Raw genomic sequence first — 69,325 nt, forward strand, 5'->3', positions numbered from 1 at the left:
TGGCATATTGGACTCTGTTTCTGTACTGATGAGAAAGATCTAGACCAATATATTGCTTGCAGATGTGACCTCACAATGGTAATTCATGAGACATACATTTTTTCCACAGTGTTCTCTATCACTCTTGGTATTCATGTGAAAACAATGATATTACAGTGAAAACAATGTGGAAGAGCTTTGCTTTGCAATGATTTCATTACTCAGGGAGCTGAACATATTTGTGGATTAGTTATTCATTGGTTTACTCTACTGTACATTGTCTCTGCCAGGCCTTTGCATTTGTACAGTGTGTCGAGGGTTTTTTTTTTTTTTTTACAATTCTTTTTTTTTTTAAATTGCATTATTTCAAACAAGGAATTGAGCAGGTTTTTGTTTTATTTTACCAACTTTGCTGTTTTCAATGAGTTCTATTGTGTATGTATATGTGGGGAATTAGTAGTGTGGGCTCAAATCCATCACTTAGTTTTATGGTGTTCTCTATATTGCTTTTTCGATTTATTATCCTTCCTGAAAAATTGAGCTGTCACTAATATTCTTCACTTGCCAATCCTTTTGATAAACAAAAACTAAAATAAATGATATTTTGTACGCTGAATGTTAATAAATCACCTCTATACATATTTCTCATTTGTTTTTGCACAACTGTTATTCCCCATGGGTCCTTTTATCTCTTTGTGATGAGATCCATTTCTAAAAGCTGCATCATCTTTGTCTATTATTGCTTCTTTACATTTGACTGGAGATTGCCTTTAGCTTTATAACCATATCTTCATACATGTATCTTTATGTAAGAAAAAAAAATTATCACTTAGTGTTTCCTCCTCAGTTGTAAACATCATTCTCTCATATTATTTTATTCCAAGTATTTGGACATTAAATCTGGAATTAGTAACTCATCTTGATAACACACAATTATTCTTTTATGTCTTTATATACATTAGTTTTTTTTTTTTAACTTTTTATTTTTTATAAACATATATTTTTATCCCCAGGGGTACAGGTCTGTGAATCACCAGGTTTACACACTTCACAGCACTCACCAAAGCACATACCCTCCCCAATGTCCATAATCCCACCCCCTTCTCCCAAACCCCCTCCCCCCAGCAACCCTCAGTTTGTTTTGTGAGATTAAGAGTCACTTATGGTTTGTCTCCCTCCCAATCCCATCTTGTTTCATTTATTCTTCTCCTGCCCACTTAAGCCTCCATGTTGCATCACCACTTCCTCATATCAGGGAGATCATATGATAGTTGTCTTTCTCTGCTTGACTTATTTCGCTAAGCATGATACGCTCTAGTTCCATCCATGTTGTCGCAAATGGCAATATTTCATTTCTTTTGATGGCTGCATAGTATTCCATTGTGTATATATACCACATCTTCTTGATCCATTCATCTGTGGATGGACATCTAGGTTCTTTCCATAGTTTGGCTATTGTGGACATTGCTGCTATAAACATTCGGGTGCATGTGCCCCTTTGGATTACTACATTTGTATCTTTAGGGTAAATACCCAATAGTGCAATTGCTGGGTCATAGGGCAGTTCTATTTTCAACATTCTGAGGAACCTCCATGCTGTTTTCCAGAGTGGCTGCTCCAGCTTGCATTCCCACCAACAGTGTAGGAGGGTTCCCCTTTCTCCACATCCTCGCCAGCATCTGTCATTTCCTGACTTGTTGATTTTAGCCATTCTGACTGGTGTGAGGTGATATCTCATTGTGGTTTTGATTTGTATTTCCCTGATGCCGAGTGATATGGAGCACTTTTTCATGTGTCTGTTGGCCATCTGGATGTCTTCTTTGCAGAAATGTCTGTTCATGTCCTCTGCCCATTTCTTGATTGGATTATTTGTTCTTTGGGTGTTGAGTTTGCTAAGTTCTTTATAGATTCTGGACACTAGTCCTTTATCTGATATGTCATTTGCAAATATCTTCTCCCATTCTGTCAGTTGTCTTTTGATTTTGTTAACTGTTTCCTTTGCTAGTTTTAGATTCTCATATAATTTTGTTTCACAAGTTGTTTTGAAACACTACACTTGACCTAATTTCATTCCTCCTGACAATATATATTCCTTAAGTGCTTAGTGTTTTTAAAACTTCTATCCCTAGATGATGCACACTTATACATTTCATACACAATACAAATGGATGAATAGTATCCTGTGCTTATCATAAATGCTCTTCAGTTTTAGCGCAGTCTTTTTTTTTTTTTTTCCTTCCTGTTTCCATTATTTCTTCTTTCTCAGTAATACATCATGGACTTTCCTCCAGTCAACTAGGATAATGCTGATTCTTTATTTCAGAGTCTGCATAATATCTCGTGATGTGACTGTGCTACTCACACTTTGAAAGTGTTTTCTTTCTCAATACATTGTTATTATAACAATTCTACAAAAATATTTAGAGGTTGTTATGTTAAAAATCTGTTTCTCCATTAGAGGAAATGTTATTCCACAAGGAGGTCACTGAGAAATTCAGAGTGAGACCAGGAAAACTCTAAATATCCTACAAAGACCAAGGCACAGGCCACCACACAGAACAGAGTGGACCAGAATGTCAAAAGTGTCAAGACTGAGAATTTCTGAGCTGAACGATATGTGTATTTTCAAATTTATAGCTGTCTTTAGGTTGTTTTCCCAACATTGTAACAGTTTACATTTCTGCCAACAGAATTAGAGAAATAATTTTTGCTACTTGTTTAAAAATTGCAGCCGAATCAGTGCAAAAGATCTTCATATTGTCTCACAAGCTGATGAGTGTGCCAGAGATTTCTTGTTGTTTTCTAAACCATTACTAAATTGAGCAAATATTTGTGTACTTGAACACCATGTTCATTACTAGATTACTATGATTATTATATGTCTATAAACTCTATGTTTATTCAGCATTTAGCATAATTTCAAATGAAGCTGACAGACTATTTATTGATTTTGGTAGATATATTATCCATAAAAAGTTTAAATTTTATATAGGTAAATATGTCTGTCCATGGGAAGCTTGCTAATTGGAATGTCAGGTAGCATTTTACATTGTTTAAGGGAATGATCAGTGATCGGGACAGCCTGGGTTGCAGCCCGTCCGGATTCACCCTTGACCGGGGGTGAGGGTCATTTTAAGAACACAGCCTAGAGAGCAATGAATTGGGGTGTGTGTGTGTGTGTGTGTGTCCTGTGGAGAGAGAAGAGTCCAAGGGCTTGGGCTCACAATCTAATATATTCCAAAGTGACTCTTATAATACAGAGGTCAGAATTCAGTCAGAAGGAGCTCTATTTCAATTTACAGAACATCTTTGCATGTAGATTATAAATACAAGTATATACCACGGGTGAGTGACTCCTTTTTCTTGAAATTTAACCAGTTGCAAAGTGACCTACATCTTTAAACTTCCTGACACCATCTCTCATCACTCTCCTGCTTATTCCCCTAACACACTCATTTCCTTTTTTGGACTTAGTAGCTCAAAGCTGTATAATCTCTAGGGCCTCTGCAGAGGCCATTCTGTCTGCCAGCACACACTTCCCCAGACAAGCCTGCAGCTCCAGCCCTATCTTTCATGAGGCATCTGTTCAAATGTCATCTTGTTTACCGTTCTTGCATGAACACCAATTACAAAAATGGCCTTCCTTTCATCTCTCTCCTTGATACCTACTCTTGTTCTTGTAATAACAATGACACCCTCAGATAACATTTTATTATTATTACTATTATTATTATTTTATGTTACTCATCATACAGTATGCCATCTGTTGTTTTTTTTTTTATGTTAGTCACCATACAATATATCAGGATTCATTTCTTACAAGTAATACACAGTGCTCCATGCAATATGTGCCCTCCTTTACACCCATCACCAGGCTAACCCATCCTGCAACCTCCTCACCTCTGAAACTCTTTATTTGTTTCTTAGAGTACCCAGTCTCTCTCATGGTTTGTCTCCTCCTCCAATCACCCTCTTCATTTTTCCCTTCCTTCTCCTAATGTCCTTCATGTTATTACTTATGTTCCACAAGTAAGTGAAACCATATAATAATTGGCTTTCTCTGCTTGACTTATTTCGCTTAGCATAATCTCCTCTAGTCCCATTATGTTGATACAAATGCTAGGTATTCATCCTTTCTGATGGTTGCATAATATTTCATTGTGTATATGGACCACATCTTCTTTATCTTTTTGTCTTTTGAAAGGCATCTCAGCTCTTTCCACAGTTTGGCTATTGTGAACATTGCTGCTAAGAACATAGGGATGCATATGGACCTTATTTTCACTACATCTGTTTCTTGATGAAGCCCCAAAAGAAAAGACAAGAACCATATGATCCTCTGTGTATAGATGTGTATATGCAGCTTTTGAGACTTCATTTTGTATAGCTTATGGGACTTTAATCTCAACAAAACAAAGAGGCAATCCATGGAGTAAAAGGAGATATTTGCAAATGATGCTACAGGTAAAGGGCTGATATCCAATATCTATAAAGAACTTCTCAAACTCAACACCCAAAAACACAAATAATCAAATAAAAAAAATGGGCCACAGACATGAACAGACATTATCTAAAGAATACATACAAATGGCTAACAGACACATGAAAAAAAAGTTCAACATCATTAGCATCAGGGAAATTCAAATCAAACGTACTTTGAGTTGGTACAGCCTCTTTGGAGAACAGTGTGGAGATTCCTCAAGAAATTAAAAATAGAGCTTCCCTATGACCCTGCCATTGCACTACTGGGTATTTACCCCAAAGATACAGATGGAGTGAAAAGAAGGGCCATCTGTACCCCAATGTTTATAGCAGCAATGGCCATGGTCGCCAAACTATGGAAAGAACCAAGATGCCCTTCAACGGACGAATGGAAAAGGAAGATGTGGTCCATATACACTATGGAATATTATGCCTCCATCAGAAAGGATGAACACTCAACTTTTGTAGCAACATGGATGGGACTCGAAGAGATTATGCTGAGTGAAATAAGTCAAGCGGAGAGAGCCAATTATCATATGGTTTCACTTATTTGTGGAGCATAACAAATAGCATGGAGGACATGGGGAGTTAGAGAGGAGAAGGGAGTTGGGAAAAATTGGAAGGGAAGGTGAACCATGAGAGACTATGGACTCTGAAAAACAATCTGTGGGGCTTTAAGTGGTGGGGGTGTTGGAGGTTGGGGGAACTAGGTGGTGGGTATTGGAGAGGGCATGGATTGCATGGAGCACTGGGTGTGGTGCAAAAATAATGAATACTGTTACGCTGAAATAAAATTAAAAAATTTTTAAAAAGTACATTGAGATATCACCTTTTACAAGTTAGAATGGTCAAAATTAACAAGACAGTAAATGAAAAGTGTTGGAGATGATATGGAGAAAAGGGAACTCTTCTGCTTTGTTTGTGGGTGCAATTTGGTACAGAATCTGATATATTATTAATATTTTTATTTGCCTCTGTTCTTTCTCTATCATTGAATTATAGTGGTTTTTTGTCTTCATAATCCTGTTCTCATGGCTTCCCATTGCCTGGACCATGTTTGACACTCAATACATATTCCTCAAATGTATGAAAGATGTTCTGAACAAAAACAGTGTAATGTATGACTTCTGAGGATGAAGGTGAGAAATGAAACATAATGCCTAATCAGAGATAAAATGGTAGGGAATCTCTTCAAACCGGGACAGTCTCTACAGAAGATACTGAAGTTAATTTCTTGATTCTAAAATATAAATTGTCACATTGCAACCATGTGAGGTATGCTAGTCATGAAAAAGTAATGATGTCTTTTTTCCTCTTTCCTGATGGTAGTACAACCACATGCAATCAGTCAATGATACGAGGATATCAGAATTCATTCTTCTGGGATTTTCAGAGGGACCAGAGCTGCAGCCCCTCATATTTGGGCTCTTTCTCTCCATGTACCTGATCACTGTGTGTGGAAATCTGATCATCATTCTGGTTGCTGTCTCTGACTCCCATCTCTATACCCCCATGTACTTCTTCCTCTCCAACTTGTCCTTTGCAGACATCTGTTTCACCTCCACCACCATCCCCAAGATGCTGTGGAACATCCAGACTCAGACCCAAGTCATTACCTATGCAGATTGCATTACACAGATGTACTTTTTCATAATTTTTTCAGGGTTGGACATCTATCTTTTGGCTGTGATGGCCTATGACAGGTTCGTGGCCATTTGTCACCCTCTGCAGTACATGGTCATCATGAACCCCCGGCTCTGTGGATTGTTGGTTCTCATGTCCTGGATCACGAGTGTCTCACACTCCTTGTTACAGACCTCAATGGTGTTGCAGCTGTCCTTCTGTACAGAGGTGGAAATCCCCCACTTCTTCTGTGAACTCAATCAGATGATCCAACTTGCATGTTCTGACACCTTTTCTAATAATATGGTGATGTACTTTGCAGCTATGCTGCTGGCTGGTGGTCCCCTCTCTGGGATCATTTACTCTTATTCTAAGATAGTTTCCTCCATTCGTAGAATCTCCTCAGGTAAGGGAAAGTATAAAGCATTTTCCACCTGTGCATCTCACCTCTCTGTTGTATCATTATTTTTTTGTACCAGCCTAGGAGTGTACCTTAGCTCTGCAGTTACCCAGAACTCTCACACAAGTGCAGTAGCCTCAGTGATGTACACTGTGGTCACACCTATGCTGAACCCCTTCATCTACAGTCTGAGGAACAAAGACATAAAGATGGCTCTGAAAAGAATCATTGGTGTTCCAGCTATGTAAGGGCCAATGTTCCTAAGACTGTAGAAGTGCTCATGATTGCAGGGCTTGCAGTCTAAGAGCCAAGAACTAGTGTTTTTCAATCAGGCTGTAGAATTAGAATCTGGTCCTTCTATTTATTTTCTGAAATTTCGATTTGTTGGAACTCACCTTCTCCATATATTTAAGTACTTCACTTTTTAAGTTTTTATGTATTTATTTATTTATTTATTATTTCGTTTTTAAAATTTCTTTTCTGGGGACGCCTGGGTGGCTCAGTTGGTTAAGCAGCTGCCTTCGGCTCAGGTCATGATCCCAGCGTCCTGGGATCGAGTCCCACATCGGGCTCCTTGCTCCGCAGGGAGCCTGCTTCTCCCTCTGACTCTGCCTGCCACTCTGCCTGTGCTCACTCTTGCTCTCTCTCTCTCTCTCTGACAAATAAATAAATAAAATCTTTAAAATTTCTTTTCTGTGTTCCAGAATTCATTGTTTATGCACCACTCCCAGTGCTCCACTTTATATGTGCCCTCAATGCCCACCACCTAGTGGTGGGTATTAAGTACCTCACTTTATTAAGCTTTTGCCCTGTCTGATAAACTTCAATAGTAGAGTAATCATGAATTCTTTCCCCAAATAGCAGTACTAATGCCTACAATGGTATTTTTATAATTTCTTTCTATTCTTCTTGCTTTTTTAATTGTGTATTTTTGCTAAGACTGTATAGCGAGCCATTCTGAAAATGTATGTCTTCATATAGCACCTTCATTATTAGATTGTCTAGTGGGGAATTGTTCTGACCTATTCTGCACTACTTATCACTCTCTACATTTTATTTCTGAAGGTCATCTACGATGTTGTGTGGAGCTACATTTCACTTCTTCAACTAATATATAACATTTTTTAATTTATATATTTAGGTTAATCTTAGAGTTTATGGAAGAAGTAATATACCAAATTTAAATCTCCATAATTGAATTTTGTTATTTCTATATCCATATGTGACACTTTGCCTTCTTTCTGGTTATAAGACATTTCTCTCACCCCTGTCACATATGACTCAGCTATAATTGCTTTTGATCAAATATGACTCATATACCATTACAATTTTAAATTCTCATTAATGTATTGAAGTTATATACAGTAAGCTGCATGTATAGTAAATGTACATTTTGCTAAATTAAAGGTCTAATACTTGAATTAAGCATACATACTGTATGGGCCCATTTTTTTAAGAACTTGAGAAGAACAGGAAGTTTTATCTGGATTTTTATGTTTCTGTAAAAAATGTAAGTCACCTAGGGGCTTAGTGGATTAAGCCTCTGCCTTTGGCTGAGGTCATGATCTCAGGGTTCTGGGATCAAACCCCAAATAGGGCTCTCTGCTCAGTGGGGAGCATGCTCCCCCCACCTGCCTATTTGTGATCTCTCTCTGTGTCAAATAAATAAATAAATACAATCTGAAACGAGATGGGATTGGGAGGGAGACAAACCATAAGTGACTCTTAATCTCACAAAACAAACTGAGGGTTGCTGGGGAGAGGGGGTTTGGGAGAAGGGGGTGGGATTATGGACATTGGGGAGGGTATGTGCTTTGGTGAGTGCTGTGAAGTGTGTAAACCTGGTGATTCACAGACCTGTACCCCTGGGGATAAAAATATATGTTTATAAAAAATAAAAAATTATATTAAAATAAATAAATAAATAAAATAAATTTGATATGCCCTATAATGGGGTAAGCTAGGTTGTGGTGCATGAAATATAAATGTATCTTTTTCAATTAATAAATGGTTTCTTATTAATTGAAAGAGATAATAATCCTCATAATATGGAAGCAAATGCCAGTTCTTAACTTGTCATCTAACTGTGATATTCTTCATTGTTCTGACTAAACTATCATGAAACCAAGGAGTGCACTAGCCAAGATTTTAGAGTAAAGGAACAAATGTCTCCCCTTTCTTGAAGAAGGAAATATTAATTTTCTAGAGATATGAGGGGTTATGTCTCCCCCATAAGCCAATGCTTTGAAGACCCAAGGGAAAGAGTCAAATGAGTTCCTGAATATTAGACTTTTGAGAAAACTTTAAGTCAGGGTTGTGATCATGTGCTGGCAAGTTTAGACCTCTGGAAATAGGAAAAATTATTGGAGAAACGTTAATAAAAACTGAATTCACCTGACATTCAATATGGTCTCCTAGGAACAGAGAATCATCCAGAAATATCTCCATTCTGTCCAGACCAGTGCCCCCAGGAGAAATCATTCATTTAAAGGTAGGAGCACCAAGAGAGATGTGTGCCTAATGAGCATATGTAGGGAGCTGTAAATCCCTCTTCTGCTACAGAATCTCAGCATGGGCATTTTGGTTGGATAGAACATTGTTGTTGTTTTTGGAGTCCTAAGTCTGGCTGGGAGACCAATGCTTGATGCACTCCTGCATCTTGTCTGCAGACAGAGTTTGATGTCCATCATCAACTATCCAGGGAAGAATTGTAACTTGCAAAGGGAAACTTGCTGTCTGAGTTCTCATGCAGGTGAGTTCAAGATACCAGCAGTCACTGCAGGAGGGGATCAAAGGAAACAGAAACCAAGATTTCTACCTAAAGTCACTGAGAATTCATACAGCATAGCCATGATGCCAGAGATCCCAGTAGTTGTTTGCTGGCTTTACCAATAAATTAATGCATTTATGTAGGATGCTAGAAGTGAGGTCATGTCCTTTTATGTTAAGATGGGGCATCTTAGACTATGCTTTCACAGGAATGAGAAAGATCCTGGCCGAGGGATGATTGCAAATACATCCTTATAATAGTAATGCATGAAACATACACACATTTCCTTCTCTCATTCTGGGAATTCACATTGGAAAAAGAAATAGGATGTAGTAGATGAGAATGGGTATGCTAATGAGCTTTACTTTGCATTATTTTAGAACCTGTTAAGGTTGACTGTATTTGTGAGTTTGTTGGCCATTTGGTAAATTTCTATTAAAAATTGCCTATGTGAGTCTTTTGCTTTGGATAATGTTATAAGTGTTTTTATTCCTTTTTAAAAATTTGATCTTTGGAGTGCCTGGTTGGATCAGTGGGTTAAAGTCTCTGCCTTTGACTCAGGTCATGATGCCAGGGTACTAGGATCAAGACCCGCATCAGGCTCTCTGCTCGGCGGGGAGCCTGCTTCCCCTTCTTTCTCTGCCTACTTATGATTTCTGTCTGTCAAATAAAAAAAATAAATTTTTAAAAAATAATTAAGTAAAAATTTGATTTTTGGGGTGTCTAGCTGGCTCAATTGGTGGAGCATGGGACTCTATTTTGGGATTGTTAGTTCAAACCCCACACGGGGTGTAGAGACTTTGTCAAAGTAAAATATTTAAAAAATAAAATAAAACAAAAGAATGTAAAATAAAATGTGGCCCTTTCTATCAAAGAAGGGAAGTTTTTACAGAAACTGACTGTTGGACATTTAATATGTATAAATGTATTTCTGGGCAATGCAGGAAACTTTAAGAATTTTGTGTCGTCAAATCTATCAGTCATATTGGACTCTGTCAATTGCTTAATTATTTTGATTGATTTATAATTAGCACATAACATCCTATTAATTTTGGGTGTACAACAAAACAATTCTATATTTGTATATCTTCAGAAATTACAACACATTTGTCACCATGCATCATCACAAACTTTTCTTGTGATGAGGGTTTTTAAGGTCTATCTTCCTGGTGGCTTCCTGATCTCTGACTCAGTTTCCTGATCTGTGACTCCATGTAATCACCTCTCTGTACATTCTATCTCATGAATTCCCCTTTTCTTTTTTGTTTTTCTTACTGAGAAATTCAAGCAGGCACTTCAATATTATTCATGTGTTGGTCCTTGCTATACATAAAAAAGAAACCTCTTCATCCTTAGCAGTGATAAATTACTTTCTACACATAGTTCTGACTTGTTTTCACATTTCTATTATTCCTTAGTACCCTTTTTGGCCTTTAGTAATTAGGTCTGTTTCTGAAGGTTGCATCCTTTGGCCATCATTTGGAAGAAGTTTTTCTTTACCATTTAGCTAAAAATCACCTTTCCATTCTATAAGCCTATGTGAATCCCTAGGTCTTTATGTAACATGAAATTACAACTTAGTTTCACTGCTTTCTCCACATATTGTAAATGCTTTTCTGTTATATTCCTGTATTTATGAGCCTTTGGCAATTTAATATTGAATCAGAATTAGCAACCGATTTGGTGTCTTTAAGTTATTGTTCTTCTAAGTCTTTATATAAGTCAGGTTTTTATTCCATTTTGTTGTTTATTCGCACAGTTGTTTATAAACAATAGACTTAACCTTATGGCATTCTTACTGACATTCTTTGTTCCATGAGTTTCTAGTTTCTTTTACAACTTCTCTTCCATTTTATGCATGTATACATTCATGCACTTTCATATAAATGATTCACTAGGACACTATGCAAAACATAAATGCTCTTGATGTCTTAGTGCAGTATTTTTTTCCCAAACTTGTATCCACTTTTCCTTCCCTCTCAACAATTTCTCATAGAGTTGCCTACAATCAACTTATATTATCCTAGATCCTTATTTCAATGTCTTTAACATTTCATGGTGTGGCTGTGATATTGAGCCAATCAGCAGTTTTTCATATTTTTTTTTTCTGAAATACTATTGTGTCACTATTACAGAAATAGTTGGGGATTGTTAAGTTAAAACAGGTCTTCTCAACCAAGAGCTATCTTGTCACCGAGGGAACACTGAAGCAATATCCAGATTGCTCTCACCGTTGCACTGGGGAGAGCCACGTGGTGGTCAAGAGTGCTGCTAAACCTGTTACAGTGCACAGGAAGTCCCACAGTGGAGAGGGATCTGACCCAGAATATCAGTCAGTGCAGAGACTGAGAAACCCTAAGTTAAAGAATATATGTATTTTTAATATTTATATTTGCCTTCAGGTTGTTTTCCCATCATTCCATGCTTCTCACTTCTGACCCCCAAATTAGAAAGTGTCTCTTTCACTGTCAGTTAAGAAGTTCCAGCCTCAGTCAGCCAGGTAGCTCTTCAGGAGCTTTCCCAACTGATGGGCGTGAGAGAGAAACCAAACCTTTCTTGTTTTCTCAAACTGTCACTCACCTTGAGAAAGGATTCATATATTGGACTCATCATTATAATTTGTCCATACATTTCCCACAGTTAGCTGCATTTAAAATGATTTTTAAAAGTTGTTTTTCAACTAATTATGGGTTGGTAATCTTTGACCTTAAAAAATATTAATTGATAGAGTTAAATATGTTTTCCTTTTTGCTTCTCATTTTCTCACTTAAATTATGATGGTTTTGTCTGGCTATAAATTTTATCTGCACTTTTTTTATATAGTCATGTGGAAAGCATTATTTACATTTACACTGGTTTTCTTAAAGGTACATAATAAGATCAGGAACCACTTCATTTCCTTCTAGACAGATAGCCATTTGTGTCAGCTTTTATTCAACAATCAAGATGGTTCCAATTGAAATGCAAACTTCCCATATGTTAAATGTCCATGTCTACTGTAACCTAATTCCTGACTCTATCAGCAAATAATTACAGAATACTCACTGTGTGTCAGAGTTCTAGACGCATTTTATTATATGTTCTCTTATGTCAAGGTCTTTACTAAAGTAACTATTAATTGATGTTGATATTATCCAGAGTGTGTGGTATATCATGTTTTGTTCCGTTTTTTTTTAAGATTTTTTATTTATTTATTTGACAGACAAAGATCACAAGTAGGCAGAGAGGCAGGCAGAGAGAGAGAGAGGAGGAAGCAGGCTCCCCGCCGAGCAGAGAGCCCGACACGGGACTCTATCCCAGGACTCCGAGACCATGACCCGAGCCGAAGGCAGAGGATCAACCCACTGAGCCACCCAGGCGCCCCTGTTTTGTTCAGTTTTAAAAATTTCTTTTTATCATCTTCAGTTAACCAACATATAGTGCCTCATTAGTTTATTTTTTATTTTTTTAATTTATTTTCAGCATAACAGTATCCATTGTTTTTGCACCACACCCAGTGCTCCATGCAATCCGTACCCTCTCCAATACCCACCACCTGGTTCCCCCAACCTCCCACCCCCTGACCCTTCAAAACCCTCAGATTGTTTTTCAGAGTCCTCATTAGTTTTTGATGTAGTGTTCAAAAATTTATTATTTGCTTATAACATCCAGTTTTCATCACATGTTTTTGATGTTCCTTTTAGTTTTGTTTAATGCAGTTGGGTAAAATCACTCAAGTTAACAGGTTTAATCTCCTCTGCTATTCTTTTCTCTATGTCTTTGTTTCCTTCAATGTGTGTTCACATAAAGACACATATACTCCCGTTGCTTGGGAAAAACAAAGGGAACGATGCACATGAAGTGTCTGCTCACTTGGTAATGCACACACTGACAAAGGCAGAGGAGAATAAAATAAAATTGTGTATGACATAATAACCTCATGGAAAAATCACATGGAGAAGTTATCTTGAGTAAGGATGGATTATTATGGTTGGTGCAGGTCAGATAGAGCAGGATCTGGGGTGAAGACTGGAACCAGGACTAAAGAATGTCCATTGATCTTGTCAAAAACATCAAAACCTAAAGAACAAGAATAACAAAGAAAAGATGTATCACAAGACAAATGAGGAAGGGACTCATTTCGCCCCCTACCAGGCCAAATAAACAACAATTTGTGAAATAAATGTGGACTGGCCACCAGAAAAGCAAACCTTCTGATCCTTGATATTAAAACAGCCCAACTGCTGTTTTACTTTGTATATTTCCTTCTGTGAAGTGTTGGTTTATACCTTTTCCTCATTATACTCTTGGAACATTCCATCTATAACATGTTTCACATGAAAATATCACTACTTTTGTCTTGTTGCTCCTGTATTATTTTTTTTCTGGACATCAGGGAGATCTAAGGAGATCAGGAATGTCATCAGAACCAAAGACACTATTTTCTTCTTCCTGGTTGGTCTCTCAAGGGCTCCCTGACCTGCTAGAGCTGTTTTTCCTCTCATGTCCATGTCATTCTTCTCTTTTCTCAATGTCTTTACTGAAGAGATTGCCTATGTTTATTTATTTTTTAAAAGGTTTTATTTATTCATTTGACAGAGAGAGAGAGAGATCACAAGTAGGCAGAGAGGCAGGCAGAGAGGAAGGAAGGGAAGGAGGCTCCCTGCTGAGCAGAGAGCCCGATGTGGGCTCGATCCCAGGACCCTGGGATCATGAACTGAGCTGAAGGCAGAGGCTTTAACACACTGAACCACCCAGGCACCCCAGAGATTGGCTAAGTTTCTTTAAACTGATATCAGAAAATGAGCACACCAATAGGCATCCTCAAGTTTATTGTCCCTAGGAATTTCTTGGTACCACTTCTGCATTATTTATGGGAAAGATAATGAGATCTGGTGAGCTTGATGTGTATCTGCTGTTGGCCTAACTAGTGTGGCTGGGGGTGAAAAAGACATGGCAGTCAGTATCCCAGGAGGCTATAGAGGGTCATGGTGTGTGTGTGTGTGTGTGTGTGTGTGTGTGTGTGTGTTGTGAACAGAGGGCAGTCCTCAGAGCAGGGGTATAAGAGCTCACGTATTCCAAGGTGACTCTTATTGACTGAGGCCAGAATTCAATGAACAGAAGTTACTAATGTGAGTGTGCATTTTGACTCATTGGGCATCTTTATAACAAAATTAAGAAAGTCTTGAAAAATTAATAAAATGAGTGATTCTCGTGTCTTGAAGTCTCAGTCACAGCCTGGAGACTGCTTCATTCCTCATCACGCACTGCTACCACCTCTCATTTCTCCCCTTCTTCTTCCTCTTGACACCCTAGTTTTCTTTTGAGCCTTGATTTTCTGAATCGAACAGCTTCCTGAGGGCCTTGACATGGCTGTTGATCCGGCTGGGTACACACTTCCTGAGACAACCTCAGTCTCCCTTACTATCTCCCTTGAGGTCCTGTTCACATGTTACCTTCTTTGCAGGTTTTGTGAACATGTAAAAAAAATAATAATAACAACACCCCATCAACTCTCTCCTTTATATCCTCTTTCCTTGTCTTCATAACTTCTGTTACCATTTGATATATTATTTGATTATTAGTATTTGCTTATATTCTTTCTTCATCATATGATTATTAGGACATTGCTTATAAGCACCTTATGTCTATTGCCAAACAGTGCCTGGAACATGTTCAACATTCAGTATACACCCTTTAAAGGAATGAAACATATTCTCAATAGATCAAGAGTCTACATTATGTGTGAGGAACAGACTGAGGTGATTACAGTATTCCTGATGTGAATTGGTGCTAGGGATGCCCTAATGGGGATGAGACCCCACACACATATTGAAATTAATTTCTTGACTCTAAGATATAAGTAGTAAGACTTGTGCTAGATTATAAAAACACATGTTTATGTGAAAGTAGTCATTTATTTTTCTATACCCTGATAGATACCTCCAACCCATGGAGCCAGGGAACCTTACAAGAGTTTCAGGATTTCTTCTTCTGGGATTTTCAGAGGGACCAGAACTACAGCCTCTCATATTTGGGCTTTTCCTCTCCATGTACATGATCACTGTGTTTGGAAACATGCTCATCATCCTGGCTGTCAGCTCTGACTCCCATCTCCACACTCCCATGTACTTCTTCCTCGCCAACCTGTCCTTTGTAGACATCTGTTTCACCTCCACCACCATCCCAAAGATGCTGATGAATATACAGACAGAGAGAAAAGTCATTACCTATGCAGACTGCATCACCCAGATGTATTTTTTCCTACTCTTTGCAGGATTGGACAACTACATCCTGACTGTGATGGCCTATGACCGATTTTTGGCCATCTGTCACCCCCTGCACTACATGATCATCATGAACCCCCGGCTCTGTGGACTGCTGGTCCTCATGTCCTGGATCATGAGCATCTTGCATTCCTTGTTACAGTGCTTAATGGTGTTGCGTCTGTCCTTCTGCACCATCTTGGAAATACCCCACTTTTTCTGTGAAATTAAACAAGTGGTCCAGCTTGCCTGTTCTGACACCTTTCTTAATCATATGGTGATGTATTTTGGAGCTGGGCTTCTGGGTGGTGGACCCCTTGCTGGAATCCTTTACTCTTATCCTAAGATAGTTTTCTCCATACTCAGGATCTCATCATCCCAGGGCAAGTATAAAGCATTTTCCACCTGTGCATCTCACCTCTCAGTTGTTTCCTTATTTTACTGTACGAGCCTAGGAGTGTACCTTAGCTCTGCTACTCCCCAGAGCTCACACTCAGGTGCAACAGCTTCAGTGATGTACACGGTGGCCACACCCATGCTGAACCCCTTTATCTATAGCCTGAGAAATAAAGATATAAAGAGGGCTCTGAAAAGATTCTTTGGAAAGGAAACTATAAAAGGGCCCATTGTCCTGGGGCTGAAAAAAATGCACATGATAGCAGGACTCAAAGCCTGAGAGCCAGCAGTGGTAATTCATTGATCAGATTGTGGAGTTACAATTTATTCTTTCTCTTGATTTCCTGGCATAACCCTTTCTGTGACATCATCTTCTCTGTACAACTTGAGTAACCATCTGTATTAAATTTTCTGCTCTCTGGTATCTCACAATGTGGTCCTTAGTTGCTCTCCTGCTTTCCTAAGTTGATTCCCAATTTTGGACAAAATATTAGAAATTCCCTTGGGGTGCTTATGTGGCTCAGTAGGTTAAGCATCTGCCTTTCTCTCAGGTCATGATTCCAGAGACCTGAGCTTAAGACCCACATCAGGATCCTTGCTCAGCAGAAAGCCTGCTTCTCCCTTTCCCTCTATGTGCTGCTCCCCTGCTTGTGCTCTCTCTCTCTGTGTGTGTAAAATAAATAAATAAATAAATAAAATCTTTTATTAAAACCACAAAATATAGGAAATTCCCATTAATCTCATGAGACTCTATAGATTTGTTAAGAATAATCTATTCTGAAAAAAAATTTATCATATTGAGGAGGTTTTATTTTTTTCCCACAAAATAATCATAAGTTGCACTACTCTTTATGAAAAAGAAAACAGTTGGAAGAAAAGCAATTTATAATTTCATAAGAGTGGAAAGTCTGAGGCTAAAGGTCAGCACTTTTGTGTCCATAATTCCTTTAAATATCTGTTCCTTCTGAAAATGTAGCTTTTAACATATACAGTGTTTTGGGGCCCCTGGGTGGCTCAGTGGGTTAAAGCCTCTGCTTTCAGCTCAGATCATGGTCCCAGGGTCCTGGGATTGAGCCCTGCATTGGGCTCTCTGCTCAGCAGGGAGCCTGCTTTCCTCTCTCTCTGCCTGCCTTTCTGCCTCCTTGTGATCTCTGTCTGTCAAATAAATAAATAAAATCTTTTACAAAACACACATATACAGGTTTTATTGTGAAAACACATATTGGGTTTTATTTTTCTCATTAGGATCCTGTTCTCTTATTCATCTCAGTGTCCACATTGCCTAGTCCTGGCAAACCAATAATCAAACACATATCTCCAGTTGTAGTCTACACAGAAACACAAATTTCAATGACTAGTTTGACATAATATGGCCCTAGAGTCAGAGATAAATCAAAATTTAAGTGAGACATTTACTAATTTTCAAACCAATGTTTTCATGCTGCCCACCTGCTTATTGATGATGTGAGGCTGAAATCCATGGGTAAGGATGTCTATCATTGGGGTGAAGAAGAGTTTACATAATTATGTTTTCTGTCTTGTCTTCCTACTGCCTGGAAACTTCCATGTCTCCCTACAAATGTGATTCACTGGAGTATAATTGCATAGAATAAGCTGCACACATTTAAAGTATACAATGTGATAGGGCACCTAGCTCAGTTAGTTGAGCATTTGCCTCTTGATTTTGGCTCTGGTTGTGATCTCATGGTTCTGGAAGAGAGCTCCTAGTCAGCTTGGGGATTTCTCTCTTTCCCTCTTCCTGTGCTTCTCCCACTACTTACACTTTCTATCTTAAAAAAATATATAAATATATATTTCATGTATATATAATATATTCAGCAAATTGTAATATATATTATTATATATTATATATTATATTATATATAACAATTTATTTATTATAGAGGGACACATGGAATTCTTGTCTCCAGTATGAGGGACACACTTTCTACAGCAAAGGACAGAGAATACGGATTTCCTGGCCTCCAGGCCACTGCCCTCCCTTTGTCCTTATTGCAGATGCCCTCCTGAGAGGTGTCCCATGACCCACTTGCTGAGTGCCAATGAGGTCCAGGAAATGGAACTGGAAACATGACCTGCTGTAGAATAATGATTCTGAGAATTAATCCCAGTTTACTTTCATTATAGGAGAGGCAAAAGTGGTGATCCTAGAGCCTTCTTTATAGAGATTTCCTGGACAGAAACATACCCTTGAACACTTCCAATCTTATCTGTGATTTTTTTTAAGATTTATTTTCTTATTTATTTGACAGACAGAGATAACAGGTAGGCAGAAGGCAGGCAGAGAGAGAGGAGGAAGCAGGCTTCCCGCTGGGCAGAGAGCCTAATGTGGGGCTCAATCCTAGGATCCTGGGATCATGACCCAAGCCAAAAGCAGAGACTTTAACCCACTGAGCCACACAGGCACCCTGATTTTTTTTAACAACACTCACAGCATCAATTGTAAAGCAGAGCATATTAGCCAAGATATAAGAAACAGTGGCAGTTAATCTCATGATGCTAGGACCTACACATCATTTGAATATACAAATGACACTAAAGAGCTGTTCATGGAGTATCACGATCCCATGAATGCTACGACACAAATAAGCAATATCATCTCCATTAAAACTCCTAATATAGCCCCATCAAGTAAAGAAAAAGACAAAAAAGAAGAGCTTAAAAAAAAAAAAAAAACAGAAATGCAATCTGGCAGAGAAAACAGATCACAAAGGAGAACCTCCCCAAGAATGGAACTGAGTTGATGTGGTGAAGCATTTAAGCAAAACTGAAGGGAATGAATAGTGCTTACAACAGAACACAAAGGAAGAGCATCCTTTAAACAGTAAACTGGGCTCAAAATCTTTCAAGACTCTTTTCTGGGATTAAGGTGGCTTTTTATAAAACATTATCTTCTGTATGTTTCTAATGTAAGAATGCAGGTTGAAAGTTTATGAATAAATCTGGTTGTATTAAATTATTTTCACAAACGTGCTTTAAAAGATGAAATGTTTATATATATATATATATACACATATATATGTATATATATTCATATACATTCATAAATATATATGAATATATATGTATATATACATATATATATATTACATGACTCCATTCATGTAGAATTTTAAAAAATGTGTACAGTAAGTTTTAACTCCTTTGTTATGTTATTGATAAAATGTGATGAATGGGACTATGACCTCTGAAAAACAATCTGAGAGTTTTGAGAGGGTGGGGGGTGGGAGGTCCGGGAACCAGGTGGTGGGTATTGCATGGAGCACTGGGTGTGGTGCAAAAATAATGAATACTGTTATGCTGAAAATAAATAAAAAATAAATTAAAATAAATAAATGAATAAAAAAAAATTACAAATAAAAAAAAAGAGGGCACGGATTGCATGGAGCACTGGGTGTGGTGCAAAAACAATGAATACTGTTACACTGAAAATAAATAAATATATATTTTTTAAATGTGATGAATGTGAGCCTCAATTTCCTTATTTCTAAAAATAATGTTAGGGAATGAACCCTAAATTCTGACAGAAGTTGTAAGGAATAAATTAAATATGTGCAAACACTTTGTTGAGTACAAAGAAAACATTCAAGGCTAGTAATGTATGTATATGTCTGTGTACATTTTTGTACATCTTTCCTCAAATAAACATATTCACACACATTTAAATAAACACACAGAGACTTAGTTAAAACCCATCTATTATGTTGAAAGTAAACCCAAAGTTGGGGTTGATACAAATGAATTTAAAAAAACACCCGAATGAACATAAAAATAAGAGCATAGAATTTTGACACAAGATTCTGTAGTTATTTTGTTTTTTTTGTGGGTTTTTTTTTTGTTTTTTTATACAAATAATGTTTGATTGTTTTATGTTTTTTATGTTTTTCAATATTTTTTAATTTTTTAATTTCTTTTCAGTGTAACAATATTCATTGTTTTTTGTTTTTTTTAATTAAATTTTTCCAGCATAACAGTATTCATTATTTTTGTACCACACCCAGTGCTCCATGCAATCCGTGTCTTCCCTAATACCCACCACCTGGTACCCCAACCTCCCATGTTCCTACCCTTCAAAACCCTCAGATTGTTTTTCAGAGTCCATAGTCTTTCATGGTTCACCTCCCCGTCCAATTTCCTTCAACTCCCTTCTCCTCTTCATCTCCCCTTGTCCTCCATGCTATTTGTTATGCTCCACAAATAAGTGAAACCATATGATAATTGATTACCCCTGCTTGACTGATTTCACTCAGCATAATCTCTTCCAGTCCTGTCAAAGTTGCTAAAAAATCTGGGTGTTCATCCTTTCTGATGGGGGCATAATACTCCGTAGTGTATATGGACGACATCTTCCATTCGTCAGTATTCGTCCTTTATGATGAAGGCATAAAACTCCATAGTGTCTATGGACCACATCTTCCATTTGTCAGTTGAAGGGCATCTTGGGTCTTTCCAAAGTTTGGTGAACGTGGCCATTGCTGCTATAAACATTGGGGTACATATGGCCCTTCTTATCACTCCATCTGTATCTTTGGGGTAAATACCCAGTAGTGCAATGGCAGGGTCATAGGGAAGCTCTATTTTTAATTTCTTGAGGAATCTCCACACTGTTCTCCAAAGTGGCTGCACCAACTTGCATTTCCACCAACAGTGGAAGAGGGTTCCCCTTCCTCCACATCCTCTCCAACACATGTTGTTTCCTGTCTTGCTAATTTTGGCCATTCTAACTGGTGTAAGGTGGTATCTCAATGTGGTTTTTATTTTAATCTCCCTGATGGCTAGAGATGATGAACATTTTTTCATGTGTCTGATAGCCATTTGTATGTTTTCATTGGAGAAGTGTCTTCATATTTTCTGCTCATTTTTTGATATGATAGTCTGTTTTGTGTGTGTTGAGTTTGAGGTGTTCTTTATAGATCTTGGATATAAACCTTTTGTCTGTACTGTCATTTCCAAATATCTTCTCCCATTCAATGGGTTGCCTCTTTGTTTTGTTGACTGTTTCCTTTGATGTGCAGAAGCTTTTGATTTTGATGAAGTCCCAAAAGTTTATTTTCGCTTTTGTTTCCTTTGCCTTTGGAGACATATCTTGAAAGAAGTTGCTGTGGCTGATATCGAAGAGATTACTGCCTATGTTCTCCTCTAGGGTTCTGATGGATTCCTGTCTCACGTTGAGGTCTTTTATCCATCTTGAGTTTATCTATGTGTATGGTGTAAGAGAATGGTGGAGTTTCATTCTTCTACATATAGCTGTCCAGTTTTCCCAGCACCATTTATTGAAGAGACTGTCTTTTTTCCACTGTATATTTTTCCTGTTTTGTCGAAGATTAATTGTCCATAGAGTTCAGCGTCCATATCTGAGCTCTCTACTCTGTTCCACTGGTTTATGTGTTTTTATGCCAGGACCATGCTGTCCTGGTGATCACAACTTTGTAGTAAAGCTTGAAATCAGGTAACGTGATGTGCCCAGTTTTATTTTTGTTTTTCAACATTTTCTTAGCGATTTGGGGTCTCTTCTGATTCCATACAAATTTTTGGATTATTTATTCCAGCTCTTTGAAAAATACCGAAATAATTTTGATTGTAATGGCATTAAAATTATAGATTTCTCTAGACAGTAGAGACATTTTAACAATATTTATTCTTCCGATCCAAGAGCATGGAAAGGTCTTCCATCTTTTTGTGTCTTCTTCAATTTCTTTCATGAGTGTTCTGTAGTTGACGAGTACAGTTCCTTTACCTTTTTGATTAGGTTTATTCACAGGTATCTTATGGTTCATGGTGCTATAGTAAATGGAATCAATTCTCTAATTTCCCTTTCTGTATTTTCATTGTTAGTGTATAAGAAAGCCACTGATTTCTGTACATTGACTTTGTATACTGCCATGTTACTAAATTGCTGTATGAGTTCTAGTAGTTTGGGGTTGAAGTGTTTTGGGCTTTCCATATAAAGAATCATGTCATCTGCGAAGAGAGAGAGTTTGACTTCTTCATTGCCAGTCTGGATACCTTTTGTTTCCTCTTGTTGTCTGCTTGCTGTTGCTAGGACTTCTAATACTATGCTGAGCAAGAGTGGTGAGAGTGGGCATCCTTGTCATGTTCCTGATCTCAACGGGAAGGCTGAAAGCTTTTTTCCCATTGAGGATGTATTTACTGTGGGTCTTTCATAGATAAATTTGATAAAGTTCAGGAATGTTCCCTCTATGCCTATACTTTGAAGCGCTTTAATCAGGAACTGATGCTGGATTTTGTTAAATGCTTTTTCTGCATCTATTGAGAGGGCCATTTGATTCTTCTCCCTTTTCTTTTTTTTTTTTTTTTTTTTTTTTTTTAAAGATTTTATTTATTTATTTGACAGAGAGAAATCACAAGTAGATGGAGAGGCAGGCAGAGAGAGAGAGAGAGGGAAGCAGGCTCCCTGCTGAGCAGAGAGCCCGATGCGGGACTCGATCCCAGGACCCTGAGATCATGACCTGAGCTGAAGGCAGCGGCTTAACCCACTGAGCCACCCAGGCGCCCTCTTCTCCCTTTTCTTATTAATTTGTTCTATCCCATTGATTGATTTGCGAATGTTGAACCATCCTTGTAGCCCAGGAATGAATCTTACCTGGTCATGGTGGATAATCTTTTTAATGAGCTGTTGGATCCTGTTTGCTAGGATCTTGTTGAGAATCTTAGCATCCATATTTATCAGGGATATTGGTCTGATATTCTCCTTTCTGGTTGGGTCTTTGCCTGGTTTGGGGATCAGGATAATGCTGGCTAGAAAGAGTCTGGAAGTTTTCCTTCTGCTTCAAGTTTTTGAAATGGATTCAGGAGAATAGGTGTTATTTCTTCTTTGAATGTCTGGTAGAATTCCCCAGGGAATCCATCAGGTCCTGGGATCTTGTTTTTGGGGAGGTTTTTGATCACTTCTTCAATCTCGTTACTAGATATTGGTCTCTTCAGGTTGTGTATTTCTTCCTGGTTCCATTTTCAGAATTTATAGTTTTCCAGGAATGCATCCATTTCATCTTGGTTGCTTAGCTTATTGGTATCTAAATGTTGATAATAACTTCTGATGATTGTTTCTATTTCCTTGGTGTTATTTGTGATCTTTCCCTTTTCATTCATAATTTTATTAATATGGGTTTCTCCTCTCTTTTCTTCTGGATTATTGTGGCCAATGTTTTATCGATCCTAGTGATTCCTTTAAAAAACCAGCTTCATTGATATGTTTCACTAATTTCCTTTCATTGTTATGTTCTACTGTATCTCTGGTTTCTACCTCATTGATCTCAGCTCTAATCTTGATGATTTCGCTTCTTATGTGTGGAGTTGGTTTGATTTGTTGATTTTCCAGTTCTTTAAGGTGTAGAGACAGCTGCTGTGTTCTGGATTTTTCAATTTTTTGAGGGAGGTTTGGATGGCTATGTGTTCCCCCCCTCCTAGGAAGGACTTTGCTGTATTCCATAGGTTTTGGACCGAAGTGTCTTCATTCTCATTGGTTTCCATGATTGTTTCAGTTCTTCTTTGATACCCTGGTTGATACAAGCATTCTTAAGCAAGGTGGTCTTTAACTTCCAGGTGTTTGAGTTCCTTCTGAACTTTTCCTTGTGATTGAGCTCCAGTTTCAAAGCACGTGATTTGGGAATATGCAGGGAATAATCTCAGTCTTTTGATATTGGTTGAGTTTTGATTTATGGCCCAGTATGTGGTCTATTCTGGAACCTTCTTCTATTCTTGAGAAGAACGAGTATTCTGTTGTTTTAGGGTGGAATGTTCTGTATATATCTATGAGGTCCATCTGGTCCAATGTGTCATTCAATGCTCTTTTTCTTTATTGATTTTCTGCTTCGATGATCTGTCTATTTCTGAAAGAGGCATATTAAGATCTCCTATTAATGTATTCATATCAATATGACTCTTCATCTTGACTGACAGTTTTCTTATGTAATTGGCTGCTCCCATATTCGAGGCAGAGATATTTACAATTGTTAGACCATCTTGGTGGATAGTCCCTTTAAGAATGATGTAGTGTCCTTCTGTATCTCTGACTACAATCTTTAGTTTAAAATCTAATTTATCTTATATGAGAATTGCTACCCCGGCCTTTTCTTGAGGCCCACTGGCATGAAAGATGCTTCTCCATCCCTTCAGTTTCAGTCTGGGTGTATCTTTAGGTTCAAAATGGGTCTCTTGTAGACAACATATGGATGGGTCCTGTCGTTTTATCCAATCTGCAATGCTGGGTCGTTTTATGGGTACATTTGGGCCATTCACATTGAGAGTGATTATTGATAGATACGTTTTTATTGACATCATGTTACCTTTGAATTCTTTATTTCTGTAGATTGTCTCTATATTTCTGTTCAATGCTATTCGTAGGATTTTTTCTCTTTTATAAAACCCCCCTTTATATTTCCTGCAGTGTCAGCTTGGTGGTTGCATAGTCTTTTAAGTCTTGCTGGTCTTTGAAACTCTTTATTTCTCCATCCATTTTGAATGTCAGTCTTGCTGGATAAGGTATTCTTGGCTGCATGTTCCTCTCATTTAGTGCCCTGAATATATCTTGCCAGCCCTTTCAGTCTTGCGAGGTCTCTGTGGACAAGTCTGATGTTATTCTGATGGGCTTTCCTTTGTAAGTAAGGAGCCACTTTGTCCTAGCAGCTTTCAAGAGATTATATCTACAATTATGATTCCTCAATTTGACTATCAGGTGCCTTGATTTTTCTTTGGAATCTATAATCTTGGGTGGAGACCGTTTGGCCTCTAGTACATGAACGCTGTTTCCATTTGCGTGTTTGGGAAAATTTTCATGAAGAACTTCTTCCACTCTATCTTCTAGACTTTTTTTTCCCCTCCTCTTCATGGATTCCAATAATTCTGACGTTGGAACGTTTCATGGCATCATTTATTTCCCAGATTATGTTTTCATGGCTTCTAAGCTGTTTGTTCCAGGCTTCCTACTGATCCTTTCTCTCTAATTCTAGTGATAGAATTAGATCACTAATTCTATCTTCTGTCTCTGTTACCCTAGCTTTGAGAGAATTTATATTAGATTGAAAGTTATTGAGAGCATTGTGAACCTCATCCCTGGTAGCTTTCAGCTCTGACCTAACATTGTGAACATCCTGTATGGTCACTTTCTGTTCTGCCCTAATCAATTCTGTTTGGTCTTCCATGGTTTTCTCCAACCTACCTATTGCCCGGATAATTGTTAGCCTGAATTCTCTTCCGACATATTGTCTATGTTGATAGCTGTTAGCTCTGTTGCAGAAGGTCCATCATCTGTATTTTTGCTCTGTTGGGCATTCCTTCTCCTAGACATTTTGGTAAGAGATGACTGAATGGATGTAGCTGGATGTATTGACCATGGTGCAGTCAAGGTGCACCCTGGAACACTTCTGAGCAATCAGGATTCCCCACACAAATGAGAGAATAAAGAAAAGAAAAAGAAAAAAAGAGAGAGAGAGACAGGAAAAAAATGGAATATAAAAGAGAAGGTTAAGCCCAAATGGGCCCCAAGGTAAGATTTATAAAATATACAAACAGAAACAATAAAAAGTCTGATAAAAGTATATGACAGAGATAATATATATATAGATAGATATAGATATAGATATAGATATAGATATATGCAAATAAAGGAAAAACCTTCTCAAAAAGTATCCCAAGTGTAAGATTTATATACTATCAGGACAAACACAAAAACACAGAAACACTGGTGGAAGAAAAAGATGGGAGAGTGGTTATAAACTCTCAGTGTGGGCGAGGAAGGTTGTTTTGATCCTTCCTGGATGTATCTTGATTTCTTTGTTAAAGGACTCAACTTTCCTAAGATAAAGGGGACTAAAAATCGGTTTACCTATAGGGATGGCATTGATTGGGGGAAAGGGATTACCTTGAAGTTTAACTCTATATGAATATTAGAAAATAAAAATAAAAAAGGAATAAACTAGACTAAACTAAACTAAAATTTAAAAGAAGAAATTCAAAAAATAGAAATGCAAAAGAAAAAACACAGGTGTATGTGTCAAAAAGTTCAGGTTAGAAGTTTATTATGGAATTTGATGTACTGGACAGCTTGCTGTGATGGTAAATAGGTTAAAAAATTATCTATTTAAAAAATGAGCCAGAATAGTGGGAACAAATTAAAAATAAAATTTGTCCTATGAAGTAGTGGTGGTGGTTCTCTTGTAGTCTTTGTTTTTTTTTTTTTTTTCTTTCCTGGTTGGTTTTCTGGGGGAGGGACCTGCCACATGAGTTTTCAGCCAATGATGTTCCCTGTGTTAAGTCCTCCAGTCCCCCTCAAGGGAGTTGGCTCTAAGGAAACCATTTTTTTCAGGCTTTTGTTCTCTGGAGGTTTTTATGTAGGTTCACTTTTTTTTTCCTCTTGCCTTGACCACTTTTGTTGGTTTTTGTAGGTTTAGAAGAAAGCAAACTGCTCCCTGACCTCCCTCTCAGAGAGAAGCCTCAGTCTGCTCCCCTGTGGGTGCTTCAGTGTCCATATAAATTTCCCCTTGGCCGCTGGCAGAATAGGTTCCAAGTCGCGGTCCCTGGGGACGCAGGATCTTCTGCTTGTACCCAAAATCATGGCAGTGGCAGCTGTCTGGGCAGCTCCAGACCGCCAGAGTGGTTCCAAGCAGCAATCACACACTGAGATTTTCCTGCTGGCCCAGGCTTGTAGTGCCTGGTCTTTCTGGGTCGAAGAGCTCCAGGCTTGCTCGCACCTCTCTGAGGGGTGGGTGTGGGTCACTCTCGTCTCAGGCTCTGATACAATGGGGCAGGTCTAAGAGCACCCGGCTGGGTTTTTGTGCACCTCTCTCAGGAAAGGATGAGGGGCATGCGCATCTCAGGCTCTGTAGCATGGCTCTGAATTCAGCTGCCTGCCTAGGCTCCCAGCTCCTCACAGGAGCCAGACCCCATGCATTCTCGGGTGCACTGGTGGCTCAGGGACCAAGACCTGGTTTCTCCGCCGCACTCTCTCTGGCTCAGCTCTAGGGGAGGCTCTAGGGGAGGCCGTCCTGGGTCCGGGACTTAAGCCCCTGTTCCCAGCTTCCCCAATTCCCACAATTCCCCCCCACACAATCCCTTGCTCTTTTGGAGTGCTTTCAACCAGTCTCCAAGCTAATGCTGGTCCCCAGATGCAGGGCACTCTCATTAGAGGTATAGCTTTCCAATCGGTCACCTCTGGTGGCTCCCTCCCCCTTTTGTTTATCTTCCGATATCAGTCCAATGTTCCCATTCCGCTTTACCTGCCCACTGGCGTCTTCTGCCCCTGTAGTGAACCAGACGTGTATAATTCTGATCTCAGGCTGATTTCATGGGTAATTGGAGTTCTTTGGTAGGTAATCAGCTCACTTTAGGGTACATGTTGAAATGGCACCTCCTCTTACTTCCCCGCCATCTTGTCCTCCCCCCTTTCCATATTTAGAAGACCATTGTTATTACACTATTCCCATCTAGATAACCCAGGATAATATTTTTTATATCAAGACTATGGTTTAGCAGCCTTATTCCATCTACTAGCTGCATTTCCCTTGCTAGGTAGAAAAAAATTTTTTTGGATTAGGATGTGGACATCTTATGGAAGTCCTTATTCTGTCTACTACAAAGTCTGCTTCAAGTATAAATTATTTAATGTCACTCAAGTGTCCTCATATAAAAGAGTTGAATAGAGAATTTATCAACACCTATAGAGTTAGGTGGAAACCTTTTCTTTCAAAAATTACCAACATAGAAGATTCCTGATGGAGAAGACCTAAAACTACCTATGTGTGACTCGAACACAGGAACACACTTTTTCTCAAACTGTGTCCCACAGACAAAGTCTTGCAAAAACAACACCTGGGGGTCTATTAGTAATGCAGGATCTCTGGGCCCATAGGAGATTTAAGGACTCAGAATTTGTATTCTAACTAAAAACTTTCATGAAGAAGTGCTGGTCTAGAATCATATTTCTCACCTTCTCTCTGTTGACATATGGGGATGGATAAATATTTGCACTGGGAACTGTCTCAGAGATTATAAATGCTCAGCAACATCCCCAAGACATGGCCAAATATCCTCAGGGACAGGACAGGTTCTCAGTTGAGAACCACTGAGCCAGAGTTTGAGAACAGAATACATCAGGACAGAATTCTTTTTTTTTTTTTTAAGATTTATTTTATTTATTTATTTGACAAGCAGAGATCACAAGTTGGCAAGAGGCAGGCAGAGAGAGGAGGAAGCAGGCTTCCCACAGAGCAGAGAGCCCGATGCGGGGCTCAATTCCAGGACCCTGAGATCATGACCTGAGCTGAAGGCAGTGGCTTAATCCACTGAGCCACCCAGGTGCCCCTTCAGGACAGAATTCTAATCAAGGCTTCATCCAGTACTATGTTTATAAATGCAATATTGTGATTTATATTAAAAAACATAAATTTGGTCATCATCCCAATTTCTGACATAGATCTATAAAAACTTCAAATTCCCTGTGTGATGAGAGCCTTAAATATGTCTTTATGGTTAATGAGGTGATATTGGTTACCTCATTAGGTTAATGAGGGGGCATTAGTTAATTAACCTATTTAATTAGGTCAATGACCTGACATTGGGTAAGTACCTAAGAAGAGGAGATGCTTGTCAGGGGGACCAACCATGTGATTAGAGAACTGGAACTTTACTTCTCATCACCTGACCACCTGGAAGGGGACAGGGACTAGAGATGGAGTCTAATCACCATTGTCCAATGATTTAATCAATTATGTCTAATGCAGCTTCCATAAGACCCAAAAGGATGGTTCAGAGGGCCTTCAGGTTGGGGAACACATGGAGACTGGTAGAGTGGCATATCTGGAGAAGGTATGGAAGCTCCACACCATTTCCCCATACCTTGCCCTATGCATCCCTTCCACCTGGCACCATCTGTCCTCTGAGGCAGCACAGCTCAGGAGGAAAATACTCAAGAGACACACATAAACTTGAGCAGCCACAGGCTTGCTTACTGAGTCCATCATGTAACCACCAAGGTCAGACCTGAGATGAGAATGAGGATTCCTGGTAGAGAAGGTCTACATACAACTATTCCTGACTCAAATGCTGAACTAAAGCCTTATTACTCAAAGACTGGTCCACAAATCAGGACTGACAGCATCAATAGCAACTGGGACACAGTTAAAATTACAGGATCTCTGAGCCTCACATTATCCTGCAAAATCAAACCTGATTTTGAAGAGGATTCTCAAGTGATTCAAATATACATTAAAGTTACAGAAGTTCTGGTCTAGAATGCTGTTTTTCAACCTCTCCACTGTTGACACAGGGAGCATAATTATTTGTGAAGATAGTCATCCTATGCATTGTAGGATATGGGGTAATATCCCTGGCCTCAACTCACTAGGTGCTAGTAGCTCCTCCCTATTTATGTCAATTAGAGATTTCTTCATAATTGTCAAGTTTTTTCTGGAGCCAAAATGGCCTCTGATTGAGAACCACTGACCTAGATCATAAGAAATAGAAATATCTGGTGGAGTTTCAGGTAAAGCTCATCCCTTCCTCAGCTCTTAACTCAGGAAACCTCATTTCATACTTCTGAGCCCCACCTTCACAACTGTAGATTAAGGTTAATTATAGTACAAACCTTACAGAGTATAATTTTATAAAAACAAAATAAAAATATCCACATTGGATTCTCACTCTGCATGTCCATGAAATGATCTAAATATTTCATAACTAATGAACTTTTCAAAACGAAGCAGTAAATGACACCTCTGAATTTGTGTTATTGCCATGAATCACCTAATTAGTTAGCCAAAAGCATCAAGACAAGAGCATAGTGTTTATATACTTATAACAAATTAAGTTTGTCTCTTGTTGATGTAGGGAATAACAATTTTCTAGATATATCAGATCTTTTCTGCCATAAAATAGTATTTTGGTGGTCCATGAGACATGGTTAAGCAGGTTCCTCAGTCTTAGATTTGGAGAAAACACTAACTCAAAATTGGGAGAATATACAAGGAGGTTAGAACTCTGAAAGGCAGGGCGCCTGGGTGGCTCAGTGGGTTAAGCCTCTGCCTTCGGCTCAGGTCATGGTCCCAGGGTTCTGGGATCAAGTCCCGCATTGGGCTCTCTGCTCAGCGGGGAGCCTGCTTCCTCCTCTCTTTCTCTCTCTGCCTGCTTGTGATCTCTCTCTGTCAAATAAATAAATAAATTCTTAAAAAAAAAAAAAAGAACTCTGAAAGGCAGGCAAGATCATGGAGAAGTAAGAAAAATTAGATTCACCTAACTTCTAATCTGGTCTCCTGGAAGCACATCAGCAGGAAAAAAAAATTATCTTTTCTGTTCAGACTAGTGGTCCACAGGGATATAATACACTCAGAGGTGGGAGTAACAATGGAAGCAGTGCCTAATGAGCAGACACAGGGAGCTATAAATATCTCTGTTGCTGTAGTCCCTTACCATGTTGCATCCTTGTGAGGGAAAGGACATTATTTGTTGCCTTTGGGTTCCTAAGTCTAGGTGAGGGACCCATGCTTCTTTCCTTCCTGCTGTCCTGTCTGGGAACAGGGCTTCAGTCACCACCCTCAACCATCCAGGGATGAATTCAGACCTCAACAGGGAGAATTTCATCTTATAAGCCCCACCTGGGAGAGTCTGAGAGCTCAGCAGGTATTTCAGGAAAGGATTAGAGAGAATGGAACCTGAGAATATTTACCTGAGGTCATCTGAGAGTCCAACCAGCCTATCTAGAGTCAAGAGTTTGCATGTTTGTTTGCTGAGTTGACTACTCAGTTTAAAAAATTTTTTCTTGGGGCACCTGGGTGGCTCAGTGGGTTAAAGCCTCTGCCTTCAGCTCGGGTCATGATCCTGGGATCCTGAGATCAAGCCCCACATCGGGCTTTCTGCTTGGCGGGGAGCCTGCTTCCCAACATCTCTCTGTCTGCCTCTCTGTCCACTTGTAATCTCTTTCTGTCAAATAAATAAAATCTTAAAAAAAAATAATTTTCTTAATATATTTTATTTTATTTATTTTTTTTAAAGATTTTATTTATTTATTTGACAGACAGAGATCACAAGTAGGCAGAGAGGCAGGCAGAGAGAGGAGAAAGCAGGCTCCCTGCAGAGCAGAAAGCCCGATGCGGGGCTCGATCCCAGGACCCTGGGATCATGACCTGAGCTGAGGGCAGAGGCTTAACCCACTGAGCCACCCAGGCGCCCCTATTTTATTTATTTTTTAAAAATTTATTTATTTGACAGATAGAGATCACAAGCAGGCAGAGAGGAAGGTGGGGTGGGGGCGGGGGAGCAGGCTCTCCGCTGAGCAGAGAGCAGAGAGCTCAACCCCAATACCCTGGGATCATGATCCAAGCCAAAGGCAGAGGCTTTAACCCACTGAGCCACCTAGGTGTCCTCTTAATATATTTTAAATAACAGGGTTTTTTTTTTTTTTTAAAGCTCTATGGTTCTTTTTTTTTTAAAAAGCTTATTTATTTATTTATTTGACAGAGATCACAAGTAGGCAGAGAGGCAGGCAGAGAGAGAGGGAGGAAAGCAGGCTCCCTGCTGAGCAGAGAGCTTGATATGGGGCTCAATCCTGGGACCCTAATATCATGACCTGAGCCAAAGGCAGAGGCGTAACCCACTGAGCCACCCAGGTGCCCCTAAATAGCAGTTTTCATTGGACCCAGCATTATAGGGATCATTGCTGACAATACATGGTGGGAATGGAAGTCCAGCTGGATGAGACTGAGGAAAGACGGGGGCCATAAAGTGGTTCCAGTAAAATTAGAACATGTTCATGGAGTTTTGTAGCTAAGGAGAGTAGGAAAACAATGTTAGACTTGGAGGTGTTAGCATTTCAAAAAAAAAAAAAAAGATTTATTTATTTGAGAGGAAGAGAACGAGCAGTGGGGAGAGGCAGAAAGAGAGAGAGAGAAGTAGACTCCCCAGTGAACAGAAACCTCAATGTGGGGCTTGATTCCAGGACCCTCAAGACCCAGAGATCATGACCTGAGCCAAGGGCAGCTGCTCAACCAACTGAGTCACCCAGGCACCCCGGTGTAAGTATTTTTCAAAATTTTCAAATGGGGTACATTTAGCTTGTCCTGTATTCATTAGAAGGATCCGAGATCATGGAGGTAAATACCACCTTGTGATGACAATTTTTTAAAACATGCACCTCACAGTATTGTCTCTCTTATTGATAATCACTGGAATAAATTTACCTAATATGCATGAAGGGAAATGCCAAGGAACACTATATTACCAAGGAGGCTGAATATATTTTGAACTTTGTTGGTCATTTATTTCCTATATGCAAATTGTTTTCACAAGTACATTGCTTTTATGTACTCGGATTTGTGTGTTCTTATTGTCTTTTGATCCCATTCTTTCAAAAATAATAACTTTTTTTTCACCAACTTTGCTGTTTGCCACTTAATCCTTGTATTGTGTATATATGTATTTATGGGATCAAGTGAGAGCCTACATATTTTGTGAGTTCCCATCTATTAGTTGGTCATATCCTGTACCCCTCATTGCTTTTAAATATTGAAATTCTTCTGCATCCTTAGTAGTAAGAATTGCTTCTATACATATTGCTATCTTATTTCAATTTAATTTTCCTTATTTCCTTTTTTCCTACCATTTTTTATTTTGGTAGATTTATTATTTTTTTAAATAGCTATCATCTGTCATGATGTGAAATATGTTTTTTTTTAATTCAATGAAAGATCCCTGCATCTTTTTTTTCTTTTAAATTTTTATACATTTTGTTTTTATTTTATTTCTTTTCAATGTTCTAGAATTCATTGTTTATGCACCACACCCAGGGTTCCATGCAATATGTGCCCTCCAAAATACCCACCATCAGGCTCACCCAACCCCTCACTTCCCTCTTCTCCAAAACCTGCATCTTTTTTATAAGCATTATCAAGTCCAATATGGTCATGAATGATCAAATTATAACTTGAGTTATTACTTCTAGCACTGTGTATTAAAAATATATTTTCCTTTTCTTTTATTTCCACACTTTTAGCCATTTCATTCTGAATTAGAGACTTATGTTGATGTGAATTTGCTATTATATATCCTTTCTCTTTGGTGTTAGTATTAGATTATTGTTCAATTTTGTTGAAGACAGTTATTTGAATCCACCATATTTAACATTAGTTTATTTTCCCTACCATTCCTTCTATTTAATTAATTTTCATTTTCTTAAAAATTTGTTTCTATATAAATGTGAACCTTTGTGAACAAAAAGAGTCAAATGAAGCAGGGGAAGCCCCTGCTCCTTATTGTATAATATATAATATATTATATATGTATTATAATATAATAATAGAGAACAGGGAGCTAAGAGCTCATATGACATGGGGTTTTCAAGAATAAATCATATACAGAAAAGGGATAGATTGTCCTGGAACATGCAAAATTTTACTGAGTATGGTCTGGGAAGTTTTCCACATGGCAGACAAGGAACAGAGAACCAGGACAGGCATTTCCCATTGGATTCTGTGTCAAACAGAGATCAAGGTAACAAAGGAGTGAATACCACCAAGGAAAGGAAAGGAAGAGGAAGAGCCAGTTTCATCCACTCTCGAGCCACATAAAAATAAGTGTGGTCAAACAAATACGGCATAGTGGCATAGCGGGCATAGTGACAGGAATGGCAACTAGATCAAGGGCCTGAGGTGGACATAATGATGAAGCCAGTGGATCAGTAAGCAGGGTCTCCCTGAAGTCTGATATCACATCAGCACCCACATGGACTGCTTTTTCATCTTCAATCTGATGTTTTAATAAACTCCTCATTCATACTGTTTTTCCCACATTTGCAGCCACTGGCCTTATATTAAACTATTTTCTTCCTTTATTGTTGTGGATTCCAATTTTTTTCTCTTTCCACAATAAACATGGCTTTTACATTATGTTCAAACATATGTGCACATGCAAACACACAAATCCACGTGCATGTACACACACATAGAAAAATGACTGAAAAAAGAATAGACATTTGTATACTAACAGGAAGAAACTATCTTCAAATTTTTACATATATGGACTCAATCTGTCAACCCCCTTAGGAGGACAGATAACACTATCCCCACCATTCCAGTGAGAAAATTAACATTTTAAAATGAATTGATTGTCTTCTCAAATTCAGACAGCTCATGTGTGGTAGATCCAAGGTTCAAAACTCAACCACTGATTCCGAAATTTTATACTTAATATCATTTAAAGAAGTCTTTTACCATTTAATCTTTATAAACCCTTGCTATTTTTATAAATCATGTATTTCCTTTCACCAATTGTGGATATAGTCCTTTCACTCATATTTCTAACAGATGTTCATACATTAAGGTGTCTTGATATCATAAATATATCACTCTTTTTTTTTTCTTTTGGAGAAATTGGTTTTTGCTGCTCTATTAGATCTTCTGGGCATTGAACGGATATATTTAGTGTTGGACTTCAGCCAGAACCACGGAAGCTTTCTTGTCATCCCAAACTCTCAGAGAACAAAGGATTTAGAATAACATTCTCCCTCCTCTTCCTTTTCTCTTCCTTTTGAGTTTTTTATACATCTATAAATATAAGAAAAAATGGTCATGTTAAAATGGAGCACAGAGTTATAAGTTCATGGAAGTCTTATCAATGGGGATTTGTGTACTTTTCTATATTTGTTAGGGTAATGATAATATGATGTTGAGAGCTTAACTAGTATTATTTCTTTTCTAAATATTACAGCTTGAGGTTGAGAAGAACCTGGTAGTCACATGGCCTAGGAGTCTGTTGTGTGCCAATATGGGACCCTTAAAATACAGACTCCAGGATGTTAACTTGGAAATAAGGAAATTTCTATTGACAGGATTCCTTGGAAACAAATTAATGAAGTGCAAGGAACAACCATATGGATGAAGAACTCCCTGTGTCTTAAAGTCTCACCTCCACTGGGGAGGCTATGTCATTCCTGAACCTTCCCTGAAACCTCCTCTCATCATACTCCTTCCTGCTGTTCTCCTGACCACACTGGTTCCATTGTAAGTCCTGGATATCTGGTGCCTTTCTCAGGGCCTTTGCACTGTCTCTTTCTCCTGCAGGACACACATGTCGCCAGATAACCTCATGTCTCCTGTGCAGTCTTGCTTGAAGTCCCTCTTCAAATGTCACCTTATTTTAGGTCTTTCAGAGCTCTCAGGAAAGATAACACCCCATCCACTTTCTTTCATGTCTGCTTTGTTCCCCCACAAGTCATTGTAATTATAGCATTTCTGCCATGTTATGAATACCCACTTGTATTAAAATTAATCATGTTTTCCTAATTTCTAATCAACACAACAACCATATGGAGCCAGGCAATGATACCCAAATTACAGGATTTCTTCTTCTGGGATTATCAAATGATCCAGAACTGCAGCCCCTAATATTTGGGCTTTTCCTCTCCATGTACCTGATCACTGTATTTGGAAACCTGCTCATCATACTTGCTGTCAGCTCTGACTCCCACCTTCACACCCCCATGTACTTCTTCCTGGTCAACCTCTCCTTTCTAGACATCTGTGTCATTTCTACCATCATCCCAAAGATGCTGGTGAGTATACAGACACAGAGCAAAGTTATAACCTATACAGAATGCATCAGCCAGATCTGTTTTTCCACACTATTTGCAGGCTGTGATGACTTTCTCCTGGCTGTGATGGCCTATGACAGGTTTGTGGCCATCTGTCACCCCCTGCACTACACAGTCATCATGAATCCCCACCTCTGTGTACTACTGGTTCTTATGTCCTGGATCATGAGTGTCCTGAATTCCTTGTTACAAAGCTTAATGGTGTTGTGGCTGTCCTTCTGTTCAAAAGTTGAAATCCCCCACTTTTTTTGTGAACTCCATCAGATGATCCAACTTGCCTGTTCTGATACCTTTATCAATGACACAGTGCTGTATGTTTCAACTGTGCTGCTGGCTGGTGGTCCCCTTGCTGGGATCCTTTACTCCTACTCTAAGATTATTTCCTCCATATACAGAATTTCATCAACTCAGGGAAAATATAAAGTATTTTCCACCTGTGCATCTCACTTCTCAGTTGTCTCCTTATTTTACTGCACAGTCCTGGGAGTCTACCTTAGCTCTGCAGCTACCCAGAGCTCCCACTCAAGTGCAGTAGCCTCAGTAATGTACACTGTGGTCACACCCATGCTGAACCCCTTCATCTACAGCCTGAGGAACAAGGACATAAAAGAGGCTCTGCTAAGATTCTTTAAGCGAGCAACTATAAAAGGCACAATTGTCCTAGTGGTGAAGAAGTACCCTTGATAGCAGGGCTCAGGGCTATGTGTTCTGTATGAATAAATGTGCTTGTGTCTTGCACATAACAGACCACCTGGATCATATGTACACAGGCAGGCTAAGGAATGCTGTTTGTAAGATTTCTGCTGTGAGAATAACCTTGGGAGCCCAGTTGTTTAAAGTATTCTATCTGGCTTCCATGTCAGAACTGAAACTTCTGGTTTGGACACCAAGAGCTACAAATCTTGTCTCCCACCCCTCCTCCTCCAGACTAGGCGGATCCCCAAAATGCAATCCAAGGTGGAAGGCAGACATACATAGCCCAGGCTCTTTGAAAATACAGAAACATGGTAACATGGAAATGCAGCTTGTTCCAAACAGCATGTGGACAATGCAGATGTTTAATTTCAAACCCTATTATTTGCCCTATGAATGTGGCCTTTATGAGGATGGTCAGTTGAAAGTCTCACCTGGGAACTGTCCAAGCCTCTCAGTCAGGACTCCAACTTGGCTATTTCCAGGGCCTTGCCCAGCTGATGAGGTTGTATTTATAAATACTGGGTTTAATGTAACTTTTCCTTATTCTCATTTATTGCCTACTATTTCCTTCATCTAGGTGTAGATTCCTTTCCTCTCATGTCTCTGTTAGGTTTTCATAATAATAATAAAGTTTTCTCCCCCTTTCTTTTTTGAAAGATTTTATTCATTTATTTGAGAGAGAGAACACAAGAATAGGGGGACAGGGGCAGAGGGAGAGGAAGAAACAGTCTCCCTGCTGAGCAAAGAGCCTGATGCAAGCTCAACCCGAGGACCCTAGGAGCATGACCTGAGCCAAAGACAAGTGCTTAACCAACTGAGCTACCCAGGTGTCCTCCTTTCCTGTTCAAAACCAAAACATGGCTGCTATAAAACTTTCATGTAAAACATGAGATTTTTTTATCACAATGAAATAGAATCAATTCCTATGTATTTCCAGAAATTTCCACTTCTTGCAATTCAACTTCACTAAAGACCATTATCATATGATTTCACTCATATGTAGAATTTAAGAAACAAAACAGAGGATCATAGAGGAAGGTAGAGAAAATAAAATAAGATGAAATCAGAGAGGGAGGCAATACATGAGAGACTCTTAACTATAGGAAACACTGGCAGTTGCTGGACCGGAAGTGGGTGGGGAGATGGGGTAACAGGGTGATGGGCATTAAGGAGGGTATGTGATATAATGAGCACTGGGTATTATATGCAAATGATGAATCACTGACCTCTACCTCTGAAACCAATAATACATAATATGTTAACTAAAGTGAATTTAAATAAAATAAAATTTAAAAAAATTCAATTCTTGGGGGAGGAGTCAAGATGGTGGAGAAGTAGCAGACTGAGACTACTTCAGCTAGCCGGAGATCAGCTAGATAGCTTATCTAAAGATTGCAAACACCTGGGGGAGGAGTCAAGATGGCGGAGAAGTAGCAAGCTGAGACTGCTTCAGCTAGCTGGAGATCAGCTAAATAGCTTATCTAAAGATTGCAAACTCCTGAAAATCCATCGGCAGATCGAAGAGAAGAAGAACAGCAATTCTGGAAACAGAAAAACAACCACTTTCTGAAAGGTAGGACCGGCCGAGAAGTGAATCCAAAGCGATGGGAAGATAGACCCCGGGGGGAGGGGCCGGCTCCCGGCAAGCAGCGGAGCAACCGCACACAAAATCAGGACTTTTAAAAGTCTGTTCCGCTGAGGGACATCACTCCAGAGGCTAAACCGGGGCGAAGCCCACGCGGGGTCAGCGTGGCCTCAGGTCCCGCAGGGTCACAGAAGGATCGGGGGTGTCTGAGTGTCGCAGAGCTTGCGGGTATTGGAACGGGAAAGCCGCTGCAGAGACAGAGCCGACAGTAAGCTCACAGCTCGGTGTTACCTTGAACCGGTCGCAGGCTCGGTGAGCTCGGAGCGGGGCTGGAGGTCAGGCAGACGGGAGTGACTGGGCGCTGTTCTCTGAGGGCGCACTGAGGAGTGGGGCCCTGGGCTCTCGGCTCCTCCGGCCGGAGACTAGGGGGCCGTCATTTGTATTCCCGTCCTCCGGAACTCTACGGAAAGCGCTCAGGGAACAAAAGCTCCTGAAAGCAAACCTGAGCGGATTACTCACCCCGGCCCCGGGTAAGGGCGGTGTAATTCCGCCTGGGGCAAAGACACTTGAGAATCACTACAACAGGCCCCTCCCCCAGAAGATCAACAAGAAATCCAGCCTACACCAAGTTCACCTACCAAGGAGTGCGGTTTCAATACCAAGGAGAGCAGCAGTCCAGAGGAGGAGAAAGCCAAGCACGGAACTCATGGCTTTTTTCCTGTGATTTTTTTAGTCTTGCAGTTAATTTAATTTTTTCTTTTTCATTTTTTTTTTTTTCTTCTCGCCTTCGGGTAAAATTTTTTTTTTTTAACTGTTACCTTTTTCTTTTTTAACGATTTTTTACTAGTTTATCTAATATATATATATTTTTTTCTTTTTTACATTTTTCTCAAGTGTTTTCTTTTTTAAAAAAATTTTTTTCTTTTCTTTTTTTTTTCTTTATCTTTTCTTTGTTCTTTTTTTTTTTTCCTTTCTTCCTTTTTGAACCTCTTTTTATCCCATTTCTCCCCACTCACGATTTTTGGATCTCTTCTAATTTGGTTAAAGCATATTTTCCTGGGGTTGTTGCCACCCTTTTAGTATTTTACTTGCCCCTTCATTTACTCTTATCTGGCCAAAATGACAAGACGTAAAATTCAACACAAAAAAAAGAACAAGAGGCAGTACCGAAGGCTAGGGACCTAATCAATACAGACATCGGTAATATGTCAGATCTAGAGTTCAGAATGACAATTCTCAAGGTTCTAGCCGGGCTCGAAAAAGGCATGGAAGATATTAGAGAAACCCTCTCGAGAGATATAAAAGCCCTTTCTGGAGAAATAAAAGAACTAAAATCTAACCAAGTTGAAATCAAAAAAGCTATTAATGAGGTGCAATCAAAAATGGAGGCTCTAACTGCTAGGATAAATGAGGCAGAAGAAAGAATTAGTGATATAGAAGACCAAATGACAGAGAATAAAGAAGCTGAGCAAAAGAGGGACAAACAGCTACTGGACCACGAGGGGAGAATTCGAGAGATAAGTGACACCATAAGACGAAACAACATTAGAATAATTGGGATTCCAGAAGGAGAAGAAAGAGAGAGGGGAGCAGAAGGTATACTGGAGAGAATTATTGGGGAGAATTTCCCCAATATGGCAAAGGGAACGAGCATCAAAATTCAGGAGGTTCAGAGAATGCCCCTCAAAATCAATAAGAATAGGCCCACACCCCGTCACCTAATAGTAAAATTTACAAGTCTCAGTGACAAAGAGAAAATCCTGAAAGCAGCCCGGGAAAAGAAGTCTGTAACATACAATGGTAAAAATATTAGATTGGCAGCTGACTTATCCACAGAGACCTGGCAGGCCAGAAAGAGCTGGCATGATATTTTTAGAGCACTAAACGAGAAAAACATGCAGCCCAGAATACTATATCCAGCTAGGCTATCATTGAAAATAGAAGGAGAGATTAAAAGCTTCCAGGACAAACAACAACTGAAAGAATTTGCAAATACCAAACCAGCTCTACAGGAAATCTTGAAAGGGGTCCTCTAAGCAAAGAGAGAGCCTGCAAGTGGTAGATCAGAAAGGAACAGAGACCATATACAATAACAGTCACCTTACAGGCAATACAATGGCACTAAATTCATATCTCTCAATAGTTACCCTGAATGTGAATGGGCTAAATGCCCCTGTCAAAAGACACAGGGTATCAGAATGGATAAAAAAACAAAACCCATCTATATGTTGCCTACAATAAACTTATTTTAAGCCCGAAGACACCTGCAGATTTAAAGTGAGGCGGTGGAAAAGAATTTACCATGCTAATGGACATCAGAAGAAAGCAGGAGTGGCAATCCTTATATCAGATCAATTAGATTTTAAGCCAAAGACTATAATAAAAGATGAGGAAGGACACTATATCATACTCAAAGGGTGTGACCAACAAGAAGATTTAACAATTTTAAATATCTATGCCCCCAACGTGGGAGCAGCCAACTATATAAACCAATTAATAACAAAATCAAAGAAACACATCAACAATAATACAATAATAGTAGGGGACTTTAACACTCCCCTCACTAAATTGGAAATATCATCCAAGCAAAAGATCAGCAAGGAAATAAAGGCCTTAAACGACACACTGGACCAGATGGACATCACAGATATATTCAGAACATTTCATCCCAAAGCAACAGAATACACATTCTTCTCTAGTACACATGGAACATTCTCCAGAATAGATCACATCCTCGGTCCTAAATCAGGACTCAACCGGTATCAAAAGATTGGGATCATTCCCTGCATATTTTCAGACCACAATGCTCTAAAGCTAGAACTCAACCACAAAAGGAAGTTTGGAAAGAACCAAAATACATGGAGACTAAACAGCATCCTTCTAAAGAATGAATGGGTCAACCAGGAAATTAAGGAAGAATTGAAAAAAACCATGGAAACAAATGATAATGAAAATACAACGGTTCAAAATCTGTGGGACACAACAAAGGCAGTCCTGAGAGGAAAATATATAGCAGTACAAGCCTTTCTCAAGAAACAAGAAAGGTCTCAGGTACACAACCTAACCCTACACCTAAAGGAGCTGGAGAAAGAATAAGAAAGAAACCCTAAGCCCAGCAGAAGAAGAGAAATCATAAAGATCAGAGCAGAAATCAATGAAATAGAAACCAAAAAAAACAATAGAGCAAATCAACGAAACTAGGAGCTGGTTCTTTGAAAGAATTAATAAAATTGATAAACATCTGGCCCGACTTATCAAAAAGAAAAGAGAAAGGACCCAAATAAATAAAATCATAAATGAAAGAGGAGAGATCACAACTAACACCAAAGAAATACAAACTATTATAAGAACATACTATGAGCAACTCTACGGCAATAAATTTGACAATCTGGAAGAAATGGATGCATTCCTAGAAACATATAAACTACCACAACTGAACCAGGAAGAAATAGAAAGCCTGAACAGACCCATAACCAGTAAGGAGATTGAAACAGTCATTAAAAATCTCCAAACAAACAAAAGCCCAGGGCCAGATGGCTTCCCGGGGGAATTCTACCAAACATTTAAAGAAGAACTAATTCCTATTCTCCTGAAACTGTTCCAAAAAGTAGAAATGGAAGGAAAACTTCCAAACTCATTTTATGAGGCCAGCATCACCTTGATCCCAAAACCAGACAAGGATCCCACCAAAAAAGAGAGCTATAGACCGATATCCTTCATGAGCACAGATGCGAAAATACTCAACAAAATACTAGCCAATAGGATTCAACAGTACATTAAAAAGATTATTCACCACGACCAAGTGGGATTTATTCCAGGGCTGCAAGTTTGGTACAACATCTGCAAATCAGTCAATGTGATACAAGACATCAATAAAAGAAAGAACAACAATCATATGATACTCTCAATAGATGCTGAAAAAGCATTTGACAAAGTACAGCATCCCTTCCTGATCAAAACTCTTCAAAGTGTAGGGATAGAGGGCACATACCTCAATATCATCAAAGCCATCTGTGAAAACCCACCGCAAATATCATTCTCAATGGAGAAAAACTGAAAGCTCTTCCGCTAAGGTCAGGAACACGGCAGGGATGTCCATTATCACCACTGCTATTCAACATAGTACTAGAGGTCCTAGCCTCAGCAATCAGACAACAAAAGGAAATTAAAGGCATCCAAATCGGCAAAGAAGAAGTCAAATTATCACTCTTCGCAGATGATATGATAGTATATGTGGAAAACCCAAAAGACTCCACTCCAAAACTGCTAGAACTTGAACAGGAATTCAGTAAAGTGTCAGGATATAAAATCAATGCACAGAAATCAGTTGCATTTCTCTACACCAACAGCAAGACAGAAGAAACGGAAATTAAGGAGTCAATCCCATTTACAATTGCACCCAAAACCATAAGATACCTAGGAATAAACCTAACCAAAGAGGCACAGAATGTATACTCAGAAAACTATAAAGTACTCATGAAAGAAATGGAGGAAGACACAAAGAAATGGAAAAATGTTCCATGCTCCTGGATTGGAAGAATAAATATTGTGAAAATGTCTATGCTACCTAAAGCAATCTACACATTTAATGCAATTCCTATGAAAGTGCCATCCATCTTTTTCAAAGAAATGGAACAAATAATGCTAAAATTTATATGGAACCAGAAAAGACCTCGAATAGCCAAAGGGATATTGAAAAAGAAAGCTAACGTTGGTGGCATCACAATTCCGGACTTCAAGCTCTATTACAAAGCTGTCATCATCAAGACAGCATGGTACTGGCACAAAAACAGACACATAGTTCAATGGAACAGAATAGAGAGCCCAGAAATAGACCCTCAACTCTACGGTCAACTAATCTTTGACAAAGCAGGAAAGAATGTCCAATGGAAAAAAGACAGCCTCTTCAATAAATGGTGCTGGGAAAATTGGACAGCCACATGCAGAAAAATGAAATTGGACCATTTCCTTATACCACACACAAAAATAGACTCAAAATGGATGAAGGACCTCAATGTGTGAAAGGAATCCATCAAAATCCTTGAGGAGACTACAGGCAGCGACCTCTTCGACCTCAGCCGCAGCAACATCTTCCTAGGAACAACGCCAAAGGCAAGGGAAACAAGGGAAAAAAATGAACTATTGGGATTTCATCAATATCAAAAGCTTTTGCACAGCAAAGGAAACAGTTAACAAAATCAAAAGACAACTGACAGAATGGGAGAAGATATTTGCAAACTACATATCAGATAAAGGACTAGTGTCCAGAATCTAAAACGAACCTAGCATACTCAACACCCAAAGAACAAATAATCCAATCAAGAAATGGGCAGAGGACATGAACAGACATTTCTGCAAAGAAGACATCTAGATTGCCAACAGACACATGAAAAAGTGCTCCATATCACTCGGCATCAGGGAAATACAAATCAAAACCACAATGAGATATCACCTCACACCAGTCAGAATGGCTAAAATCAACAAGTCAGGAAATGACAGATGCTGGCGAGGATGCAGAGAAAGGGGAACCCTCCTACACTGTTGGTGGGAATGCAAGCTGGTGCAGCCACTCTGGAAAACAGCATGGAGGTTCCTCAGAATGTTGAAAATAGAACTGCCCTATGACCCAGCAATTGCACTATTGGGTATTTACCCTAAAGATACAAATGTAGTGATCCAAAGGGGCACATGCACCCGAATGTTTATAGCAGCAATGTCCACAATAGCCATACTATGGAAAGAACCAAGATGTCCATCAACAGATGAATGGATCAAGAAGATGTGGTATATATACACAATGGAATACTATGCAGCCATCAAAAGAAATGAAATCTTGCCATTTGCGATAACATGGATGGAACTAGAGCGAATCATGCTTAGCGAAATAAGTCAAGCAGAGAAAGACAACTATCATATGATCTCCCTGATATGAGGAAGTGGTGATGCAACATGGGGGCTTAAGTGGGTAGGAGAAGAATAAATGAAACAAGATGGGATTAGGAGGGAGACAAACCATAAGTGACTCTTAATCTCACAAAACAAACTGAGGGTTGCTGGGGGGAGGGGGATTGGGAGAAGGGGGTGGGATTATGGACATTGGGGAGGGTATGTGCTTTGGTGAGTGCTGTGAAGTGTGTAAACTTGGTGATTCACAGACCTTTACCCCTGGGGATAAAAATATATGTTTATAAAAAATAAAAAATTAAAAAAAAATTCAGCTTCTCTATACAATTTCAGAAAACTCTCTTTACTAATCTTTCTGCATTGTCCAGTATACATACAATTTTTCCCTTTGTCCATTTTCACACATTCCCACAGTTCTTCCCAACCCTGATTCAGAAATATTTAAAATCTTCCATATCATTTACAGGAGCACTTTGATACCTCAAATAGATTTCTTTTCAAATGACATATATCATGCCAAGTAAAATTTCCCTATGTCTTCCCAAAGGAATAGTCAGTAGTTCTCTTATTATATAGATAAAACTACACTTGGCATCTAAAGACATTTATATAATTTCACAATAGAGGAAAACACAAAACCACAGTTTTTATGTTGAGTCTGTTGTCATTCTTTTTATTCCTTAACTGCTCTTCCGAATACATAGACTATATCTTCATCCCCTTTAATCCTCAGCCTGTAGATAGTGATGGTATTGGCTAAGAATGCCTGTGACACTCACCTGGGCTTACAGTACTTGTGATTTTGCCCTGAGCTGATGTTATGAGTGAACTGTCCTTTGTCACTATTATTATTGTTATTGATGTTGTTAACATATAACTGACACATTGCATTAATTTAAGGTATACAAAGGAATGTTTCAATATTTGTATATATTATGAAGTGAACAGAGTAAGTTCAGTTAAATCCATCACAATATACAGTTATGAACTTTTTTCCTGATGATAATGGTCAGGATTCCCTTTCCTAGCTACTTTCAAATCTACAATACTGTTTTGTTGTCTAGAGTCACTGTGCTGGACATGACATCCCTGTGACTTACTCATTTTATAACTGGAAATTTGAAGCTTTTGATACTTTTTCCCATTCACCCACTTCCCACCCTCTAGCTCTGTCTAGTGCCAATCTTTTCTACATATTCACAAGCTTGGTTTAGTTTTGTCTTGTTTTTAAGATTCCACATGTAAGTGAAATCATAGTACTTATCTTCTGTCGCTTTCGCCAGCAAGAACGACCAGGAGACACGGAGTGACAAGCTTGTGAATCTTTATTGTTCTCTCCTTACCCGGATGTTTACCCCTATTTATATCCCCTCTCCTCCAATCAGCAGACTGTGCACGTGAAATGAAGCATGATCAACACTTAGCATGATAGAAAGCATGCAGTGTCCACGGGCTTCCTGTTCTGGGCATAGCCAATCTTCTTTCAGGTGGTGCGCAGGTCCTCTGCCTGGCTGCAGGCGCAAGCGCCATGTTGTGTATGTAGCTGCCCCCGACAGCTCCCCCTTTTCTTTTATATATATATAATATATATATATCAGGGACCGTGCCTGTCTTAGGTTGCCAATCCTCACCTTCCATGCTTACCTGTCATCAGGTACTCCCCCTGGTTGAGGAGCCCCTGTCTTAGGTTGCTATGGATGTGGGACCAGTCTTACCCGTCTTTGACTACCGGTCCAGCATGCTGAGCCATATTTGGGGGGAGGTACCAGCTTTGAGGGCCATCATAGCTTATACAATCATTTCTCGTTGATGTCGTTGTTGGCGGCCTAGACGGCAGAGGTATCTTAGCATAAATATAGACGCTCCCACCATAAGGGCACAAAATACCCCTATGCCTGCCCATTCCTTCAAGAAGGACAATGAGCTTTGGAAAAATTTTACCCAGTCTCCCACAGAAGCCAGGGACACTTTGGTGGCATTTAGGCTTACAATTTGGGATCTAAACAGCCACGTCAGGTTATGAAATTGGGCAGTCTAAGTCCCATTGAGCATTTTCCCAACTCTCTAGAAATATTGGCAGCTTGGGTGAAATTATGATACTCTACTGGCGTAACACAGATTCCCTTCATATTGCTTATACATCCCACCGCCAGAAGTCCCTCTAAAATGTCCATTTGTTCTTGTAGCAAGTCCACTCTCTGATTTACAATTAGGATCCCTGCATGTAAGTGTCCATTGATTTGTTCCTGGGTAGCCAATGCCTCTGCTAGTTGTCCGGTCACATTGTTGAGTGCTGCGGCAGTCTGTACATATGTAGTCAGGGCTATAGCTGCTGCCGTGGCTGCAGCTGCCGAAGCTGCTATTGCGGCCACGATTGCGGCTGTAATTCCAAAGTCCCTTCTAGGCTGCAGCAACACAGGCAGCTCACCTGTGTTAACCAACACTGGCATAGGAATGTATGTTGGTATTCTTGTTATCAAAGCAGAGTCCCCTGTCGAGCTGTTCCAACATTCAGACAACCAGCACCTGTCACCCAAGGCACACCGGTAGTAGCACTGGTGGCGAAGATAGGAGGGAGGATCTCCGACTCATTTGTCAGTGGCATCGGGACAGGCCAGGCCTTCACCAGCGCCCACATCTGTCGTTGGCTCGCCTCTATAGTGCTGTCCTGGCTCAGGATCATCACCATCGTCATCCACAGGCTCCATTGCCACCATCCTCATGAGCCTTTCAGGAACCCACACTGGAGTTGCAGCATCCTGTGGAAAAACACAGAGAGATCCTCGGTGCCACCGGAGCACCGGATCTGGGCCTTTCCATATCCTGGTAAGGATATCTTTCCATTTAACCATCATCTGTGACTGCTTATGCTGGCCCCAGTGCCTTTCTGTGGCAGACAGGCCATCCGTATCTAGCGTCAGAAAATTTAAAATAAATGTTACTAAATTGGTGAGATCTCTGGGGGTGATCTATTCTTCCCCTACTCCCCCTCTTTTTACTTTTTGTAATGTGGTCTTGAAGGTTAAGTGGGCTCTTTCAACTATTCCTTGACCTTGTGGATTATAAGGGATTCCTGTGCTATGTTGAATACCGTAGCAGGCTAAAAAGCTCTTGAATGTTTTAGATGTATAAGCAGGCCCATTATCTGTTTTCAAACTTTTAGGTACACCCCAGCATGCAAAGCTTCATAAACAATGGGTTATTACATTTTTAACATTTTCTCCTCTTAGTGGTATGGCCGTTACTATTCCTGAGCAAGTATCTATGGACAGATGCAGGTATCTCTGAAGTCCAAAAGATGGAACATGTGTCACATCCATCTGCCACAAATGATTGGGGAGCAGGCCTTTAGGGTTAACACCCCACGAGGGCATTGGAAGATGTACAGAACAATTACCACAGCTTTGCACAATCTCCGCGCGTTTGCTCTGGATATGTTAAATCGCATTTTCAAGGTATCAGCGTTCACGTGCCATTTTTGATGATAGTGCTTTGCTTCTTCTATAGTACAGCAGAGATCAAACTTAGCATTTGCATCTGCCAAGTTGTTACCTTCTGTCAAAGGTCCAGGCATCCCCAAGTGAGCTCTCATATGGCCAATATAAAAGGGTGCATATCAGGCTCTTATAGCGCTCCTTAAGTCTGATAACAATAAGGAGATGGGAGATTGAGATGGAGAAATAATAGCTGTTCCTATCGAGCGAGTAACAGCGACTGCATATTTGCTGTCTGACATTATGTTGAGGGGTGTGTCGGCAAATGACTGTAGGACCACAGTAATTACCAGCAATTCTGTCCTTTGTGCTGTATTTGCTGGTACCACCACAGGTGTTACTTGTCCATCTATAACATACGCACCCATTTCAGCTTTGCTAGTGGTAGCTCCTGCTAAAGGTTCTAAGAGACATACCTTTGGCCATATGAAATATGTTTCTTTACAGAAGTCAATTAGAGGATGAGAAGGATAGTGATTATCAAACTTTACAGGGTAAGAAGTTACTAAGATAGCCCAGTTATCATTGGAATTTACAAGGATATTCATTTGACCCTTATCATAGGGAATAAGGCAAGTATCAGGTAATCGTCCAAGAATGCTAAGACACATCCTTATGACTTTGGCAGTTAAGCTAGCAACAGCATTTGGACATGTAGTAGCAGCACGGGAGAGATTATGTGGTAAGTAAGCCCACTGTAAAGGCCCTCCTTGCCATAGCACTCCTGTAGGTGAGCCTGGCGATGGAATGACTATAGCCATCACTGGATCTGCAAGGTTACATCTATCTGCAGTAGTATTAGACATTCTCTCTTCAATCAAATTTAAAGTCTTAACAGCCTCGGGGGTGAGGGATCTAGGAGAATCTAAACCTGGATCCCCACGTAGAATATCAAATAATGGTTGTAATTCACTTGTGGTGACTTTAATATATGGCCTTATCCAGTTAATATCTCCTAGGAGTTTTTGGAAATCATTTAAGGTTTAAAGGCGATCCTTCCGTATGCTCATTTTCTGGGGGGAGATTACAGTGTCTGTAACTCTCAGGCCCAAATATTCCTTCAAGTTTCCTGCTTGAATCTTCTCAGGGGAGATTACTAGCCCCCATGTGGCAAGCTGTTGTTGCATGTAAGTCAATGCCTCAGGGAGTGTCTGCGGATCCTCTCCACAAAGTAAAATATCATCCATGTAATGATAACAGTGAATATATGGGAATCTTTTTCGAAAAGACTGAAGGGCATTGCTGACATACTATTGGCACATTGTAGGACTATTGGCCATCCCTTGCGGGAGGACAACCCATTCATATCTTTGATCAGGCTCGGCATGATTAACAGATGGGAGGGTAAATGCAAACCTTTCTGTGTCCTCTGAGTGTAGGGGTATAGAGAAGAAGCAGTCTTTGATGTCAATAACTATGGACGGCCAATTTTTTGGCAATGCAGTGACTACAGGAAGTCCCAATTGAATGGGTCCCATTATCTGCATTTGATCATTTATTTGTTGGCGATCATGCAACAGCCTCCACTTACCTGACCTTTCCTTTATGACAAATATAGGAGTATTCCAAGGAGATGTGGATTCACGCAGATGACCTTCCTTTAGTTGTTCTTGGACTAGCTCTCTAGCTACCATCAATTTCTCTTTTGTCAGTGGCCACTGAGGCACCCACTGAGGTGTATCGTCCTTCCATTTAATTCTTATTGCCCCAGTGGCCACTGGAAAAAACCCTGGCCCCCCATAGATGGTAGCCTAGGGTCTCCTTGCCTTTGCTTTCCTAGTCCTTCTCCTGGTTTATATCCCATATTCTCTATTATATGCTTTGCAGGATCACTATATAATTTCTCTGTGGTTATCATGATGTCCATTTGTTCCAAAACGTCTCTTCCCCAGAGCGTTATGGGAAGGGGATGCACATAAGGTTGGAAGACTCCCCTATGTCCCTCTTCATCCTCCCACTCTAATGAAGAGGCACTAAGGTCTGGACTCGTGGCCACTCCAAGACCTCTTGGTGTTTGATTTGCTTTTACTAGTGCCCAATCTTTTGGCCAGTCTCTTTGGTTAACGATGCTTTTGTCAGCTCCTGTATCCAATAGTCCATAGAACTTCCTTCCCCTTATCTTTAAGGGTAACATAGGCCTATGTTTCATATTCATAGTTAAGCATGCTAAAGAATCCCCTGTCGACTCAAACCCTCCTTGTCTTTGAAGACCTGTAGATGCATAGTTATCATGCTTACTAGACAAAATCAGGAGCTGAGCAATTCTTTCTCCAGGGTTAATGACTCTTATACCCTTTGGGGAAGAAACCAAGATTTTAACCTCTCCAGTAAAATCTGGATCAATCACTCCTGGATGAACAATTAAGCCTTTTAAGGTAGAGGAACTCCTCCCTATAAGCAACCCCACGGTTCCCTCTGGGGGGCCTCCCGCTAGATCAGAGGGAACCGCCTGCACTCCCATATCTGGCGTTAGTACCAGTCTGGAGGTTGCACAGATGTCAAGTCCTGCAGATCCTGCAGTTGCTCGCCTTGGTCTGTTGGGGGGTAAAGTTGCCGCGCCATGTGGGGCAGAGTTATGACCGCCCTGTACATTTGATTTGGGCCCCGGGGGGATGGGCCCGGCCGTCTGTTTTTTGACTCACCCCAATTATTAGGGGGTAATGGGTTGCCTTCTATATCAACCACAGAATGGCATTCACTAGCCCAGTGGTTTTCTTTTCTGCACCTTGGGCATAAGTTGGGTTTAGGATATCCTGGAGATTTACCACTAGCTGCTTCACCGGGCTTCACAAACTTAACTGTTTTTATCTGCCCTTGACCTTGATATTGCGTTTTTCTTTGAGGGCAGTCCCTCTTGAGGTGGCCCCCCTGGCCGCATAGAAAGCATCCTTTGGGTCTTGCTCCTGTGCCCTGTAAGGCTTGCGCAAACGCAGCAGCCATAACCTGTCCTTGAATGACTTGCCCTGAAATGTCTCGGCAAACTTTAATATAAACAGATAAATCCTTAGCCTTCCATGGCCTAATAGCTTCTCTACACCACTTATTTGCATTTTCCAAAGCCAACTGTTTAACCAGAGGCATGGCAGTATCCACGTCCCCAAATACTCTCCCTGCTGTTTGCACTAACCTAGCTACAAAATCTGCGTAAGGCTCATTTGGCCCCTGCAATACTTTGGACAGTTGCCCTTGCAAGTCTCCCGCCCCCTGCAAGGTTCTCCAAGCTCTAGTCACAGCTGTAGCTATTTGATGATAAACTCCAGGTGGGTATCGACTTTGCGCTTGGGATCCCAGATAAAGCCCAGTGCTGGTTAACATATCTAAATTCCACTGAGGATTTCCTGCTGCTGAATTCCTCCTTGCTGTCTCCTGACAGTTATCTTGATTTTGTATTTTCCATTCCAAATACTGTCCCCCTGATAGTACAGCTTTAGCTAAATTTCCCTAATCTTCAGGAGTGAGGTAAAGGCTCCCCACAGCTTCTACCAAGGAAATTGTGAAAGCAGCCTGTGGCCCGTATTGCATAACCGCCTCTTTAGGCTGTTTTACCAGTTTAAAGTCTAAGGGCTGATGATACCTCTGCCGGTTCTGATCTTCCATAACAGGAAAAAACCCTTTTCCGGGACCAAGTACCTCCCTCCAATTTTCCGCTATGCAAGCAGGACATCGACACACCCCCGAACAGGCGGGCCTATAAGGGGGTGGCCATTCATAAGGTGGGGCTGTAGGGCCAGGAGATGGCGCTGTGGTATTAGGTTTATGCTCTACTTCCTCTTAATTTTAACTGCGCCATAACCTTTTGTAACTCCTCTTTCTTCTCTCTCAGTTGAGCCAGAACCTTCCTCACTTCTCCCTCTTTTAAATTTTCTTCTCCCTTCATCTTCTCCTGCGTGGCTATGTCTTCTAGCTTGTCCTCAGAGAGCCCTTCGGAGCTTTCACTATCAATATTAGAGCTTCGGAGTGACTCTCTATGAGACCCTTCTTTCACTTGCTCTAAAACCTCTTCCCCCTGATTTATGACTTCCCTCACTGGCTATGCAGGCATAGTTTTACTAAAGACCACACGGCAAGGTGGCCAGCGCTGACTTCCGGATCACGCCTAAGGTCTTTTCCCAAATGCTCCCACTGAGGTATATTCAGGAGTCCTTCCTCCAGAAACCAGGGCGCTACTCTCTCAACCTCCTTTTAAAAGGCACGGGCTGTTTTCGCCTTTAAGGGGGTGCCGTTAGCTTTAAGCAGCTCCCGCAAACGTCCTTTCATCCTTATCCTAGGTACTTCGTTTCCCATTTTGGAAAGCTTTTCTCTCGTCCTTACGGAACTTCCCTGTCAAAAGACAGACTCTGGGTGCACGCTTACCTTCTTGTTGTCAATCCCCTGTCTCCTATACCGAATTTTGAGGTTCCCAGGTCTCGGCGCCACTTGTCGCTCTCGCCAGCAAGAACGACCAGGAGACACGGAGTGACAAGCTTGCGAATCTTTATTGTTCTTTCCTTACCCAGATCTTTACCCCTATTTATATCCCCTCTCCTCCAATCAGCAGACTGTACACGTGAAAGGAAGCATGATCAACACTTAGCATGATAGAAAGCATGCAGTGTACAAGGGCTTCCTGTTCTGGGCATAGCCAATCATCTTTCAGGTGGTGCGCAGGTCCTCTGCCTGGCCGCAGGCGCAAGCGCCATGTTGTGTATTATGTAGGTAGCTGTCCCTGACAATCTTCCTCTGTCTGACTTATCTCATAGAGCAATATGATCTCAGGGTCCATCCATGCTGTCACAAATGCCAAGTTTCATTCATTTGAATGGGTAAATTGTATACCATTACATATATTATATATATTATATATATTATATATATATATATAGAGAGAGAGAGAAAGTACAATTTCTTTTATGTTCTATTTTTAATTCCAGTATAATTAATAGTGTTACATTACTTTCAGGTGTACAATATAGTGATCCAATACTTCCATACATCACCTCGTACAGTACACTTACTTTATCCATTCATTCACTGATGAACATCTAGGTCATTCCCAAGTTTGGGCTATTATAATTATGCTGCCATGATATGGAGGTGTGTGTAAGGGCCTGGTTAGCAAGAGGGAGCCATTTTGTGTTTATGCAGTGAAGTTAGATTGACCCTGCCCCTCCCAGAGGAACTTACTTACAAAGCCTAGATACAAGGGCAGGTCAGGCCAGGTGAAGACATCCAATCAGTGGGGCACACATATATCTACTAGGGTAAATTGAAATTCAATTGGCCACCCGTGTGTTACCTAGCAGTTTTTTTTTTTTCTGTGTGTGGCAGACCTAACATGACTGTGCAGTTTTCACTGTGTATTGCAATCTCATTGGTCACCTGTGTATAGCCTGGCTAAACTACCTCTGTAAACGCTAGTCTGTGAGGCTGGCCATCTCTTTGCAAGAGATGGCCCTGACCAATCAGTTTGATTCTCGATGATTGGCGTGAAATAAAGCTTTGCTTGACCTTTGCTTTGTATCAGTCTTGCTCCTTTGATTATGGACCCTAACAGTGTGCATATATCTTTTTGAACGTGGGTTATTGTTTTTTTATTTTTCAGATAAATGCTCACAAGTGGAATTGATGTATCATATGGTAGTTCTATTTTTAACGTTTCAAGAAACTTCTACACTGTTTCCACAGTGGCAGCAATTTCCATTTTTTTAAAGATTTTATTTATTTATTTGACAGAGATCACAAGTAGGCAGAGAGGCAGGCAGAGAGAGAGGAGGAAGCAGGCTCCCTCACTCCCTGAGATCATGACCTGAGCCGAAGGCAGCGGCTTAACCCACTGAGCTACCCAGGCGCCCTGCAATTTCCATTTTCACCAACAAAGCACAGGATTCAGTTTTCTCCACATCCCACCAGTATTTCCTGTTTATTTTTTTTTTCTTTTTGATACTGACCATTTCAAAAGGAGCGAGGTGATATCTAATTGTGGTTCTAATTTGCATTTCCCTGAAGTAGTGATGTTGGGAATATTTTCATGTACCTGTTGGTCATCTGTATGTCTTCTTTGGCAAAATATCTATTCAGATCCTCTGTCCATTGTTTAGTCAGATTGTTTTTTGTTTTGTTGCTATTGAGTTGCTTGAGTTCTTTATGTAAGTTCTTTGGAATATTTGCCCCTTATCAGATATGTGATTTGCAAATATTCTCTGCCATTTAGGAAGTTGACTTTTCATTTTGTTGATGGTTTCCTTTGGTGTGTGGAAGTCTTTAGTTTGAAGTAGACCTGTTTATTTTTGCTTTTGTTCCCTTGCTTTTGGTGGGATATTCTAAAACTCATTGCCAAGATCAATATGATTCTTCCTGCCTTTTAGGGCTTCAGGTCCTACATTCAAGTCTTTAATTCATTTTGAGTTAATTTTGCCTCTGGTATAAGATAGTGGTCCTGTTTCATTCTTTTGCATATGGCTGTCCAGTTTACTCAATGCCATTTATTGAAGAGACTATTCTTTCCTTGTTGTATATTCTTGTCTCTTCTGTTGTAAATGAAATAGCCACATATCTGTGGGTTTATTTCTGGTTTCTCTATTCTGTTCCCTTGATTTGTGTGTTTTTGTGCTATTATCATACTCTTTCAATTACCATAGTCTTATAATATACTGCAAAATCAAGGGGTATGATGACTCCAGCTTTTCTCTTCTTTCTATGATTGCTTTTGGCTCTTCAGGGTTTTTGTGATTCCATAAACATTGTGGGAGTTTTTGTTCTATTTGTGTAAAAAATGTCATTGAAATTTTGATAAGGATTGCACTGAATCCACAGATTGCTTTAGGTAGTATGGATATTTTAATATATTAATTTTTACGATCAATGAGCATGTCATATCTTTCTATTATTTTGTGTCATCTTCAGTTTTTTCCATCAATATCTAAAAGTTTTCAGTGTACAATTTTTGTGTCCTTTTGTGTCCTTAGTTAAATTTATTTTTTAGGTATTTTATTCTAGTTGTTGCAGTGGTAAATGGGATCATTTTCTTGATTTTTGTTTCTGATTATTTGTTATTAGTGTATAGAGATACAATCAATTTTTATATGTTGACTTTATGAACTGCAGCATTTATTAATTAAACAGTTTTTTTTATTTTAAACAATTTATGGAAATACCATGACACAAAGTAAACAAAACAGATTTAAAATGCAAAATTTTCTGGATTCAAGGAATTGTACAAAAATTAAGAGTGGATACTCCTTCAGCCCACTTATATATAGGTCAAGAAAGTGCACAAAAGTTTTAAAATATTGTTACATAATTGTAAAAAAGTGCCATAAACTAGAATCTTCTGTTTCCTTATTTCTTTTTTTTTTTTCACCCCCTGCCCCTTCAAAGCCCTCAGATTGTTTTTCAGAGTCCATAGTCTCTCACGGTTCACCTCCCCTTCCAATTTCCCCAAGCTCCCTTATCCTCTCTAACTCCCCATGTCCTCCATGCTATTTGTTATGCTCCACAAATAAGTGAAACCATATGATAATTGACTCTCTCTGCTTGACTTATTTCACTCAGCATAATCTCTTCGAGCCCATCCATGTTGCTACAAAAGTTGGGTATTCTTATTTCTGATGGTGATGTGGGTTAATAGTGCTAATTCAAGTGATGTTGCTGGGAATAAATACAGTGTTTGGAAATAGCTGGTGAGTCTACTAAGTCTTTCATGTATGAGGAGGGTATGTACATACATGTATGTGTGCATTTGTATATTATTTCATACAAATACACTTTTACACATTTATGTACAACACACACTCAGTAATACCATCCTTTATGTTGAAAGGACATTTGAAAGAAATTTGGAGAGGATAGAAATCAAAAGAGTGAGCATGAATTAAAACGATGTAAAAATTTAGACAGAAAGACTTAAAGAAGAATGGCATAACTTAACTTATTTTTTAAGATTATTTTAATTGAGAGAGAGAGAGAGAAAGCACTAATGGTATGGGACAGAAAGAGAGGGAGAGAGAACCTTAAGAAGATGCCCTGTTGCACAAAGCCCTATGTGGGGCTCAATTCCACCACATGAGATTATTATCTGAGCCAAAACCAAGAGTCTGATGCTTAACCCACTTCACCACTCAGTCCCCAGATGAATGTAACTTTAGTAATAAATCCCTTTTCCTAATGTGAATACACAAAGGGCTCAAAGTCAGAATTTATTTTTAAATCTGAAGTCACAGAGCCCCTGGCTGGCTCAGTCAGTGGAGCATGCAATTTTTAACCTCAGAGTGTAAAACTCAAGTCCCACACTGGACATAGAGATTACTTATTAAGCAAACAAACAAATAAGTCACATTTATATTTTAGCAATGGGGAATTCACTTTTACCATTCCCCTTAAGCAATGGAGCAGAAGTTCAAACTGAATTTGTTTGTTATTGTTGTTGCTGTTGTTGTTATTGCTTTCAGTTAAGCTTGAATTTCAACACAAAATGTCCTTCCTCAAGAGAAGAGAAATGAATTAATTCAGAGACCAAAATTTGCTTTCCTCTAAAACAAAAAATTTTTTTAAGATTTTATTTATTTATTTGAGAGAGAGGCAGTGAGAGAGAGCATGAGTGAGGAGAAGGTCAGAGGGAGAAGCAGACTCCCCGTGGAGCTGGGAGCCTGATACGGGACTTAATCCCAGGACTCTGGGATTATGACCTGAGCCAAAAGCAGTCGTCCAACCAACTGACCCACCCAGGCATCCCCCTCTAAAACAATTTATTGGATAAATATCTGTACTTCATTCTTATTTCTGCTGTAACAAATTACCACACTAGAGACTTCAAGAAACAAATTTTTTCTCTTACAGTTTTGGAGATAAGAAACCTGAAATAAGTCTTTGTGGGCTAAAATCAAGATGTCTGCAGGGCCTGGTTTCTTCTGGATGCTCCAAGAAAAACACTGCTTTCCTTTCTATTGTAATTTCTAGTGACAATAAGCATTCTTTGGCTCATAACCCTTTCTTCTTATTCAAATCCAGCAATGTGACATTTTCACATCTCTGATCCAACTATTCTGCCTTCCTCTCCTACATTCAGAGGACCATGATGATTATATTAGTTCCAAATGCATTATCTTGGCCAATCTTAGTTTAAGGTCTGCTGATTAGCAGCATTATTCCATTTGCTACCTTAAATTCCTCTTCCTATAAAAAAATCATATTCAAAGTATCTAGGGATTAGAATGTGGATGTCTTCAGGAGGCTCTTATTCTGCATACTAGGCTCTTATTCTTCAGGGTACTTGGGTGGCCTAGACAGTTAAACATCTGATTCTAGATTTGGGCTCAGGTCATGATCTCAGTGTCCTGAGATTGAATCCTGCACCAGACATCATAATGGGCATGAAGTTTTCTTTTTTATCCTATTTATTTATTTAAATTAACATATAATGTTTATTAGTCCCAGGGGTACAGTTCTGTGAATCATCAGGCTTGCACACTGGCATGAAGTTTTCTTAAGATTTTGCCTCTCCCTGTCTGCTCCTCTTTCTGGCTCCTACAATCTCTTTCTCTCTCAAAAAAAAAAAAAAAATCTTTTCCAAAAGTGTATTATTTTATGCCACTCAAGTGTCCTTATATAAAATAAATAAACACACCCTAATGTTTATAGCAGCACTATCCTCAATAGCCAAAATATGGAAAGAGCCCAAATGAATTGATAACGATGTGGTATATATACACAATGGAATATTACTCATCCATGAAAGAATGAAATCTTGCCATTTGCAACAATACAGTTGGAACTAGAAGGTATTAGGCTAATTAAAATAAGTCAGTCAGAGAAAGAAAAATACTGTATTTCACTCATATGTGGAATTTTAGCTTGGTGGTGGGTATTAAAGAGGGCACTTATTGCATAGAGCACTGGGTGTCGTGCACAAACAATGAAACTTGGAACACTGAAAATATAAAATTAAATTAAACACAAAAACAAATTATGTACTATGTGTTGGCTAATTGAATTTAAATTAAAATATTATAGCCAAATTAATAAAGAGAAGATGTTCACTCAGGAGTGGGATAAGGTGCTGGGAGTTTAAAGTTAGTTCTGAAAGTAAGAAGTCACAGAAAAAGAATAAGAAAACCTGACTTCATCCCCCCAGCTTATCAGCCAGTCTCCTAGAATCAGAAATTCAAAAATCAAAAAACAAAATACAAAAACATTTTCTTTCTGTCCACACTGGTGTCCCACATGGATATCATATGCCTAAAGGTGAGAGGAGCAAGAGAAATGTGCCTAATGAGCATACCAAAGCAGTTATAAATACCTCCTATGCTGCAGTCCCACAGCATGGGCAACCTTAGACTGGACAAGACCTAGTCTTTTCTTGTGCAGTCCTAAGTCTGGATGGGGCGCTGAAGTTTGACCCATTCCTGCTCTCTTGTCTGGGGACAGAGCTTCATCCTCCATCATCTATCAACCAGACAGGTATTCTGATTTCCATGTAGAGACCTTCCCATCAGAGACCCTATCTATATGAGTTTTACCACCCAGTAGGGATAGGGCAGGAGAAGGTCAAAGAATGAAAGTCAAAAGCATTTACCTGAGGTCACCTGAAGGCCAATCCAGCCTAGCCCAGAGCTGAGAGTTTTCTGGCTTGATTAAATTTATTGATTGACTCATTTATGTATTTATGATGCTAAAATAGACGTGTATATTGAACTAGGAAATGCAAGGTTCAAACTTAACTACAAAGTGATAATAATAGAAACCTGATTAGACAGGTGATGGGAAGCATAAAAGAAGAACATGAGACCAAAGGAATTTTTGTACTTAACCAGAGTAGAAAATTCAAGTATTAGCTGTGGAGAGATATACAGTGAAGTGAGGCAATGTCTTTTCAAGTTTAAGATGGGACATATTAGACTACAATTCCATACTGAGGAGAAAATCCAGATGAAAGAATTCTCACAAGTACATCCTTGCAAGACCAGTACATCAAACATACATATCACAGTATTTCCTCCATCTTGAGTATTTAAACAAAATTTTTAAATATATTATGTGAAAAGGGGCATGCTAATAAGCTTCTTTTCCTACTACCTGATTACCTATGAGCCTGAATGTGGTCCAGCTTGGCTAGCCATTCACATTCTCTGTTGAAATTTATCTGTGGGAGTCCTTGGGGTTTGTGGAGTGGGTCAGAGTGGTTTTATTCCCATATTTTTTAGTATGTTCTTTCAAGCAAATAATTTCTGTTTATCTCACCAACTTACCTAATTACCATGTTCCTTTTTTATGTATGCGTAGACATATTTGTGCAGAATATGCGAGACTGTATGAGTTTCTTGTGGAAAAATCTGTGCATTAGTAATAATATATTCCATCCACTACTTTTCTAGAATTGACTGTCACCTTAATACTCTTCACTTGTGAATTCCTGCTTTCCAAAAATTAGAAGTGAATGTCCTTCTTCATACTTGTTTACAAATTACCCATTATACATATTTCAACTAGTATTCACATCTCTGTATTCCCTATTGTGACCTTTTATTATTGAATCTATTTCTAAAATAGATATGCCATCATATGGAAGGTATTCTTTACACTTGACCAAGAATCACATTTACTTTCCATAAACATATTTTCCCCATATATCTCTATGTGAGATGATACTAAAACTTTAGATAGTGCTTCTCTCCACATTAAAAAGATTTTCCAAATTATTTTATTCCCAAGTCTTTGGTAATCTAATTTGTATTTGGACCCATATCAATTTCACTAAATTATTACTCTTTTCAGTCTTTTTCTTCAGAATTTGGTCTTACGTTTTCTTTCAATTTCTTTTTTATTACCCCCTTTGGAATTAAAAAAAAAATTAGTATAATTAACATACCACATTATAATAGTTTCAGGTGTACAATATAGTGATCCAACAATTCTATACATTTCTATCATGATAAGCATATTCATTTTTTTAAAAAATTAAGCTTTACTTTATTTTTTCAGGGTTCCAAGATTCATTGTTTATGCATCACGCCCAGTGCTCCATGCAATATGTGCCATCCTTAATACCCACCACCAGTCTCACCCAACCGCCACCCCTCTGCCCTCCAAAATCTTCAGTTTGTTTATCAGGATCCACAGTCTCTCACGGTTCATCTCCCCCTCCAATTCCCCACAACTCCCTTCTCCTCTCTTTCTCCCAATGTCCTCCATGTTATCCCTTATGCTTCATAAGTAAGTGAAACCACATGAAAATTGACTCTCTCTGCTTGACTTATTTCACTCAGCATAATCTCAATTTCTTTTCAGACAGTTGTTTTGTGCCACTCTGCTTAAACTTAATGGATTTTTACTGTTCTTTCTCACAAAATCCTTCATATCTTTTTTTTTTAATTTTTTTTAAATTTTTTATTTTTTACAAACATATATTTTTATCCCCAGGGGTACAGGTCTGTGAATCACCAGGTTTACACACTTCACAGCATTCACCAAAGCACATACCCTCCCCAATGTCCATAATCCCACCCCCTTCTCCCAAACCCCCTCCCCCCAGCAACCCTCAGTTTGTTTTGTGAGATTAAGAGTCACTTATGGTTTGTCTCCCTCCCGATCCCATCTTGTTTCATTTATTCTTCTCCTACCCACTTAAGCCTCCATGTTGCATCACCACTTCCTCATATCAGGGAGATCATATGATAGTTGTCTTTCTCTGCTTGACTTATTTCGCTAAGCATGATACGCTCTAGTTCCATCCATGTTGTCGCAAATGGCAAGATTTCATTTCTTTTGATGGCTGCATAGTATTCCATTGTGTATATATACCACATCTTCTTGATCCATTCATCTGTTGATGGACATCTAGGTTCTTTCCATAGTTTGGCTATTGTGGACATTGCTGCTATAAACATTCGGGTCCTTCATATCTTTTAAAACTATTCTTTACTAGGGACGCCTGAGTGGCTCAGTTGGTTGAGCATCTACCTTTGGCTCAGGTCATGATCCTGAGATCCAGTATCCCAACTTCAAAATATCTTATGATCAAATCCTACACTGGGCTCCTGCTCAGCCAGGAGTCTGCTTTTCCCTCTGTGTGCAGCTCCCTCTGCCTGCAGTTCTCCTCTCCCCAACAAATAAATAAATAAAATCTTTTTAAAAATAAAAACAAATAAAGTATTCTGTTATACACATGCATTCATGCACTGTCAACTAGCTGTGTGAGAAAAACTCCTATGCATATTGTAAGTACTCATTATGTTCTAGCACAACCTTTTTTTCTAGCTTTTCTTCTCCAGTCCTTCTGACTCAGGAGTACTGTCTTCAGATCCCTCTATTCAACTGGTTTAATGCTTATTCATTATTTCAATGCCTGCATGACATTAAATTGTGTGGCTGGGCCATTTAAACTTCTGATGATTTTTTTTCTTTTCTTATTAAATTATAATCATGTAAATGGCACAAAAATCTTCAAATAGTTAAAACTGTTTCACAACCAAAGGTAATTTTTGTCTCAGGAAACATTGAGCAATGTTTGAAGACATTTTGGGATGTCACCCTGTGAGGGGTTCATGGAGGCCAGGGGTGATGTAAACATCCCAAAATGCACAAAACACAGCTCACCACAGAGAAATTTCTAGCTCCAAATGTCTATAGTCCAGAGATTGAGAAACAGGGAGAGTTAAAGAATATCTGAATTATTTTTTTTAAGTAATCTCTACACCCATCATGAGTCTTGAACTCATAATTCCCAAGCTCAAGTTTAATATTTGTAACTGTCTTCAGAGCCACACCAAAATAATATAACACTTCACAATTTTGACAGAAAAATTAGAAAGTACCCCTTTGTCATTTGTTTAAATGTTCCAACCCCAATCAATGTGACAACACTGAGTGTTTTTTTTCATAGTGATGAGTGTAATAGAAATTCCTTACTGAATTTTTAAACTATTAGAAAGCCATTTCTATTAACCTACTATTACTATTATATATTCACATAGTATATGCCTATTTATCTATAGTTATCAGCCTTCCAAATAATTGTTGTGAATCAGCTTCTCTAATGACTTTAAGTTATTTATTTATTTATTTACTTACTTACTTACTTACTTATTTTACCATAAAGCAGTTTTAAATTTTCTTTGGTTAAATACATCTATCATCTTACTTCTAAGGTTTCAGACTTAATTATGGTGGCTTGCCCACCTCTGGGTTTTAAATGTAGGTTTCTATGTGTATCTAAAATGGAATAGTTAGGGACGCCTGGGTGGCTCAGTGGGTTAAAGCCTCTGCTGTCAGCTCAGGTCATGATCTCAGGGTCCTGGGATCAAACCCACATCAGACACTCTGCTTAGCAGGGAGCCTGCTTCCTCCTCTCTGTCTGCCTCTCTACCTACTTGTGATCTCTGTCTGTCAAATAAATAAAATCTTTTAAAAAATAAATAAATAAAATGGAATGGCTACTCCTAAAATGGGAGTTTATTCCTTTTGATTTTTGTGAGATGTGTGAGATAAGGAACCACTGCACTCCCTTCAACATGGAAAAGAATTTTGTGTCAACTTCCATCAACAATTCAATCTTTTCCAACTAAATCGAAATGCAAATTTGTCATGTATTAAATATCCATATATACAGTGTGATTAGGAATGCAAGCTTGTGCAGGCAATCTGAAAAGCAGTATGGAGGTTCCTCAAGATGTTAAAAATAGAGCTACCCTCTGACCCAGTAATTGCACTGACCCAGTAATTGCACTACCAGGTATTGACCCCAAAGATATAGAAGTAGTGAAAAGAAGGGGAACTAATGCACCAGTGTTCATAGCATTAATGTCCACAATAGTTAAACTGTAGAAAGAAGGGAACCTGGGTGGCTCATTCAGCTAAGCACCTGTCTTTGGCTCAGGTCATGACCCCAGGGTCCTTGGATTGAGTACTGCATCAGGCTCCATACTTAGTGGGCAACCTGCTTCTCCTTTTCCCTCTGCCTGTCACTCTGCCTGCTTATCCTCTCTCTCTCTCTTTCTCTCTCTCTCTCTCCCTCTCTGTGTCAAATAAATAAAATATTAAAAAATGTGGAAAGGACCAAGATGTTCTTCAACAGATAAGTGAATAAAGATGTTCATATGCATAATGGAATATTATGATGCCATCAGAAAAGATGAATATCTATCACTAACATCAACATGGATAGAGCTAGAGGGTATTATGTTAAGTGAAATAAGTCAATCAGAGAAAGAACATTATCATACGGTTTCACTCATGTGTGGAACATAGGGAATACTGCATAGGACAGCAAGGGAAGGGAGGAAAACTAAAGAGGGAGAAATCAGAGAGGGAGACAAACCATATGAGACTTGACTCCAGAAAACAAACTGAAGGTTACAGAAGGGGAAGTGGGAGGGCAGATGGGCTAACCAGGTGACAGGCATGAAGGAGGGCATATGATATGATGAGCATTGGGGGTTATATGCACCTAATGAATTATTGAATATCATATCAAAAAGTATGATATACTATACATTGGCTAATTAAATTTAAATTAAAAAAAAAAAAACCAAGATGCCCTTCAACGGACGAATGGATAAGAAAGATGTGGTCCATATACACTATGGAGTATTATGTCTCCATCAGAAAGGATGAATACCCAACTTTTGTAGCAACATGGACCGGACTGGAAAAGATTATGCTGAGTGAAATAAGTCAAGCAGAGAGAGTCAACTATCATATGGGGAGCATAACAAATATCATGGAGGACAAGGGGTCTTAGGAAAAGGGAGTTGGGGTAAATTGGAAGGGGAGGTGAATCATGAGAGACTATGGACTCTGAAAAACAACTGAGGGGTTCGAAGTGGCAGGGGGTGGGAGGTTGGGGTACCAGGTGGTGGGTATTATAGAGGGCACAGATTGCATGGAGCACTGGGTGTGGTAAAAAAAAAATAATGAATAATGTTTTTCTGAAAATAAATAAATTTAATCTCTAATAAATAAATAAATAAATAAATGAAATATATATATATATATATTTTTTTTTAAAGAGCATAAAAATGAATAAATAAATGTAAATATCCACATATAATGAGACCTAATTCTATAATGAGGCATACTAAAGGAGTATCTTCTTTGTGCCAGAAATTTCTTTATTTTTTTTAAATTTTATTTTCTCAGTGTTCCAAGATTCATTGTTTGTGCACCATGCCCAGTGCTCCATGCAATATGTGTCCTCATTAATGCTCACCACCAAGCTCACCAATTCCCCCAGCCTCTCCCTTCCAAAACCTTCAGTTTGTTTCTCAGAGTCCACAGTCTCTCATGCTTCATCTCCCCCTCCAATTTCCCGCAATTCACTTTTCCTTTCTTTCTCCTAATGTCCTCCATGTTATTCCTTATGCTCCACAAGTAAGTGAAACCATATGATAATTGACTCTCTCTGCTTGACTTATTTCGCTCAGCAAAATCTCCTCCAATCTAGTCCACATTGATACAAAAGTTGAGTATTCATCCTTTCTGATGGAGGCATAATATTCCGTGGAATATATGAACTATATCTTCTTTATCCATTCATCTGTTCAAGACCATGTTGGCTCTTTCCACAGAACTTTATATATTATACCCCCTCATTTCAAGATCTTGGGGAATTTTATTATTTGTCTATGTTGATTTTGTGGAATTACTGCTTCTGTAGATACTGTTTCAGTTAGTTATCTAAAATCCCTTCAATGTTATTGAATACTGTTGTACTGAAACTGATATTTAACCTCTTTTTATCTCCTCTGTGAAATGCAAAATTCTTTGTATTTCATAATGCCTCTTTCTTTTGAATTTGTTTCTATATAGTTGCATATACATTCACACCCATAAAGAAAAAGATGAGCAGTACAGGTGAAGTCCCTGTTTCTTTGATCTTTACATCAGAACAGAAAAAGCACAGTGAGAAGAATGTGAGTCCAAGATAATGTCCAATAAGTCACATGAAGAGTATTCACAAAAAGAGGATAGATTGTCAAGGCATGTGTAGGATTTCACAGAGTCTGAGGAGGCCTTCGCATGGTGGACAAGGGACAGAACAATGAGTAGTTGTGCTCATTGGAATTGTCAAGAAAAAGACTAAAACCCAAAAACTGATAATGACAAACAACAACAACATCAACAACAACAAATGGTGTCATTTAAGAAAAGTGATAAAGGGGCTCTCCTTATCTTCTATTGGACCAAGCAAAGACCAACTGGTCTAATAAACATGGAACAGGCACAGGAAAACAAGTCTTCTGCTGTCTGCTATCTGATAATAAAAACACCAAATTTTGTGAAGTGTTGGTTTATTCTCCTTACTTTTTCTCTTGTGATGTTCAATCTGTAAGGTGTTTGACATCATAAAGATGTCACTACTTTTGTCTTTTGGACAATTTATTTTTTCTTTTTTCTTTTTTATTTTGCTGGGTATAAATGAGATAAAACCAGGATTTCATGCCAGCAACATCAAGGAAGCTTTCTTCCTAACAGTCTCTCAGGACAGCTGAGCTTATTGGAACATTTTACTCTATGTCTATCTCATTTCTCCCTCTTTCACTCTCCTTCTCTCTCTCTCTCTCTCTCTCTCTGTCTCTCTCTCTGTCTCTTCACTTATTGAACACAATTGTTTATGTTTCCTTACACACAGGTTAGAAAGTGGCCATTCCAAAATGAAAGCTTAAGATGATTTATCTTTGGGAAGCTACAAATAGATATTTCTGGGTACTATTTCTACTTTTCTAATGGGAAAGGTAATATGATGTGTATGCATTCATGTCCTGGATAGTGCATTGGGGTAGGCTGGGGATAGGTGAGAAGGACATAGAATAACACACCACAAGAGGACATGGTATGCTGTGTTTTGTGTATGTGACTGTGTGTGTGTATGTCTGTTTGTGTATCTGTGTGTGTGTCTGTGTGTGTGTGCTCATGTGAGCATGCATATTTATGGGAGAGAGCAGTCCTCAGAGCAGGGATACACAGGACTCTTTCTTTTTTTTTTTTTTTCAGTGTTCCAAGATTCATTGCTTATGCACCACACCCAGTGATCCATGCAATATGTGCCTTCCTTAGGTCCCATTATTTCAAGATGACACTTATAATGCACAGCCCATATTCAACCAACAGATGATACTAAGGAGGAATGTTCAATTGACTGGATGCTATCACAATGAGATACATAAAGTGCAAGAAGTACATAGTGCGGTCAAAGAACTCCCTGTGTCATGAACTTTAAGCAGCTATGAAGCGACATGACTCTAAGAAATTCACTGCCACCACCTCTCATCATGCTCCTTCCTGTCCATTTCCCTCAACACACTGCCTTTCTTCTGAGCATTGATTTTCTGACAGAAAGTCATCCCCATGGACTTTGCACCAGCTGTTCCTTCTGCCAGAAACACTTCCTGTCTTTCACCCTCTATTTCTTCTGTCCTTTGTTCAAATGATATGTTCTCATCCAATCTTGACTGAACACACAATCTAACACCCCAACCACTCTCTGTTTTAAGCTGTTTCTTCATAGTATCTGTCCCCATCTTGGGATTATTTAGTCTTTATATCTGCTAATGTCCTATCAGCATCATTGAATTGTAGGGACTTTCGCTTCTCAGCACCCTCTACTTTATTACTAGAAGTTTTGTTTTTTTTTTTATAAAACAATACAAATTTATTGCAAAATATTTAAAGATTACAGAAAATAGTAAAGTTAAAAATGAAATATCATCATTAATCTCCTTTCCCAGAAATAACTTTCAGTAACATTTTATATACAACCCTCATTGTTTACATGTATATAATTATACTATACATGTATATTGACATACACACAAGCAAATGTTATGTCTAAAAAGCAATAGAATACCGTACTACATGTACTACATACTATATATATATATATACACACACACACACACACACACACTATATATATATATATATATATATATATAAAATTGCTTGTTTCATTTTTTTCATACCTTTAAAATTTATTATTTTTTATTATAGAAATACTTTTTAAAATTTATTTATTTTCAGCATACAGCCTCATTATTTTTTCACCACACCGAGTGCTGCATACAATCTGTGTCATCTATAATACCCACCACCTGGTACCCCGACTTCCCACCACCCTCACTTCAAACCCCTCAGATTTTTTTTTCAGAGTCCATAGTCTCTCATGATTCACCTCCCCTTCCAATTTAACCCAACCCCCTTCTTTCTAACTCCCCATGTCCTCCATGCTTTTTGTTATGCTCCACAAATAAGTGAAACCATATAATAATTGACTCCCTCTACTTGACTTATTTCACTCACCATAATCTCTTCCAGTCCGATCCATGTTGCTACAAAAGTTGGGTATTCATCCTTTCTGATGGAGGCATAATGCTCCATAGTGTATATGGACCACATCTTCCTTATCCATTCATCCATTGAAGGGCATCTTGGTTCTTTCCACAGTTTGGCGACCGTGGCCATTGTTGCTATAAACATTGGGGTACAGATGGCCCTTCTTTTTACGACATCTGTATCTTTGGGGTAAATACCCAGTAGTGCAATGGCAGGGTCATAGGGTCACGGTCCCTGGGAACGCAGGATCTTCTGCTGTACCCAAAACCACGGCAGCAGCAGTTGTCTGGGCAGCTCCAGACCGCCAGAGAGGTTCCAAGCAGTGATCCCACACTGAGATTTTCCCACTGGCCTGGGCTGGGAGTGCCTGGTCTTTCTTGGTGTCAGAGCACCCCGGCTTGCGCACACCTCTTTCTGGGGAGGCTGTGGGTCACACGCACATCTCAGGCTCTGAGAATGGTGCACAGGTCCAAAAGCACCACGCTAGGCCTTCGCGCACCTCTCTCAAGGGAGAGTTTGGTGCACGCATCTTAGGCTCTGAATAAATGGCGTGGGGCAAAGAGGGCTGGCTGGGCCTTTGTACCTTTATCAGGGGAGGATGAGGGGCATGCACATCTCAGGCTCTGTAGCAGGGCTCGTGCATTCTGCCATCTGGCGTGGCTCCCATCCCCTCACAGGAGCCAGACCCCACGCAATTTTGGGTGTGCTGGTGGCTCAGGGACCAAGGCCTTGTTTCTCCACTGCACTCTCTCTAGCTCAGCGCCAGGGGAGGCTGTCCTGGGACTGGGGACTGAAGCCCCTGTCCCTAGCCGCCCTGATTCCCACAATTTCATCCTGCGATCCTTTGCTCTTTTGGGGTGCTTTCAACCAGTCTCCAAGTTAATGCTGGTCCCCAGACGCAGAGCACTCTTACTCATATTAGGGGTATTACTTTTCAACTGGTCACCTCTGGTGGCCCCCTCCCCCTTTTGTTTATCTTCTGATATCAGTCTGCCTTTCCCACTCTGCTTTACCTGCCCACTGGCATCTTCTGCCCCTGTAGATGTCCATATGTGTATAGTTCTGATCTCAGGCTGACACAGGACCACAGCTTTAATGTATAGACATGTACAGAACAAGACAGGCAACATCAATGATTGGAATTTAGTTACAAATGAAGAATCTCAGGGCCACCTTAGACATAACAAATTAGTAGCAACACTTCCCAAGTTATGACAGCCAAAAATTTCTCCAGATAATTTTAAGTGATTTTGAGGCAAAATCATCCCTGGTTGAGAACCATTAGCATATATTGTTGCATTTCAATCAAAGCACATTGCTTCATAATGATCCAGTTCAGAATTCTGGGTTGTTCACTCAACCTTTCTAAGTCACATTTCTATAAATGTAGAATGGGGCTCATTTTATAGTCCCCATAGAATAGATTTTGAAAAAAATAAATGAGACAATGCCTATAAGATTATGAACTGAACCTAGTACATCAAAAGGTCTAAATTGAAATAAGTCAAGCAGAGAGAGTCAATTATCATATGGTTTCACTTATTTGTAGAGCATAACAAATAGCATGGAGGACAAGGGGTGTTAGGAGAAGGGAGTTGGGGTAAATTGGAAGGGGAGATGTATCATGAGAGACTATGGACTCTGAAAAACAATCTGAGTGGTTTGAAGTGGCAGGGGGGTGAGAGGTTGGGGTACCAGGTGGTGGGTACTATAGAGGGCACGGATTGCACAGAACAACTGGGTGTGGTGAAAAAATAATGAATACTGTTATGCTGAAAATAAATAAATTAATAAAAATGGTCTAAATTGATCTATTATAATACCAAAGGTTTTTTTTTTTAAAGATTTTATTTATTTATTTGTCAGAGAGAGCGAGCGAGAGCGAGCACAGGCAGACAGAGTGGAAGGAAGAGTCAGAGGGAGAAGCAGGCTCCCTGCAGAGCAAGGAGCCCAATGTGGGACTCGATCCCAGGATGCTGGGATCATGACCTGAGCCGAAGGCAGCTGCTTAAACAACTGAGCCACCCAGGCATCCCAATACCAAAGGTTTTATAAGTGAAGGACTAAGTGTCATCTTTTAACCTGTAAGAAAAACACAACACTCTTAATAGATTTGTTAAAAAAAAATTATGAATCCAAGGGTTGTTGTGCTCATGCTCTAATAGCAAAAGAACACAATTTTGCCTGTTGGAGAAGGAAGACCAATTTTCTAGAGCTATGAGGAGGAGTTCTTCCACCAAAACTCAATGTTTTACAGACCCAGAAATGGTGAAGACAGTTTTCTCAGTCTCAGGTTTGGAAATAACTTTCACTTAGGTTCTGTGGAAAGTTTCAATGTTAGAGCTTTGGAAGTCAGGCAAGTTCAGTAATAAACACTGGATACACCTGAATTCTGACCTGTCTCTTGGGAACAGAGACTCTATAGGAAATAATTCCATTCTATCCAGATAAGTTCCCATGGGGAAATGTGCTCAAGTAATAATAATGGTAAATGTGTCTAATGAGCAGGTATAGCAATCATATACAGCAAATATAGGAGCTGTAAATATCTCCTCAGCTGCAGCCCCTGGGAATGTTCAACCTTGAAGTGGAGGAGACAAAGCTTTTGTATTTCGTCCCTCATCCCTGCTGAGGGACCCATGCTTCATCCTTCCTGCTCTCCTGTCTGGGAACAGTGCTTCAGTCTCTATCATCAACCATCCAGGGAGGAATTTGGACTTTCACATGGAAACCTTCCTCCCAGAGACCCCATCCAGGTGAGTCTCAGAGCTCAGGAGTTATTTCAGGAAAGGGTCAGAAAGAATGGAAATGGAGAGCTTTTACTTGAGGTCACT

The 69,325-nt window shown here is 39.4% G+C and overlaps 2 protein-coding genes across 2 annotated transcripts; both read left to right on the forward strand.

Moving 5' to 3' along the window:
- Positions 1 to 5,799: 5,799 nt before the first annotated feature.
- On the forward strand, positions 5,800 to 6,732 carry LOC309863267 (olfactory receptor 7A17-like; the record flags this gene model as incomplete). Its single annotated transcript, XM_082727850.1, has 1 exon — positions 5,800 to 6,732. One exon carries the CDS (start codon positions 5,800 to 5,802, stop codon positions 6,730 to 6,732), a length of 933 nt encoding a protein of 310 aa, XP_082583976.1.
- An 8,453-nt stretch (positions 6,733 to 15,185) lies between these two features.
- On the forward strand, positions 15,186 to 36,194 carry LOC309863302 (olfactory receptor-like protein OLF4; the record flags this gene model as incomplete). The annotated part of the gene is made up of 2 exons (XM_082727995.1): positions 15,186 to 15,550; positions 35,591 to 36,194. 2 exons carry the CDS (start codon positions 15,186 to 15,188, stop codon positions 36,192 to 36,194), a joined length of 969 nt encoding a protein of 322 aa, XP_082584121.1.
- Positions 36,195 to 69,325: the final 33,131 nt, after the last annotated feature.

This window comes from Mustela nivalis (assembly GCF_964662115.1).
Source record: "Mustela nivalis genome assembly, chromosome: 1".
NCBI lineage: Eukaryota > Metazoa > Chordata > Mammalia > Carnivora > Mustelidae > Mustela > Mustela nivalis.